Consider the following 72,089-nt stretch of genomic DNA (forward strand, 5'->3'; position numbering starts at 1 on the left):
AAATGCAGGACTCCATTCCAGGACCCTGAGTTCATGACCTGAGCTGAAGGCAGTCACTTAACCAACTGAGTCACCCAGGTGCCACTCTGTATTAGTTTCTAGTATCGGTTTACCCGTAGCACCACAGAACCTCTGGGCAGCCCAGGAATGATAGCGTAATCTCTTCAATCACTTTAATATTGTCAAAAGTTATTATTTGGGTACAGCAAAGGTCGATTTGATGCTATGGTTAAATATGCATAGATAGCTTTTTTTTTTTTTTTTTTAAGATTTGTTTATTTATTTGACAGAGAGAGACACAGCAAGAGAGGGAACACAAGCAGGGGGAGTGGGAGAGGGAAAAGCAGGCTCCCCGCCAAACAGGAAGCCTGCTGTGGGGCTCCATCCCAGGACCCTGGCATCACGACTTGAGCCGAAGGCAGATGCTTAACGGACTGGGCCACCCAGGCGCCCCACATAGATAGTCTTATATAGAAAAGGAGACTAGTATTTTATAAACAGACATTAAGTCCTTTACTTTATGTGTGCAGATTAATCCTTACAGAGCCTTTAAGATGGCTTTTACTGTTCCCATTGCTCAGATGAGGTCATGAAAGCTCAGAAAGTCTAAATGACTTAGCCAGTCATACAACTAGTAGGTAATAAGGCCAGTACTCAATTATTGAAATGCCTCCGATGGAATATTTTATTTTATTCATGGTATGCTACAAGAATGTAGCTGCCAAATGAACATGAATGTCCGTAGAAGACTCATTTGAGTTGAAAGAACTTCTCAGAGTTCCAGAAAAGGCATTGTGTAATGAGGTAGAGGAGCTTTCCCTGCTTTCCTCCGACTTCCGAGCTAGCGTGTGGACCATATTACATTAGGACTTTACAGGATGACATGTCAGCTTAGAGATATTTTTTGTTCACATATTAATTATCAACTTCTTTCCTGGCAGGTTTTCCAGAAGCCAAAACAGGTGGATTGTTTTTCAAGAGAATGTTCAAGGCATGTAATAACATGATTCCTATGGTGCACTTTGTTTGCCTTTTCATTCCCCTAAACGTCACATAAAAATATGGATTTCACACAGGAACACTTTCAGTGCAATGCAACAGTACAAATGCAATCTTAAAACTGCCTTTGAGCATCACACAATAACATCACACTAACTAGCAGCCTCTGGCCTTATGCAATGGGCAGTGTGCAGAGAAATATATTAAACTCATCCATCAAAGGACAATAAAGAAAGATATACTTTAAGGAATGTGTTCATGCCCAACATTGCTGAAACACTCTTGCTCCCTGTTGTACCTGAGTTTTCGCGTCTGAGAGACCACCAAGGATCCAACACGGATGCAATCACACGAGGGTTTATTTAACAAGCTTAAGTTTGGGCCCAAGTATACCTGACACAGCAGAGTAGGGACTTGGACCCCGAACCAGATTACAGTCAGAGTTTTTAAAGGCAGAGTAAGGGTGGACTTGGCGGTGGGTGAGGGCAAAGTGGGTTATGGATGATATGTTTCTAAGGAATTTTGGAAGCAAGGTCTCCAGGACCTTGGGGGGCTAGCTATTGTTGGGAGAAAGGTTATTTATTACCAGTAATAAAAATCTTCTCGTGAGACCCTTTAGATGTATATCAGTGGGCCATATATGCTTGGGAATGATTCTCAACACTATCTTGGAGGTTTAGAGATAAAGTTTTCTAAAGGAATTGTTAAAGTAGACTTACAGGATCCTGGTGGGACCTGTTGGGAGTAGGGGGTCAGTCAGGCTAGGATTGTCCTTAGCAAAACCTCAAGGTGAGGGCAGTTGAGTCCCCAGGGGAGAGCCACTCTGTTTCAAGGGCTTGTCAGTAGGTAAGGAATTTTAATGATTTTCTTCTGCCTCTGTTTCCCACATCACACCCTCCTTCTCATTTAGTTGATCCTGGATACTTGTAAGAAGCATAAGACATCTCCCATTGTTAACTTCAGGATTTCAAATAGCAGGGTACCATTAAAATAACTTCAATGATAAACTAGTAGATTGATGAGAAAAGTTATACTTTTAAATGTAGTATCATACTGTAATTGTCGAATTTGTTCATAATTATTTTTGAAACTGCAAACATCATCCATTCTCTCCTTCTATGCATTCCTCACAGCCCAATGTGGTGTCCATTTACCTTACTCAAAGAGAAACTACAAGACGTTTTGGTTAAAAGAAATAAAGTCAAGAATTTTGCATCTTGGGGTTTCTTTAGTTGTCTTATGTTTTTTGGTATCTATTTTTCCCTGAAATAAAATTTAATTGAAAATTTTGACATCGATTTTGTCTTTTTATTCCTTTAGTTCTAGAAATAACATTGAATCATCCAGAAGTTTTCTGGAGTCTTGTTCCACCTCCTCATCCAAATCTCCAACACACCAAACAGTACTTGACCCCACCAGAGAAGAACAGATGGTCTGGTGATAGAGTAGTGGAAAACCTTAGTTTCTAAACTCTGGACAAAATTATCATATGTAAAACAATTTTTACTCTATCTAGATATTTGTTCTCGGTAAATAGAAAAAGAAATCCTTAGTGAGAAAAAACACCTTTTGCTATTGATGTAGGGTTTTTTTTGAAGTAGTGTTGTTGGGGTCTGGGACCCATAGCCAAGAAAGAATTCTCCAGAGGGCTTCAGTGCAAAGAGGTGGTTTTATTAAAGCAGGGGGACCGAACCCATGGGCAGGAAGAGCTTCTGCCCAGGGATCCTGAGGAGCAACTATTGCTTAGTTGGGGACTGGAGGAAGTAAAGGGAAGGGAAGTTCAGAAAGGACTTTCTTATGTTAAGGAAGACTCACAGAATATAAGAGGCCTTCCTATTGTCAAACTAAAGGTGTTTTCCCTCTAGCAAGGCATTAACATTAAGACAGTTGGGAACCTCGGAGGAATCTTCTGCCTATCCCCAGTAATTGTCAATGGGCTCCAGGTTGTAAAATGTTTAATCTACACTTTCTTTTGTCTTTGTTTGCCACTTCACTTTGAGGAGGAGCAAATCTGAATGTGAATGAGTTTACCAGTGTTTTTTGAGAGCAGATCTTCCCCAGTAGGAGAGGTTAAAAAAAAAAAAAAAAGCAGCAAACACTGGAAACCTGAGGGGGGTGGGGAAGCAGAAAGGAAAAGGGTGAGGTATAACAAAGACCTAGGTTTGCAACAAAGAGTGCTGTGTTGGAACTGGAAAGAAGGGTGCCATGAAGATCAAAATACAGTGATGGGGAGTGGGAGAAAATGTATGACTAACAGTAAGGGCAAGGGTGAAGATGATGTGGGAAACAAAGGCAGAAGAAAAATTATTAAATTTCCTTACTGCCTACAGCCCATTGACAAGTCCTTGAAACAGGCAGAGTGACATTCTTCTAGGGATTCAACTGCCTTATGTTAATACTTTGCTAAGAGCAAAAGGCAATCCTAGTCTGACCACCTCTCCTCCCCAAGATCTTGTAATCCTACTTTAACATATAAAAGTTCCTTTGGAAATTTCCTTTATCTCTAAATCCCCAATATACATGTTGGCAATCAACCTCCAAGTATATGGCTTACACCTCTGAAGGATCTCATGACTAAGGATTTTTGTTTTTGTTTTTAAAGATTTTATGTTGGGTCCCTAATGTTGGGTCCCCCAATAATGGGTCCATGGTCAAAGGAGCGAGACTGACACAAAGCGAAGGTCAAGCAAAGCTTTATTTCACACCAAGCATCAAGAATCAGACCGTCCATCAAACAGACTGGCCAGGGCCGCCCCTTACAGAGAGGGCGACACCCCCCACCCCCCGCTTTCCAGACTAACTTTTATAGAGCAAAGGCCATGTGGTTGGGCCTGGCCACACACAGGTGGCTAATTGAATTACAATTCACCCCATAGTAGTTATGGAAACTAGCTTATCACCTTGGTAGCTAGGAGACAGTATGCGCCCCACTGATTGAATGTCTCCACCTGACCTGACCCACCCTTGTATTTGGTATTTGGGCTGTTACCTGGGACTGGTTTCCCAGACTTGCTCCCAGGTGGGGCCGCTCTGGCTGAATAGGCCCTTACATGTCCCCCTTTTCTTTGGAGATTAGTCAAATCTTTGACTTTTCAGCCAGTTCTATGTCCCTTTTAATGGCTGCCAGATTGTTTTAATGACTCTAGTTAGATTTAACCAGAAACAGCATTCCTCTCCTAGGGCTACGCAGAGCCCCCCTTTTCCTAGAAATAGTATGTCAAGACCTAATTGTCTCTATTTCCCACCTATACTTTAACAATAGGAGCAACAATGAACTCAATGAACTGTTTCCAAGTCTTAGCTTTAGTCCATGATTGGCGGGGTCCATCGGAAGTGGCATCCATCTCTTGGGGGTGTCCTCATCCTTGGCTCATTTGATGTGACCTGCGTGAATCCAGGCCCCGATGCCTTCTACTTTCACCGCCTTGGGGATGGTTGGGATGACAGCAAACGGTCCCTCCCTTCCAGCGAGGATCCAAGTTTCCCACTTGGTGGTGACGCAGCCAACCAAGTCCCCAGGTCGGCAAGGATGTGGCTCCACCTCCGTCTCTGTCCCAGTGTGGGCAGTTCGGATCCCTGTGAAGGCTCCTTCCAAGACAGACTGCAATGCCTGCAGTGACTGGAGTACAGACTGATCAGTCATTTCTGCTAGGGCAGCCTCTTGTAGCCAAGGGCAGAGTTGGGGGGGGGGGTGTCTCCCGAATGTTATTTCAAATGGGTCACCTTGTTTAAGCAGGGTGTACATCACGCCCTGAGAAGGGCGAAAGGAAGGAGATCCACCCATCCACCACCAGTCTCCAGAATTAGCTCTGCCAAAGTCTCTTGTAGAGTCCGGTTCATTCTCTCTCCTTGCTCAGAGCTCTGGGGCCGGTAGGCACAATGTAGTTTCAAGTTAGTGCCCGCGGCCTTGGCCAATGCCCGTGAGACTGAACTCACACATGCAGGGCCGCTGTCTGACCCAATCGCGAGAGGTAACCCAAACCTCTAGTAGCTTTTTGGCTACCACTCCTGCCATCTCAAGTTTGGCAGAAAAAGCCTCTACCCAGCCTACCGTCCGTATAGGTGTGGGCGGTCTTACCCTTGGCCATCTGCAGTGCCTTGGTGAGTGCAATCAGCTCCGCTTTCTGCGCCGAGGTTCCGTGTGGCAGGGCTGTCGTCCAGAGTCCCTGCTCAGGAGAAACCACCACAGCCCCTGCATACCTCTTTCCATCGACCATGTAGCTACTCCCATCTGTGAACAGAGTCATCTCCGCATCGGGGAGGGGAGTGTCTCTGAGATCCAGCCTTATTCCTGGGACCTCGGTTAGGACCTCTCCGCAGTCATGTGGGTGGTCAGTCAGCTCCTCTGGCAGCAACATGGCTGGATTTAGCACCGCCGGGGGCCGGAAAGTCACTTTTGGTTCGTTGAGGAGGAGGGCCTGATACCCCGTCACTCGGGCGTTTGTTATCCACCGGTCTGGTGGGGTCCGGAGAAGGCCCTCGATAGCATGGGTGGTGGTCAAGATGAGATTTTGACCCAGAGTTAATTTGCTTGCATCCTTGACCAGGAGGGCCATGGCAGCAATTATGTGGAGGCAAGAGGGAACCCAGCCGCTACCAGATCTAGTTTCTTGCTAAGATAGACTACTGGCCTTTGCCAAGGCCCCAGAGTCTGGGTCAAACCTCCCTTAGTCAGTTCGTAGAGAGGTTGGGTAACCTCCGTGAACCGTGGTATCCATGGCCTGCAGTAGCGCACCGTCCCAAGAAACTCCCTCGTGGAGATCAAAGCCTAAATAAGTGGCGTGGCTCTGACAGAGCTGTGCTTTCATTGCTGACACCCAATACCATTTTCCCTGCAGAGTCTGTAAGAAAGCTCTCGTCCCCCACAAGCATGACCCATAGTCCTCAGTAGCTATTTCCACTATTCCCACTAACTCAGTCAGATTCTTCCTTATATCTGGGGCTGACTGACTGGCAAAGGCAAGATCGTCTACACGAGTTATCGTGCAACTTCTCTGAGAAGTTTACCTCAAGTTATCTAGCTTAGGTAAACAAACATTTAAAGACTACCAAGTCTAGAATTTAACACCCATAAAGGTGTGTTATTAAAACATAATTTTTCTCTCTAAAATAACCCTCATTTCCAGAGATAGCCAAATCAGGACTAATTCATTTGAAAAACAAGTCCAGTTTTAACAAACTTGGCCTAATTATTTACATAAGCTCAGCAAGAACAGTAAGAAATCATATAGATGTTTTAGAATCTGCTTTGCTGGAACTTCTTATACGGAATCTCTAGGTTGAACTTTTAGTAGCCTCTCCAGGCCAGAAGCCAAGCCATGTAGTTGCTATCAGACATCGCTGCAATACCTGTCGATTTGGGCGAAATACTCTTCCTGAGGTCCTGCCCCTGCCAGGGAGTCACATTCTTTACTCGCCTGGTAAGGCTGCTGGGAACTCTGTAAGCAAGGTATCAGGCCAACAGTTCCAAGGGCTTTACGCTCCAGGTTTTTTAAAGTCAACCTTAGTTCCTTTAAGCTGTCTGGTCATATCTGAGTCTTTTCAAATATGACATTCCAGTCAAAGCCTTGGTAAAATAACCAGAGTTTCCAGTGGTGTCCTGTTACAAGAACAGATCCTTATTGAACTTATGCAAATGACTGATTGCCATGGAAGAATGAATACTTACTAAGACCTTTTGGTTTCAGAGGGTTCAGATAGAGAGAAAAGTTGAATGCCTTGATTCGTTTACAAATGAGGACTTTTACATCTCTGTAAGTTACCGATAACTTAAGTTTCCCTAGTCTGGAAGAGCAAACATTACAGAACCAGTCATGTTTAAAATAAGACAAAACATTAAGAAACACAACATTACAACCTTCAGTTCATCTAGTCCCATGTTGCTAATTCTGGTTTAGTCCGAATGCAGCCCTTACTTCTGTAAATTCTTACCCATTTCAGTTCTCAGGATTTTAACATATCAAAGACCTGTATTTGTCCTGAAAGTCTCCCATATGAATTTCCTTTAGGGCGGAATCCATCTTACAAGAGAATTAAAACAATTACAAATGAAAAAACTCAGATGTGGTTAAATATCAAGTGATGACCCTTAGCAAAACATTAAAACTCTAGGAAATGTAAAGAACCTCTAGAGTAGTTACAGCCTTTACCCAAATGTAACCCAAGGTTTGCCATTGGTTTAGCAGTACTTCCTGAGTAACTTAGCATCTCAAGGAAACGCCTGATGAGTCAAAGAGATCTCATTTACAACTCTGGGCAAGCAAAGAGAAAACCATTTACAGATCAATTAACCTAGGAAAACTTTTCCCTTTTTGACCGAGAGAAAACCAGCTTTTCTATACCAGAATCTTTTCTTTTTTATTCTTAAGCGTGCAGTCTTAAGATAGTGAGTTTTCTGGGTTTCCCTCCCATTGTGAATGATGTCGCAGACAAAGGGAGGCGGATCTTTCAGATGCTGTCCTGCTCGCGTCCCTCGCGGGAACTTAGAAGTGTCTTAGCTAAGGTCTGTCCATATAAGCTCCGGACCAGACTACTCCGTGGAGTAGATGACCGTTATGCCATATAACGCCCCGCGAGACTCAGGGTGCAGCCCACTCAGACTCCGTAGCCGAAGCGGTGGAGCCATACAGACACATTCACACAGTCAGGCACTCTTCAGATTCAAACAGGTTGGACACCCCCATCCGGGTATCCCTGGCTAATGGGAGATCGGTCTCCCCTTCCATTCTTTATGAATGGGTCTGGCTCAGACAGTGGCCCCGGGCTGTTTTTCTTGTTTCCCAACAGTGAAGAATAGAACAAAGTGCCACCAGAAGGCAGAGAAAGGGTTCCCAGTTCTAGAGCTCATCAGCTCCATGAGAGAAGCGGACACCATGCTTTCCCCACAGCAAGGGGGAGGGGCTAAGCACTCCACATCGGGCCAGAGAGGGCAAGGAATGTCCCCGAAACAAAGGTAGTTTCAGCAGCTGCTTGGGAATATTCCTTAAAGTCTGTCTCGAGTTAGACTAACCCCAGTTGGCTTCTGTTATAGCCCTTAACACACGAAATGAGTGAGGGAGAAGCTCCACATCTGTTAGGAGGAACGGAGAGATGAAAGAGTCCCCTTACGCTGCTTGCCCCATTCCTTCAAACACAACAAACAACACAACCGACAACAAAAAGACAAGACAAAGACAATCAGACCCAGCGGCCCTCACCCAGAGCCTGCCGCTGGGGGGGGGGGGAGGGTTTACCAGCCCCCTACAGATGCTCGCCAGTGGGGATTTCTTGGTCCCCTAGAGACAAGCCACAGACCAGAACCAGACCCAGCAGCCCTCACCCAGAGCCTGCTGCTGGCGGAGGTTTTCCCGGCCCCCTGACCGCCTAGGGGGACTCGGACCCCTAGATGATCTATCAGAAGAGGGATGGGGCGTCCCCGCATCCACTCCAGCCCTGGGGAGCATGGCTGCATCCAGCTTCTCCCTGGTGGGCCATACCTGGAACTCCACAACCAGACAGACAGACAGGATCCACAGATCTTACCTCCGGAGGCTTTTCCCAGAAATTCTGATGCTGGCTCAGTTCTTGGCATTTGATCGCGGACGAGCCCCCAATGTTGGGTCCCCAATAATGGGTCCATGGTCAAAGGAGCGAGACTGATACAAAGTGAAGGTCAAGCAAAGCTTTATTTCACGCCAAGCATCAAGAATCAGACTGACTGGTCTGGTGCCACCCTTTACAGAGAGGACAACCCCTCCCTGCTTTCCAGACTAACTTTTATAGAGCAAAGGCCACGTGGAGGGGCCTGGCCACACACAGGTGGCTAATTGAATTACAATTCACCCCACAGTAGCTATGGAAACTAGCCTATCACCTTGGTAGCTAGGAGACAGTATGCGCCCCCACTGATTCAATGTCTCCACCTGACCCGACCCACCCGAGTATTTGTGCTGTTACCTGGGACAGGTTTCCCAGACTTGCTTTTAAGTAAGTTCCCGGGGCGGGGCGGGGTGTGTGTGTGTGTGTGTGTGTCAGGGTCAATTTAACTTTTACTGCATAAACAACAAAATGGCTGTTCAACCCAGGTGTGGCCGCTCTGGCTAAATAGGCCCTCACATTTATTTATTTGTTTGAGAAATAGAGAAAGACAGAGACAGTGAGAGAGAGTAAGTATGAGTGGGGAGATGAGGGTAAAGCAGGCTTCCAGCTGAGCAAGGAGCCCACGGGGGCCACAATCCCAGGACTGTGGGATCATGACCTGGGTGGAAGGCAGATGCTTAACCGACTGAGCCACCCAGGTGCCCCATGACTAGGGTTTTATTAGACAGTAATAATTGACCTTTTCCCAATGCCGCGGAAAATCTGAAGCGACTGAGGAAACTCAAGCGGCACAGGGGAAAACAGGGAAAATTTAGCTTTATTATCACCAGCGGGCTCAGCGGGATCCCTTCACAAAGGCTAAGCCACCTGATAGGTTTAGGAGTGAGTTCGGTTACAGGTAACGGGGGATGGTAACGGGGCATTTTTGTCGTCTCTCAAGGCCAAATGGCCCCTTCAAATGGAAGTATAATCTATGCAGAGGTGTTTCAGGAGAGTGCTAAGTCACAGGGGTGGGGGTGGGGAGGGAACTTGTTTCTTTTTCTTTTCTTATTCAAACAGGACAGGCCTCTGGTCTTTTCCTTCTGTCTCAGCCAGAGCATTGACTTGTTATCTTATCTTAACCAAATGGGATGGCTATTTGGTCTTTTCTTGGCCTTAGCAGGAGCAAAGGAGAGCCTGGGAAGGAAAGGGGTTGGAGCCTGGGAGTCTATGTCTACCTCACCGATAATGCCTAGCCCCCTCAAGGTCTGGGAAACTTTGCTTCCAAATTCCTTATAGACTTATGCTATCCCTACCCCCTCCCAACTTGAAAGTATATAATGGGCCACTCCTCATGACCCCAGTATAGCTCTTTCTGTCCATGGGTCCTGTCCCCATGTTTTAATCAACTGTTTGCACCAATAATGTCTCCAGAATTCTTTCTTGGCCATCGGCTTCAAAACCTAATGTCCTTTCCTACATCAAAGAGGCTTACATTTTATCTAATGAGTAATAGTAATATGCAAAATTAAGTATATTGACAAGGAGTCATTTGGAGAGGTTCCTACGATGGCCTGGATGGTCCAGAAGAGGGAGAGTTAGTTACGACACTGCTCTGTGCTCTGCAGACTCTAGATTGAAACCTGTTTTTCTTATTTTTCTTTATGATCTCAGCACAGGCCCTAGTCTAAAATGGAAATAGTATAAAAGTTTGTCGGGTGTGAAAATGGAAATGAAGAGACATGGACTTGAATGATAGCCATTGAAAGGAACACCTCTATAAGGGGAGTCCCAGTCCCATGCAGCCATTTAGGGCTGTGGACAGACAGAGGACCTGCTGCCTTCAACCTGTGGCTACCAAGATCACAGGCAGCCTTCATCCAGCAGAATAAGGAAGATCAAGAAGAAATAGAAAATCTGAGTAGACCTAAAATGAGTAAAGAGATTTAATCAGTGAACAAAAACCTCCTAACAAAGAAAAGTTCAGTACTAGATTACTCCACTGGTGAATTCTACCACGTACTTAAAGGACTAACAGTAATCCTTCAGAAGTTATTTCACAAACAGAATGAGAAGCACGTCCCAATTCATTCTATGAGGCCAATACTATCCTGATACTGATACCAGACAAAGATACTACAAGAAAAGTATAGACCCTTATCCCTTGTTATGCAAAAATCCCCAACACAACACCAGCAGCCTGGAAATTCTCACTAGAGTAATTATGGAAAACAGAGAAATTTAAAAAAATATATATCCAAATTGGAAAAGAAATCTACCATATATGTATAAAACTCTGAAGAATCCACACATACACACACAAAGCTGTTAAAACTAATAAATGAATCCATCAAAGTTGCAGAATGTTAAATCAACACTCAAATGATTTAGTTGTATTTCTATGCACAACAATCTGAAAAGAAATTAAGAAAATGCATATACAACAGCATGAAAACAAATGAAATGCTTAGAATTAAATTCAGTAAAGGAAGTGCAAAGTTTGTACATTGAAAACTACAAATCATTGTTGAAAGAATTAAAGAAGACCTAAATAAATTGAAAGACATCCCATGTTCATGGAATGGAAGTATTAATGTTGTTAAAATGAGACTATTACCTAAATAATCTATAAATTCAATGCAAACCCTATCAAAATCCCAACAGATATTTTTACAGATATGGAGAAACCAATCAAACTCACATGAAATTTCAAGAGAACTTGAAAAGCCAAAACGATAATGTAAAAGAAGAACATAGTTGGAGGACATACACTTTCTGATTTCAAAACTTACTATAATGCCACATTAATCAAACCAGTGAGGTAATGAAATAAGGATAGACCTATAGATCAACAAAATAGAATTGAGAACCCAGAAATAAATCTTTACATCTATGGTCAACATGTAAATACTTGACAACAAAATCTTAAGAAGCATAATCTTCAACAAATGGTGCTTGGAGAGTAGATTTCCACATGCTAAAGAATAAAGTCAGATGGGGCACTTGGGTAACTCAGTTGGTTAAGTGTCTGCCTCTTGATGTTCATTCAAGTCATGATCTCAGGGTTGTGAGATGGACCCCCAGGTTGGGCTCACACTGGGCATGGAGCCTGCTTAAGATTCTCTCTTCCCCTCTCCCTCTGCCCCTCCCCCTCCAAAGAAGAATAAAGTTGGACCATACTTTACACCATACACAAAAACCTAGGATCAATAACATAGATTTAAGAGCAAAAAAACTATAACCTCAGCTGCAGCAATTTCTTCCTAGAAACATCGCCAAAGGCAAGGGAAGCAAGGGCAAAAATGAACTATTGGGACTTCATCAAGATCAAAAGCTTTTGTACAGCAAAGGAAACAGTCAACAAAACCAAAAGACAACTGACAGAATGGGAGAAGATATTCTCAAACGACATATCAGATAAAGGGCTAGTATCCAAAATCTATAAAGAACTTATCAAACTCAACACCCAAAGAACAAATAATCCAATCAAGAAATGGGCAGAGGACATGAACAAATATTTCTGCAAAAAAGACATCCAGATGGCCAACAGACATATGAAAAAGTGCTCAACATCACCTGGCCTCAGGGAACTACAACTCAAAACTACAATGAGCTACCAACCACCTCACACCAGTCAGAAGGGCTAAAATTCACCAGTCAGGAAATGACAGATGCTGGCGAGGATGTGGAGAAAGGGGAACCCTCCTACACTGTGGATAGGAATGCAAGCTGGTGCAGCCGCTCTGGAAAATAGCATGGAGGTTCCTCAAAAAGTTGAAAATAGAGCTACCCTATGACCTAGCAATTGCACTACTGGGTATTTACCCTAAAGATACAAATGTAGTGATCCGAAAGAGCACATGCACCTGAATGTTTATAGCAGCAATGTCCTCAATAGCCAAACTATGGAAAGAACCTAGATGTCCATCAACAGATGAATGGATAAAGAAGAGGTGGTATATATATATACAATGGAATACTATGCAGCCATCAAAAGAAATGAAATCTTGCCATTTGCAACACTGTGGATGGAACTAGAGGGTATTATGCTGAGCAAAATAAGTCAATCAGAGAAAGACAATTATGATCTCCCCAATATGAGGAAGTTGAGAAGCAGAGTGGGGGGTTTGGTGGATCGGGAAGGAAAAAAATGAAACAAGAGGGGATCGGGAGGAAGACAAACCATAAAAAACTCTTAATCGTACAAAACAAACTGAGGGTTGCCGGGGGTAGGGAGGTGTGGAGAGGGTGGTTGGGTTATGGACATGGGGAGGGTATGTGATATGGTGAGTGCTGTGAAGTGTGTAAGCCTGATGATTCACAAACCTGTACCCCTGGGGCAAATAATACATTATATTTTAATTAAAGATAAAAAAATTAAAAATAAAGAGCAAAAAACTATAAGACTCTAAGAGAAAAATAGGGGCAAATATTCATGAACTTGGGTTTGGCACTAATTCCTTAACTATGACATGAAAAACACAGGCAACAACAACAAAGATAAATTGGATTTCTTCAAAATTTAAAATGTCTTCCAGCAAAAGACATCATCAAGAGAATGAAAAGACAACTCATGGAATGGAAGGAATATTTGCAAGTTACATATCTGATAAGAGGTTAATATCCAGAATATATTAAAAAACCTCTACAACTCAACAAAAAAAGGACAGAACAACCCAAGTTTTTTAAATGAGGAAAAAACTTGGATCAGCATTTCTCCAAACACAAATAGCTAACAAATATGTTAAAAGATGTCAAAATAATGATTTTAGAGAAATGCAAAGCAACACCATTGGATATTACCACACATTTACTAGGATGGCTATAATCCAAAAAACGGAAAATTGTGTTAGTGAAATTGTGGAAAAAATGTAACTCTTGCTTCTGTGGAAAACAGTTTGGTGGTTCCTAAAACAATTAAACATAAAGTTAGTATATGACTCAGCAGTGTACTCTTAGATATAACAAAAAGAACTGCAAACAGCATCTCATACTTACATGCCAATGTTCACAGCAGCATTATTCACAATAGAAAAAGATCGAAATAACACAGGTATCCATCGATAGATAAATATATAAACAAAATGTGGTATATATATATATATATATATATATATATAATAAAATACTAGCCATAAGAAAGAATGAAGTTCTAATATACACAACAACATGAATGAACCTTGAGAATACTACGCTAAATGAAATAAGCCAGACACAAAAGGGCAAATATTGTATGATTCCCCTTATATGAACTATCTAGAACAGGCAAATTCATGAAAAAGAAAGTAGATCAGAGGTTACCAAGGTCTAGAGGAAGAAAAGAATGAAGAATTAATGAGTACAAAATTTTGGCAGGGGAGAATGATGAAAGTGTTCTATAAATAGATTGTGGTAATAGTTACATTACATTGTAAATGTACTTAATGTCACTCAATTGTACACTTAAAAATGTTTAAAATGGTAAAAATCTACGTGTATTCTGCTATAATTAAAAACATAAACATACACAAAACTCGATTCTGTATTTTTCTATTACTCATTTCAACTATCATAAAATAACTCGGTAAAATTGTAGTTTCCAACATTTATTCACAATGGATACTGGTCAGCAATTCGCAGAACAGCACTGTTTTGTGGACCACTGTAAGGAGCACTGATCTGAAGCAAAACATTTCACCTAAATATGCCTCCATTTCCCCAGAGATAAACAGGGAATAATTGCATTGCTTACCTTCTCTGGTTTTGTGTGAATGGAATTAGATCATGTATGGGAATTACTCAGCACAGCCATGGCACAATAATCTTTAGTTCCTATTTGTTCATTCTCACATATCACGTTCTACGTTTTAAATTGTTGATATGTATGCTTTATTAATTCTTTAAAAAAACATTTTTTAAGCTCAAAACTGCTTTATCCATTCTTTATTGATATTTGACTCTACTTGGCATTCTATTTTTGGCTAGTATATACTATACTGCATGGCATTTATTTTTTATGTATTTGATATCTGTGCAGACTACCTATTTAAGAGCAAAGATTATGCTCAAAGATCATGACAAAATCACTAGTGCTCAGCAAACTTTCTGCTGTGTAATAACTCTCAGTAACGCTTATTGAACGGTTTCTGACCCCACCCCTCCACGCCCCAGCTTCACCCTACAGTGCTAAAGACAATCTTGCACTGAAGAGACGCAAAATAAGCTTGTATGGTCTAACTGTAACCTCGATTTGGTTGGTCGTTAGGTTCCTATGACATTTTGGTATTATTTAAATTGTGGCCTTAAAGAGCAGTCATTTACAGCGTGAGTCATCTGTGAAAAAATTCCTGGAGCATATGATATTCAAGTGCCCTTTGTTCTCATTACTAAATAGCAGAGAACATTAAACCACCCACATTCAACCTCCCACCACAGTAACGAAGCAAGTCACAGCCTTCAACATGACTCCTGAGGAATCCCACAGACCACAGCCAAGCCAAACCAGGGGACAGCCCTAGGTGGTTTGCAAGTTTTCTATTCATGGAGTTTGAAGCATGAGACTGAATTCTATATAAAGAAAAAACACAAAAAATTAACCCCTAAAAAAAAAGACAAAAAACCATACACACACAAAACCAATTGACAACAATCCCTCTTTTGATTTTTGATTTCATCTCCCCCAACAGACATTCCAAACTTATGCCTCTCAAAAATAAAATAAAATAAAATAAATATAACAACAATAATAACTCATTCATGGATGCTGGAAAAGTCTGTTGAAAGGAATATAGGCGACTGTTTACATGGAATACGGACTATATAAACTATTCGCTGAATGATTCATGAAATTGATTACAGAAATTACTTCAGTTAATTAAAACCTAAACTAGCTGTTCTTAAAAACAAATCAACAAACCTCTTCCATTAGTCCTCAGGTGAAGAGAGATGAGGTAAAGTGCCACCTTTTAAAGTTTTAAACACTTGGGAATCAGAGAGCACATGCAGATTTCTTCTTTGACTGTTGTTAAGTGCTACTTAAATATAAACGAGAAATAATTCAGTGGGTTTCCAACATTATCTTCATTAAGGTAAAGCTATAAAAGGAAAGTTTTAGCCTGAAGTGATAATTTCCAAAAATGGAATAGAATCTATGTGTTCTGCCTAGATGTGCCATACAAACACAGGACTCAGCGGCTGGTGGGTGGATGGCGTTAACTGTGTGCCATAAGTGTTAATTCTCTACACCACCTTCTACTTGGGGACTCCTCAGTCATTCACCAATAATCTCATTTCAGACCAAGTATACCAGGCTAAAGAAGGATCTGACTCCATAAATAAAACAACACAGGAGAATTGCATTTTTCCACTCTTTAACTTTGCCAAGGAGCCCTAATTTTGTGCTAACGTATATGTTGACTCAAAGTAATGCTAGAGCCGCTTTATTAAGCTGATCCCTAAAACAGCCATAAAAACAGAAGAACTACACTCTCTTCTTTTCTCACTTTGTTCCCCCATTCCCACAAATATTACTATTTGATTATCACTGACTTTCCTTACATGTGTTATTTTCCTAGGTACATTTAATTGGCAATTAAAAGTAAAATGAAAATCTGTTATAAAATATCCAATGACAATATTGCCTCAAAATTCTGACTTCAAATATTCTAGGTGGTGCTGGATATAGAATCCGGGGGAAAAAATACGCTTCTAATTTAAAAGATCATCTAGGTTAACCAAATATATTGCAGCTACATATACTGTATAAAACTTTCAAGATTTTCAGCTGTTTTAGGCTTTCCTTTTTGGCATTAGAAAGGGGGGAGGGTAAATATTGTTCTATTCTTCATTGTTTGTTATTTCAGACCAAAAATTAAATGAAGTTTTAGAAATATATGGGAGAAATTACATAAACAGGACTGATAAATAAAAACCACCCTTCCTCTTTTCAGGACATATAACAATTCAAATTTGAGACGTTTTATCATCTGTCTTTTCACTCACCTGGAGAGTGAGAGAGACCTGACCCTGCCCTATTCCTGTTCTGTTCCTCCTCACCAAGGGGCCACGCATGAACCCTTGTCACTGACAAGTTGCACTAAGAGGCTGAATGAGACATTATTCCCAACATGGCCACCTGATGCCCCAGTGTCTTCCAGCTCATGCAACTTCTTGGTCCAGACGGAAAGTATTTTATTATTTATTTGTATATGAAATATATGTACACATATATTTTTAAAATTTCTGTATTTTTTTATAGATTTTATTTATTTATTTGACAGACAGAGATCATAAGTAGGCAGAACAGCAGGCAGAGAGAGAGGAGAAAGCAGGCTCCCCAAGAGAAGAGAGCCCTACTTGGGACTCGATCCCAGGACCCCGAGACCATGACTCGAGCCAAAGACAGACGCTTAACGACTGAGCCGCCCAGGCGCCCAAAATTTCTGTATCTTATAATGTTCTGACATCTCAAAATTTTGCTACTGGGAGGCGACTGACTTCCAGTGCTAGCCAATTCCTAGAGATAGCAAAAGGCTAGGCCAACAGCTCACCTCTCACATGCAAACTAACCATGCAGAGTGCCTTGGCCCAACTACTTCCTTTACACCAAACCAATATATCTCCTGCCCTAGATCATCCCAGGGCCAGTTACCAGGCAATGAGAGACCACCCCTATAGCTCAGGCCTTCCAGAATTATTCAAACAAGCCAGTCCTAACTGTTCACTCTGCCCTGCCTTTCCTACAGAAAGGCTCTGGCCTAAGCTCTACCTTCCCTCCTCCTTCCAGTCCTGACCAGAGCCCTGTGCTTCCCCGGTGACCCTGTGTGGTGGGGCATGCCTCCTCCTCTTGGGAAATGTAAGTAATAAATTCTTCTTTCAATGCCATTGAATTTTCTGTAGCTTAACTCAGTCACTTCTATAAATTAGAATCCCACAGACACAAATGTGACAAGTATCATAAGTGATACATATGAAAACTTTATTCTTCTGGGCTCTCTTACTTTAGCATTTTGCTGGAAGACAAGCCACCTATTAAAATTAATTAGTAAAGGACAAATATGTACACAGATTTGTTAAGAAAAAAAAAATGAGAGTCCATTAGCTTTGCTTTGCTTTTGGCCTTCAAAAGGCACTTAATTAGGCATCAATTTTATTTCAAGGGCCTTTCCCTAAAACTTGTCTGAATTGCCAGATAAGATGGGTTTCAAAGTGAAAATTTACAGCTTCTCGGTAAAATTATTGCAATAGCCAGCTGTTTGGTATCATGCTGTGTTGGGCGGCTTCTGCGCGCTTTCTGATTAGAATGCAGTTTGGACCTTGATGACCCAAGTATAGACCTTGATGGCCCATGATGTCAGAACAAGGGTTGAATGGAGAGCTGAGCTTTAAATCACGCACATTCTTTAAGCTTTTGTGTAAGACATAGCAGGCCCTCTGCTGGTGGTAACAATGGATTGTACTGTCCTATAGAACACACTTTTTACCAAACACAGATACTCTCTACGGTGGTAGTTCTTAACCTTCTTTGTGCAACAGAATTTTCTACGGAGGCTTCTAGAAATACTTATGTCCACATTGCTCTGCAAGATGTTTGGTTTTAGTACTGACAGCTCAAACACTGAGATACTTTAAAATTCCCTTGGATGGTTTGAATCCTTAACCAGAGCTGAGAATACTCATTTATATGGTATCATCCTTTATCTCGAGGCCCTGTATGAACATTATGATGTTATTTTTATGAAACATTACTGTTAATTTTAATTTTTAAATATTTTAATTGTTTAGTTTTATAAAATGTTAATTTTATAAAATCTGAAACTCTAGCCCCATTAGGTAGGTGGATTTCATAAGGGCAGTATATCTAATAGCAGAAACTCCTATAAAAGAAAAAAAAAAAACCCCAAGAGAAAGCAGGGTTGTTTAATGACCAGAGCATTGGTGTAGCATTAGGAAGGTTGACCCAGAGTTACCACCTACCTGCTGAGATTCTGGATAACTCACTGAAATCATCCGTCTGCCTAAGTTTCACTTGTTAGGGTCTATTTTGTGGAGCTTCCAAATGGTCACAATTCAAAGTAAATGAAAGTGAGAATAAAAAAGAAAACTGTAGGGGCACTTGGGTGGCTCAGTGTGTTGAACCTCTGCCTTCGGCTCGGGTCACGATCCCAGCATCCTGGGATCGAGCCCCGCTCCCTGCTCAGCGGGGAGCCTGCCTCCCCCTTTCTCTCTCTGCCTACTTGTGATCTCTCTCTCTCTGTCAAATAAATCTTCAGGAAAAAAAAAAAAAAGCTGTAGATGGGATCGTATCAATAAATAGAGAGTAAATTTTAGTTACCAGCCAAGTAAAGTTTAGAATTCTGTTAAAATGTGCATTTAGAGCATTAGAGAAAACACCCTGGACAAATCCATTTGTGTTTATGGAAAAAGGAAACTCCCTCATGATGCATAATTGTGTCCTCCTTTGCTTACTATTCTTCAGATCTTTTTGTAGGATCCTTTTTGCACATATGGCAGTCAGTGAAGTTGTTTTGAGTGACCCACGGTGTGTTATTAACAAAGAGAAATGTATTTCTCATTCTATTTTTTTTTTTTCCTCATTAAACTTTTGTGTTAATGGGTCTCAAAATTCTGTGACAGATTTTTGGTCAAGTTGTTTCCATTAAAAAATACTGATTTTAAAAACTAGTAACTTAAAACTGCTCCCCCCCTACGCACACACAAATGGTCCGCAAAACATTCTCCTTTCCTTCTGAAGGTTTGGCGAGGCACTGTTATCATTAACCAGTCTTTTACTATTAAACTTAAATGGCCAATTGACACAAATAGTTCTGAGACTGTTCTGCCACCACTGATTAAGACTGGGGTGACAGGTATTGGGGATATTATTCACTTAACCTTCTGAGCTTTCTGGGCAGACTTGGTGACTTTGCCAGCTCCAGCTGCCTTCTTGTCTCCGGCTTTGATGACACCCATGGCAACCATCTGTCTCATGTCATGAACAGCAAAATGGCCCAGAGGAGGATAGTCAGAGAAGCTCTGAACACACACACAGGCTTGCCAGGAACCATATCAACAATGGCAGCATCACCAGATTTCAAGAACTTGGGACCATCTTCCAGGTTTTTTCCAGAACGTTGATCTATTTCCTCCTTCAGCTCAGCAAACTTGCAAGCAATCCAGCACAGGTGCATATCCAGCACTGATTTGGCCTGGATGGTTCAGGATAATCACCTGAGCCATGAAGCCAGCTGCTTCCATTGGTGGGTCATTTTTGCTGTCACCAGCCACATTCCCACAACAAACATCTTTGACAGATACATTCTTGACATTGAAGCCCACATTGTCCCTAGGAAGAGCCTCACTCAGAGCTTCATGGTGCATTTCAACAGACTTGCCTTCAGTTGTAACATTGACTGGAGCAAAGGTGACCACCATGCCAGGTTTAAGAGCACCTGTCTCCACTCAGCCCACAGAGACAGTACCAATACCACCAATTTTGTAGAGGTCCTGGAGAGGCAGATGCAAGGGCTTGTCGGCTGAATGAGTTGGTGGCAGAACACAATCCCGAGCTTCAGGCAGTGTGGTTCCATGGGCATTCCCATCTTTATGGGTGACTTTCCATCCCTTGAACCAAGGCATGTTAGCATTTGGCTCTAGCATGTTGTCACCATTCCAACCAGAAATTGGCACAAATACTACTGTGTTGGGGTTGTAGCCAATTTTCTTAATGTAAGTGTTAACTTCCTTAATGATTTCCTCATATCTCTTCTGGCTGTAGGATGGCTCAGTGGAATCCATTTTGTTAACATCAGCAATTAGTTGGTTTATACCCAGTGTGTAAGCCAGAAGGGCATGTTCACAGATCTGCCCATTCTTAGAGATACCGCCTTCAAGTTCACCAACACCAGCAGCAACAATCAGGACAGCACAGTCAGCCTGAGATATGCCTGTACTCATATTTTTGATAAAGTCTCTGTGTCCTGGGACATCAATGATGGTCACATAATACTTGCTGTTCTCGAATTTCCACAGGGAGATATCAATGGTGATGCCATATTCACATTCACTTTCAGTTTATCCAACCCCAGGCATAGTTGAAGGAGCCCTTTTCCATCTCAGCAACCTCCTTCTCAAATTTTTCCATATAGATCAGAGGACCAGTAGCGATAGACTTGCCCAAATCTACATGTCCAATGACGACAACGAAGAGGTGACAATGAAGAGTTTTGGTGACAACTCCAAGAGGTTAGTTCTTGCTCTTCTTACATTTAGCTCTTATTACCAGGCTATGAGGTGATTAATGGGATCTTTTCTTTTTTTGAGATAGATGAGAAATTTGTATATAGAAATCTAAGAATCATAGGAATTGTATGGTCTGATTCCATCAATGCCGCTTAAATATTAAGATTAATTTCTAAATAAAAATACATCTAAAAGCATCAAATTCTAAGTACGGAAAAATATAGAAGAAAACCATTTAGCTGGTTATAAAAAAATAGCTAATATTTATTGAGTACTTACTTTATACCTAGACCTGAGTTAATAACTCAAGAAAAATTATCTTATTTAACAAAAGCTATAAAAAGTGATTTTTAACATCTATACTGTAGTATTTAATCTTGCTTTTTTCTGCATTAACCTGTTATATACAGCAACTTAACTGGGTTCAAAATCAAAGTTTTCTTTTTAAAGTCTTAATTATCTATGAGTTACTATAAACTAGAGTCACTATGTTTCATCAATTCTCTTGTATTAATCTGCATTAATCTTGCATTAATCTCTACTCTTCCCTTTTTTTTGAAAGCATCTTCCCTAAGTGAGGCATACCCTGTTCAATTCCTTCATTTTTATTTGCTGGAGCAACTTTTTATCTTCACATATCCCCTTTCTCGATCCTCCTTTGCCTTTTATTCCTGTGTATGTATTATCACTGTATCATATACATGCCATATGCCATATATGGATATATATGTGTATATACACATATATATGTGTATATACACATCCTATAGTCATACAGAATAGCTGACTAAGAGAAATGGAGACAGAAAGAAAATTACAATGCTTTTGTGGAAGACATATTCATCCTGTGGGAAATTGGTATTTTCCAATTTAATCACTTAGGCTACTTTTTTTTTCATCTTAAGATTTATGTATTTATTTGAGAGAGAAAGCATAGGTGCATGAGCATGGGTGGGGAAAGGCAGAGGGAGAAAAGCAGACTCCCTGCTCAGCACAGAGCCTGACCTAGCACTTAATCTCATTACCCTGAGATCATGACCTGAGCTGAAAGCAAGAGTGGGACACTTAACTGACTGAGCCACCTGGGTGCCCCTTAGCTTACTTTTGAAAGCATCTTTAAAACTTTATAACTTTTAATCTTCCATACTATGGAATACATGGACTAAACTTCAAAGTAAAAATTTGAGTCATAAGCGAAATTTGTTATTAAATGTCACTGCTAAATAACTGGTTTCATCTGGAAGCAAACAATAGAAAATGTGTAGGGGAAAGCTAATTCTAGAATATTCTGAATGTAGATGCAAGGACAGCTGAAAATGTTCTGGTTTGGCACAGTAAGATGGTCTTAAGTGAGTAACAATTCGAACAAGAATGAGAGAAACTACATTTCCTTCCCAGAGAGTCCTAGAGAGAGAGATGGGGAAAAGTCTGGAATAGAGGCTCTTGAGAAAAGACAGAACAACTGAAAGAAACATAATTTTTGCAAAAGTCTTTTTCTTTCCAGGGTTTTGGTACACGCCTGGCATTCTTCTGGTTTCATCCTACCATTGAAATGGCACTTGTTCTTGCATGGACCTGCAATATAATTAGGAAAATGCAAGGTACTCAGAAGCAAAAACCATCATTTCCTCTGTGTTATCCAAGAGGATAATTTACAGAAAATGCCAGTTTAGTTAAGTGACATAAATTGTGCTAATTCAGCTGGATAGAGTAAGGTTGACAGGCATAATTTTATAAAGGAAACAGAGTAGAACTATCATTTTGTCAAATAGAACATTTGTAACTACATTCCTAAAGTAAAGTACTTCATAATGCTTGAATCAGAATACCACAATAGCAAAGAGATACATGGTGGCTTGAAAAAAGACCTTTTCATTCAAAGTATGGGCCAAAGACCAACAACAACAGCTCTGTGTCTTCTGAGAGCTTATTAGAAATGCAGAACAGGGATGCCTGGGTGGCTCAGTGGGTTGAGCCGCTGCCTTTGGCTCAGGTCATGATCCTGGAGTCTAGGGATCGAGTCCCTCATCGGGCTCCTTGCTCGGCAGGGAGCTTGCTTCTCTCTCTGCCTCTCTGCCTGCTTGTGTGCTCTCTCTCTCCTTCTTCTGACAAATAAATAAATAAATAAATAAATAAAATCTTAAAAAAAAAGAAAAGAAATGCAGAACTAACATTTGCATTTTAACAGATGCCCAGGTGTTTCTTCTGTATGCTAGAGGGAGAAGATTTAGAATTCCTAGTCTATTTGGGGGAGTGAAATGCATGGAGGGAAAAAGAATGCCTTTCTAGGACCATTTATTTATTTATTATTTATTTATATTTATTTATTTATTTATTTATAAGATTTTATTTGTCAGAGAGAGAAAGAGAGAGTGCACTCAAGCGCACAACCAGGGGGAGCTGCAGGCAGAGGGAGAAGCAGGCTCCCTGCGAAGCAGGGTGCCCAATTTGGGGCTGGATCCCAGGACTCTGAGATCCTGACCTGAGCCAAAGGCAGACACTTAACCTACTGAGCCACCCAGGAGCCTTCTAACCCTTTTTAAATTGGTGATCTCCACAAAACTGTACCTTGTATTATTTATCTTTGTACCACTTATACCTAGTAGTAGCTGGTCTCTGATGGCAATAAAATGTTTGCCGAATGAGTAAACTAGTTAATGATCCTCTTTTAAACTGTCTCAGGCAAAGGCAAGCTTGAGATATGCTGACAGAGAGAGGTTTAACTCTCTCAGGCTGGCATTTTGTTATAGCAGCCCTAGCAAACTAATACAGATGAAGAGATCCATCTGTGAGGTACTTTCCCTCAGCAGTTTGAAGATCCCCTCCTAAAGCTGTGGAGAATTAGCTAGAATAGTTGACCATTGGACAGTGTGAGGGTCAGGGTCGTTGACCCCACCCACAGTCAAGTATCTGTGTGTAACTTTTGACTCCCTCCCAGATTTGACTAATATTAGTGCAGTGTTGATCGGAAGCCTTCCCAACAACATAGTCATTTAACACATATTTCATATGTTATGTCTATATATACTGTATTCCTATAATAAAGTAAGCCAGAGAAAAGAAAATGTTATTAGGAATATCATAAAGAGAAAATGCATTTATAGTACTGTATTTATCCGAAGAAAAGTCCATATATCAGTGGACTTGTACAATTTAAACCTGTGTTCAAGGGTAAACTGTAGTTGTTTCTGTCTTTTCCCTCTGGCTTCCTTAATATTTTTTTCCTTTATCATTTGTACCATATTCTAACTGAATATTTTCAAATCTTAAAACTTCTTGTGTTTCTGGAATCTAAGGGTTTTCTTCTAGTAATTTAGAAAATTGTCATTTTCTTTTCAAATGTATTGTTTTCCTCAATCATTTCCAGTGTCTTCCTCCCCAACTCTAGTTATATAGATATTCTTCCTTTCTGTCTCCAACTTTCTGTCCCAATTTCATCCTAATAAATCCCTGGGTTTAGGGGTCATTTTACTAACTTCATAGCTATTGCTAATAATAATATTAGTTGCTCTTAATAAGTCAATTTAATTTTTAATTTTAGTAGCTATATGTTTTATCCCTGGCATTCTTGAAAGTATTCCTTTTGAACACTTTTATTCTTTTCTCAGGTCTCAAGCCTTCTGTTACTTTCAACATAGTTTTTATTTTATTTATTTTATTTTTCTTAAAGATTTATTTATTTATTTATTTATTTGACAGAGATCACAAGTAGGCAGAGGCAGGTAGAGAGAAGCGGCGGGAGCGGGGGGAAGCAGACTCCCTGCTGAGCAGAAAGTCCGATGCGGGGGCTGGATCCCAGGACCATGAGGTCATGACCTGAGCTGAAGGCAGAGGTTTAACCCACTGAGCCACCCATGCACCCCTCAACATAGTTTTTAAAACCATCTTTCAGTTTGCTTCTGTAAAGTAAGCTGTTGTAGTGCTAAGCCTGCTGGCTCACTCATGGTTCCTGTTTGTTCAAGTAAGTCACCATGTTTTATTGTATGCGGTATCATCAGGATGGGTTTGTCTGTTAGGCACGAAGTCTGCATTACAGGAGCAGGTTTGCCTTTTCTTCCGCCAGGCTTTCCAGGGATGTTACTGGTGAAAGAGCAGTTTATTTATTTATTTATTTTTCAAAGATTATTTATTTATTTATTTATTTGAGAGAGAGAGTGAGCCAGATCATAGACAGAGAGGGAAAAAGCAGACTCCCTGCAGAGGAGGGAGCTGGACAGTGTGGACTTGGTCTCCACACCCTGAGATCATCACCTGAGCCAAAGGTAGTCGCTTAACTGATTGAGCCACCCAGACACCACTAAAAGAACAGTTTTATGTTGACTTCTCAGCCTGGAGTTTCTCCCCCAGCATAGAGGATATAGGTAACCATTTTTGAGGGTAACTCTTTTTCACACTGCTCAGAAAGAGAACATTCTTCTTAAGTCAATGAACAAACTTTTTACAGATCACTGAAGTGCTGAATATCGTAGGAAGGGTAACTAAGTATTTTTGTGTGCATCTGAGTATTGACTGGCAGCCATTTTCTTTCTTTCTTTCTTTCTTTCTTTTTTTTTAAAAGATTTTATTTATTTATTTGACAGACAAAGATCACAAGTAGGCAGAGAGGCAGGTAGGGAGAGAGGGGGAAGCAGACTCCCCGCCAAGCAGAGAGCCCGATGCCAGGCTCGATTCCAGGACCCTGGGACCACGACCTGAGCCAAAGGTAGAGGCTTTAACCGACTGAGCCACCCAGGCACCCCATCTTTCTTTCTTTTTCTTTAGAGAGAAAGAGAGCATGAGAGGGAGGAGGGGCAGGGGGGAGAGAGAGAGAGAGAGGGAGAGAGAATCTTAAGCAGTTTCTATGTGCAACACACCCCAATGCAGGGCTCGATCTCATGACCCTAAGACCATGATCTGAGGCAAAATCAAGAGTGGGGCGCTCAACAGTCAGAGCCACCCAGGTGCCCCTCCAGCCATTTCCTCATACAATAATCCTCCATCCACCTCAGCAGCACTAGCTTACGTACAGGCTCCACATGTTCTCAACTTCATATTGTGAATTTCCTTATTATCTTATGTATATTGATAACACTTACTGTAATTTCTCAGAATTCTGCTTGGTGTATTATATGCAGTTCAGTTTGCTGTCTTTCTTTTATACTGTTTGTATTCATCTGGTGTTTAAATATTGGAGTTCCTGAAATCAAGTTTGGGTACATACATCGTCTGTTCTGTCTGGCAAAGTTCCCTGGGAGAGGGCAGGAGGCCAGTTCTGATCTGTAGTCCCTCCCAGAGAGTTTACAATGAGAGGCGGGAATGAGTCTCAGGCAGGGAGACCCATGCACCAGAGAACTACAGTTTGGCCATTACCATGCGTGACCACACCACAGGTACTGCATTAGAAAAAAGGATGGAAAGAGACAGTGGTCCTCCAGGTCCTTCATCCCTCCTAAGAGTTTTGGAGAAAGAAACTGGAGTAGTAAATGCCTGATGTAGCTGGCCACTGATTTTTTAAAAATATTTTTTAAATTTTTATAAATTTATTAAGTTTATAAATTTATAAATTATATAAAATTATATAAGATTTATAAATTTTAAAATATATTTTTAAAAATTAAAAAAATATTTTATTTATCTATTTGATAGAGGACAAGCAGGTGGAGCGGCAGGCAGAAGGAGAGGGAGAGGGAGAAGCAGGCTCCCCGCTAATCAAGGACCATTAGAGGGCTTGATCCTAAGACTCTGGGATCATGACCTGGGCCAAAGGAAGACATTTAACCTACTGAACCACCCAGGCACCCCCTGGCCACTGATTCTGGGGCTTTGCCCTGCCCTGATTATTACTCCATGCAGAATAGTCTGTACTTCATGGATAATTCTGTCCTAAAAGGGGGAAGCAATGATCGCCCCAAGACAACTCAGGAAGAGGCCAGAGTGTTGTTTAGAGCTTTCTTCCAAATTTTCCTCTGAAGCTGCCTCTGGTGATCTTGTGCTCAGGTTGCAGGTGTCCAACCACACACGAGTCCTGACCGACGTCAGCCTTTTCTTCTTTTCTTTTTTTTTAAATTCCACAAATCCTCTTCTCTTTCTGTCTTTTGTCTTTCCAGGTTCAGCTGTGGAAGAGAGAGCCAGCAGCCCATGTTTATTTGATATCCTGATAGAAACCTATGATCTAGTTTACCACTTTTTATTTCTGGCACCTGGCTATTTCCCTTGACTCCTCCTATTGTAGGTACACGTGAAAGGTCATTACATGTTATTTGATGTTGTAGGGACCTGAGGGTTTGGGGATTGGCATAGTCTTGGAAATTTCTGGAACCGAAAGTCACTTTAATCTTTTCAAATCTGTTATAGGCCTCTTTGTGTATTTGATTTGGCTATGCTACTTTCACATGTTGCCAAATTTTACCTGAGATAATTGTAAGGTCGACCTAACATCGTGTGGGTAATATACATGGTTTATAATAAAGCCTATAACACTTGAAAGAAGCAGGAATATGGCAAAGAAAAGTTAAGAACCTTTGTCCCAACATGATGAGAGCATAAACAGGGTTTTTTTTTTATGAGGTAGTGATATAATTATGATTAAGAGTGTGAGCTTTAAAGTCAGAATTTCAAGTTGGATCACGTGCAGCCTCAGTCACTCATTAACTACGTACACTTGAGCTAGATGCTTAATTTCCCTGAGTTTTGGTTTGTGCAGCTGTAAAAGTGGTTAGTAATTGTACCTACCACATGTATTGATGTGAAGATTAACTTCTATAATAGGCACTTAGTACAGGGATGATCATACAGTAAGTATCTAATTAAAAACACTCATTATTTTTATTATGTTTTATTATGTTTTTCTAACCTAGAAAAATTGGAAAAGATGAATCAAGGTGGTGGGCAATGACTCTTTTTGGTTTTCCCTATAAAATCCCATCTACTTCCATGCCCTGCATTTAAATTTACATTTAGAAAGGGACAAACCCAAGTATTATTTAAATGCAAATTATCAATTTTCTCTTTCAGCCTAATAGGCTGATTTGCAGCTTCTATAATATGTAGTAACTTAAATAAGCCAGAAGGACTTTAGAACTGTTTAAATATACTGCATTTATTTAGTCTAATGATGATTTGGAATTAAGACATGGATCTTCTTGGTCTAGTGATTCCATATATATCTCACAGGTTTTACATTAGAATTGCAAAAACAACATATGTGAATATTGCCTGAAATCATGAAAGAATGTAAAAATATTAGTTATTATTATTGTAACATCTACATTAAATAACATTATAAAACAGAATTATGTCTTTCATATATATATATGTATATATATATTGCTTAGAACAACACATATCCTCTAACAGTTCTGAAAGGTAATAAAGTATATATTTAAATATATTTAGGATTTAGGACAGAAATTATCATATTACTAAATGGGGGTGAGTTTGAACAATTTATCTTGCTTAATGATTGGTCAGTTTTTTATTGATTTTATAGATATATATATATATTTAAGATATTTTAAACATCACTTGACAAATCTGTGAGTTATTTATTTCTATGTTTGAAAGGGTTTAGGGGATTTTCACTCTGGGCACAATGGAAGAACAAATATGAGATTCACACGCCTGCCTTACAGAACTAAAAATCTCAACAAAAGGTATGAAAGGACCCTGGCTTCATTGATGAAATCAGTGAAAACAGTATTTTTCAGGGATTGAACAACAGGGAGCTCAGGGTAATGGCCCCTAGTGAAGGAAAACAGACCAAGTAAGCCATATGCTTATCTGCATTTTTATCAGCCTGTGGGCATTCAGAGGGTCCTGAAGCAGGCGGGGGCAGGTCTGCAGTGAGGCTAATGGTTGCCTTGGCAATAGTTGTAAATTGAAGGAGGCACTCACTTGCAGGGTCAGGCAAGTGCAGAGTTGCCTGGAGCATGAAGAGTGTGGAGGTGTTCTTGAGCTGCAGAGATGGTAATCAAATATTAGTGAGACCCAAGTGACAAGAATTTGCATACAGTCCCAAAGAAAAGGAGATCGTGTAGAAAGCACACACATGGCCTGGCATGCCCTCCCCAATTGCCTATGGCCTGGTACAGTGTAGGCACCACAAATGTATTGCTATAAGCCCCTTTCTTGAGTAGGAAGATTTGGAGACGATCGTTGGCCTGCCTTCCTTTCACTTTCCTGAAGCAAAGGTGGTATACTGCTGTTTGGGTTTTCTGCAATCCGAACTCTGTCCAAATACAGCACGGAGGGAGCTGGGATTTGGGGTTCCAGCCAGCCAGCATGAAGCAACCTCACTGAGCAGCTGGAGCATTCAGAGGACATCCGAGCCATGCCATTACTTGGTTTTAAAGACTGTTCTGAGCTCACCCCAGTGAAATTTCAGAACTCGTTTCAAAGGGCTCAGGCTCATCTGCATGCAAATTAAATACCTGCCAGAGCAAAACTTAATAAATAGTCTTTGAAGGAAGTTAGCAAGACTAGACACAAAACAATATAATGTTAATAGTAATAAGCACGCTATTAAAATTGCTAGACATGTGAAAAAGCAGGAAAATGTGATGTGTAAGGAGAAGAAAATTCAGTCGATGGAACTGGACCAAGAATGACAGAGATGATGGAATTGCCAGATAAAGTCTTTTAAAAAACTATTAAGAACATATTCAGATCCTTAAAAGAAGATACTAAAATAAAGAAGAAAAAAATTTTCATTTAATTTAAGATAACTGAAATCAAACAGACATTTTCTGACTATACCAGATTCAAATAAAAAATAAATAATAAAAAAATTATAGGATATCAGCAAGTACTAGAAATTAAAAAAAAAAAAGAACTCAATAACACTTGGGTCAAAGAATTCATCACAAGAGACATTAGAAAATATTTCAAACTGAATGATAAAGAAGGCACAGTATATCAAAATTTGTGAGGTACAGGTAAAGCAAAACATACTAGAAATGTTATAGCTTTAATTATTATGTTAAAAAAACATTAACACTAATAATCTAAGCTTCTGGCTTCATAACCTGGAAGAAAATACACTAAACTGAAAAAAAAAAAAAAAAACAGGAAAACATAGAAAGAGGGAAATAATAAAATAGGAGCTAAGATCCATGAAATAAAAAATTGGAAATAATAGAACTCTGTAACTTCCTTTAGAAAATAGAAGTTGATGGGGGTGCCTGGGTGGCTCAGTGGGTTAAAGCCTCTGCCTTCGGCTAAGGTTACGATCCCAGGGTCCTGGGATCAAGCCCCACATCAGGCTCTCTGCTCAGTGGGGAGCCTACTTCCTCCTGTCTCTCTCTCTCTCTGCCTGCCTCTTCACCGACTGAGATCTCTGTCTGTCAAATAAATAAATAAAATCTTGAAAAAAAATAGAAGTTGATATTTTCAAACTCATTTTAAGAGTCCATCACGACTTTGATAACAAAATCAGACAAAGTCATTGCAAGAAAACTACAATTTGTAGTTTTGTATATAAGCGATGAATTGCTAGATTCTACACCTGAAACTATTATTGCATTGTATATTAATGAGGTGAATTTAAATAAAAACTTGGGAAAAAAGGAAATGAATTTGATGTTGATCACTTAAACACCAAAACTCAAACTGGAAAACTTCTTGAAGAAATGTTCACAGTCTTGTGGTATGCAATGATTTCTTAAGTCACATAATGCACATACCATAAAACAAATAAATTGAACTTCAAAATTAAAATTTCTGCTTGTTATAAGACACCATTAAAGAAATAGAAAAGCCAGACACAGAGTTGGAGAAACTATCTGAAATGCATGTATCTAACAAAGACCTTGTATCCAGAATATATAAAGGATTCCAATAATTCAGTAATCAGATAACAACCCAATTAAAAATCACAAATGAGGGTGCCTGCATGGCTCAGTGGATTGAGCCTTTGCCTTCGGCTTGGGTGGTGGTCTCGGGATCCTGGGATCGAGTCCCACATCAGGCTCTCTGTTCGGCAGAGGGCCTGCTTCCTCCTCTCTCTCTCTGCCTGCCTTTCTGCCTACTTGTGATCTCTCTCTCTGTCAAATAGATAAATCTTTAAAAAAAAAAAATCACAAACTATTTAAATATCAACTTTACAAAAGAAGATATAAGAATGGCCAATAAGTACATAAAAAGATGTTCTGCACCATTTGTCATTATAGAAATGTAAATTAAAACCATGAGATACCATTACATACTCTCTAGACTAACTAATATTAAAAAGAAATAAAAAGAGAGATAATACCAAGTGTTGGCAAGGATGTGGAGCAACGGGAACGCACACTACTAGTGGAAGTGGAACTGTAAAGTGTTATACCTACTGTGATGGTTAATTATATTTGTCAACTTGCCTAGGCTAAGGGATAGCCAGATAGCTGGTAAAACATTAATTCTGGTTTTGTCTCTGAGGCTATGTCTGGAAGAGATTAGCATTTGATTCAGGAGATTGAGTAAAGATCATTCTCACCAAAGCAGGTGGGCATTATCCAATCCATTGAGGGCCTGAATAGAAAAAAAGGTAGAGGAAGAAAAAAGTAAATTTTTTCTCTGCTTGCGCTGAGCCATTCAGTTTCTCTTGCTCTAAAATATCAGTGCTCCTGCTTCTCGGATGTTTGGACTCAGACAGAGATTTTCACTATTGGTTTCTCCCTCCATTTCAAGCCTTTGGACTAAGGACTAAATTACAACACTCGCTTTCTTGGTTCTCCAACCTGTAAACAGCAGTTCATGAGACCTCTTGGTGGTGATCCAATTTCTATTGTAAATCCAGATAGACAATATAGATAGCTATAGATATGTAGGTACAGAACAGATGTTGATATAGACATACATCTTACTGTTTTTCCCTCTGGAAAACTCTAATACACCCACCTTGGACAAAAGTTTGACAGATTCTTATAAAGTTAAATATACAACTCCAGTAATTTCACCCCTAGGTATTTGCCCCAAATGAAAACACACACACACACACACACACACACACACGTATATATCCATATCCATATCCATATCCATATATATCTCATGTGGATGTTTGTAGCCACTTTATTTATAATAACTAATAACTGGAACCAGTATAAATATCCATTTATGAATGGGTAGAAAATGGTAAATGGATAAAAAATTGTGATGTATAGTTATACAATGGAATGCCATTCAATAGTAAAAAGGAATGACATCACAACATGGATTAATTTCAAAAACATTACGTTGAGCAAAAAGCCAAAACAAAAGAGTACATAGTACATGATTCTATTAATACATTATGAAATATATAATAGTAACTGATGGTGATAGAAATCAAATGGTGGTTGCCTAAGTCTGGAAGTATGAGTTACTGTCTGCAAAGGTGCATAAAAGAAACTTGTAGGTATGCTAGAAATGTACTAGATCTTGATTAAGTTTCTATGAGTGCATATATTTTCTCAAAATTAACTGAACTGTAAACCAGAGTGGTTGCATTTTAATATATATAATTATATCTCAAATTATACTTAAAAATAGATTTGTTTTTTAGATTCCACTTCTGAGTGGAATCATATGCTATTTGTCTTTCTAAATCTGACTTATTTTACTTAGCATGATAACCTCTAGGACCATCTATGTTGTCTCAGATGATACAATCTCGTCCTTTTTATAGCTATGGAATATATATATGTATATATCTCTTCTTCCTTATCCATCTGTCTATTGATGGACACTTATGCGGCTTGCATATCTTGACTATTGTAAATAATGCTGCGATAAACATAGGGGTAGATATACCTTTTTGAATTAGTGTTTTCATTTTCTTTGGGTAACAGGACTTGTGGTGAACATAGCATAATATATATATACTTGTCAAATCACTAAGTTATAAACCAGAAAATAATGTACATTGTGTGTCGACTGTATGTAAATAAATACATGTTTTTTCGTATCTAAAAATTTGTAAGACAAACGACTTGATTAGAACTCAGTAAGAGCACAAAGTCTTTTTCAGATATATATAAGTTTGAAGGACTACTGTTCTCAGCATAAAAATTTTAAGTATATTTAACAGTTCTTGCCTATTATGACTTAAGGTCACACTTAAATTTAACAGGCTTCCTGTGGCAACACTAAAAGAAAAACTCGTGTTTTTTTTGTTTAGTTTTGTTTTTAAGTTTTTATTTATTTACTTAACACAGAGAGAGAGGGCACAAGCAGGGAGAGCAGCAGAAGGTGAGGAAGAAGCAGGTTCCCCACTGAGCAGGGAGCCCAACTTGGGGCTCAAGCCCAGAACCCCAGGATCATGACCTGAGCCAAAGGCAGATGGTTAACTGAGCCACCCAGGTGCTGCAAGAGAAACTTGTTTTAAAATATTTTCTGTATTATGGATTTAATAGAGTAATGTGTGCTCATCCTTACAAGTCAAACAGTACAGAAATGTATACAAAAATGAACAGTCCCAACTATACCAAGTGTATGCCCAATCCTCTCTCTCTGATCCTCAATACCAAACCTTGAGAAAAACAATGTAAACTATATGCCCCATATTCTGCCATACCCCCTCTATGTTCACCTAAACACATACAAGCATCCCATTTATATTAAAGAAGTTCCCCCTCTTGCTTACAAAAATGGGATCATATTCTCTATAATTTATAATATATAGGTATGTATATAATGTACATATTCTGTATAACTTGTTTTTCTTTAAGGAACATACTTTTAGGGGCACTTGGGTGGCTCAGTGGGTTAAGCCTCTGCCTTCGGTTCAGGTCATGATCTCAGGGTCCTGGGATCGAACCCCACATCAGGCTCTCTGCTCGGCATGGAGCCTGCTTCCTCCTCTCTCTCTCTCTGCCTGCCTCTCTGCCTACTTGTGATATCTCTCTGCCAAACAAATAAATAAAATCTTAAAAAAAAAAAAGGAACATACTTTTAACAGATGTTTAAATTAATACCAAGAAATCCAACTTATAATTTTTTTAAAAGCTATATAGTTTCCCAGAGACTGGATAGACTCCAATTTATTCAACCAATCCCATGCTGACAGACATTTAGATTTTTTTCAAATTATGCTATTACTGAGGATGTCCAAATAGTGCCAAGTTTGTAGTACATGCTCAATAAATATTTGTAAATCAAGGAGCGAATGCTGGAATAAACATTCTCGTACTTAAGTCACAAGATAATGAGCACTTTAAACATTCTTTTTCTTCTCTACTCCATTCTACCCATGGTTTCACTTAACCAAGTCATAGGTGTTTAAGTGAAAAGAATGCTTTTATTTTGTTTGTTAAAGTCAGCTCCAAATTATATGGGGAATGTCAATGCTTAGAGAGAAGAAGAGCAGGACTGCTCTGGGTGAATCGGAAAATTCCATCTTCTGTAGCAACTCTAGAGTCATCTATCTCTATATACTTCTAGGGACGAGAATTGGAAACACAATAGTCTGTGATTCTGACTCACAGCATCTTCTGCACTAAATCTTGCTGAACACTATACTTGGCATTTTTCCAAAATTACTTATATGGGATAGCAAGGTAAAGTATTATGCTTTTTTTTTCTAAATTCTCTTTCAAATGTAAATATTTACACTGTATTTCTAATGTTTATAAATTATATCCTTCCCTTTTAGAAATTAGAAGTGACACTGCATAAGAATCACCAAAGCTCTGGCTTAGATATTTGTAAACTTATGAGGAGCATTTTTGCTCAAAAGTAATCTCATAGCCAAAACATGCAGTGCATTAAAAGAGTATTAGAACCACTTCAACTTAGACATCAGCCTCAGAAATACTGTGTTTCATACGGAACAAAATTGTCAGTCTAAGAGTATGCAAAATCTAAAAACATTTGTATCTCTAGTTGTGCCATAGTAACATAAAATATATTTCAAGTAGCTTTCCAATAACTTCCATTCAGCCAAATAATTATCAAGACCTTTCCTACCCCAACTGTTACAAGTGTATCGCTCAGTTGCAGCTTTCTGACAGGTTCTATAAAATTCCATAGAATACATTATGCACCTCTGAAGTATGCTTGTCATCAGGTATCACAACAACGCTCTCACTAGCAAAACTACTGTGGCTCCAAAAAAACAGAAACAAAAGCAAAAACCTTATTTAACTGGCCATGTTTCTCACCTAGCAGTATGCATCATACAAGAACATTCATAGAAACCCATATAGGGAATACTTTGTTAATAATTACAGTGAGATAAGTGCATCCTCAAAAGAAAATATAAAGTTCCTTTCCACTTCTGTCACAAAATCTAAGCTTTGGGAGTCAGAATTTCTGTAACGATTATATTAATTTTTGCTTTAGATGGAAATTTGGATTCTAGCAATGTGAAAATTAGATTATAATTGCATTCTAAAGATCCGTGACTGAAATGATATGATATGCTGTTGCTAGTTTTTCCTACCATCTCCTTATTGACAGAACCAAATTTGATAAATTACTTTTTTATTAATTCCCTAGAAAATTAAGGATTACACATAATTGATATCTCTTTAATAAAAGTGATGCTGAATATCTCAAGGAAACCAAAATATAATATGTAAATTGTCACATTTTCTGTTAAAGAGGTATTGTCCTAAGCTGTGATTCTTTTGAGAAGGAGCTATGTTTTATTCATTTTTATATCTTTAGCCTCTGACGCTGACCTTCTGTGAAAGTGTTCAAGAATCATTTAAAGCCATTTACTTTATTAAAAGGATGACTTTCTCTTCTTATGACTTGCATTCCTATTAACACCAACATGAAACATCATAGTTAAATAATTGTTGACACTTTGATCGTATTAGATAGATTTTTGAAGTAGCAGTATACAATAGTTACATCTTTATTACTTGGTAACAATGGTAACAGTCACATCATTGTCCTTTCCTGTCACTGAGTCATCTTTTCATACTATCATCAATGCCTCAGTCATTATAGAATCTTGGAGCCTCCAGACTACATGCAATATATATGGCAACAGATGTGTTTGTCCTAGGGCAGAGGATGCACATTGTGTCCATGCAGAAAGTCAATGGAGATGGTAATTTGTGGATTAGTGGACTATTCTGCCTGCTCTAAAAGCATTCGGAAAAACGAAGTGTGTTGTCCTTTAATCCTTGCCCCTCTTATAAAATTGGGAACTTTCGCTTTTGAAGTGACTTGAACTGTCCAAGGGCTCAGAAGGATCTCAGAAACTCTGAGACTGAAGAAATGACTGGGGAACAAAGTGTGAGAGGGACAGGTTGCCTCCAGTGAAGATCAGTGTCTACATTCCATGCAACTTACAAGAGGTCAAGGACCTGAGTTGATGGGAGCTGCAATAAAGACCCCCTGTTCTTTTGCTGAGCACTTGGGTTGGGGTCACATGTCTTTCCAAGGACCACAGAGGTTTTGCTTTCTATTTACTGAACATTGCAAAGTTTGCATGGCCCCTGCTGCTTGTGGAACCCCAGGGTGAGACCAATAAAACATTCTTTAGGTCAGGCTTCTCATCACGGTGGAGTTCCAGAGTTGGATTTGGTATGAGCTTTTAAAACAAAGCTATGGGATCTTTTCTTATATACAGACATGTATATTTCCTGTTATTTTCAGTATGGTTTTATCAGGAAAAACCTTCGGTTAAAGATTCAAAAAATACTTGGCAATCAAATATATATAATGATGCCCTTCTCACAATGGTCCTGAGACTCTATGATATAGTTAGTTGTTTAGTGGCTAAGCAAATTGAATAAAATACATACACTCCCTAATCCCCTAGAAGTTTATAAGTAGAATCTGTATGGACGTATTGCCAGTCTATCGCTAAATATATTTACTGTTTAAGATCTCATATAATGCAGGGTTTTCATATTCCTAGAAGCCATTCTTTTCTCCCCCACAATGTTAAAAAGAGGTTCCAGATTTTTCATTCGTTCATTCATTCATTCATTCAACAAATATATAGTATTGATTACTATGCGTAAGCACTATTTTATGTGATGGGGATACAGCAATAAAAACAACTGTCCTTATAGAGCTTACACTCTAGTAAACAAGTACACATAATATACATACAACAAATAAACATTTAATATAATACAGAGATAAGCAATATGAAAAAAATACAGCAGAGTAAGGAAATAGAAATTAATGTGGGAATGATGCTGAGAGGCACAACTGAAGGTAAGACGCACACTGAAGACTTCTTGACATAGGGTCTGAATACAGATGGAAATTCAGCAGGGAGCACGACATGAGAAGAGTGGCTGCAAGACCATCATTCTTGGCAGAGTGGACAGCAACTGGAAAAACTTTCAGAATAAAATAAGCATGACTTGTGTGAAGAACAATTAGGAGATACTGTGTCTGGAAGGCAGTGGTTAGAAAGAAGCATACAGAAGGTTAAGTGTAGAGTCAGGGAGGGGGCCAGAGCAAGCAGGTGTTACAGGTCAAGGCACAATTTTGGATTTTGGGGGAAGTGATATAGGAAGTCATGTGAACACTATATTACAGATGAACAAGAGTGGAAGCATGGAGACCAGCTTGGAGGCCAATGCATAATCAACGTTAAAGATGACGGTGGTAGGCAGCAATGGAAGTGGGGAAAATGTGTATATATGACCAAACTTGCTGGTAGAATAGCTGTGCAGGATGAGGGAAAGGGAAGAATAAAGAATAAATGCTGAATTTCCAGCCTGTATACCTAGATGAATAGCGATGATTATTTACTGGGGACCTGGGAAGGAGTTGGTGATGGGTGCCAATCAAGTTCTGATTTGGAAGATGTCTATTGGAGGATATGTCAAGTAGACGGATAGGTACACAAGAGAAAGCTGGTGAGGAGCTCAGGGTGTTTAAATCTGAGAGCTCTGAGGAGGACCCCCAAGCCTGAGTGGAGGAATGAAAAATAGAACACAGCCAAAGCCTGGGCCCCCCGCGGCTTCCACATTGAGAAGGCAAGAAAGAGCTACAAATGGATGAGAAGAAAGCCAGACCAATGCAGTCCCCTGAAGCCAAGGGAAGAAGTGCTTTCAAGAGGAAGATGTTCAGCTGTCTCAAAAGCTGGTGGCTGAGAAAAACTGGGCTTGTTAGATTTGTCAAAGTAAATAGTTAATAATAACATGGTTTTAGCGAACCTGCAGGTTCCAAGCCCAATTGGACTAAGTTGAGGTGAAAATAAGGTAAAGAAGCAGCAACTCGTAGAGCCAAACCTTTCCAAGTGTTTTACTATAAAAATGGACTATAAAAACACTGGGTTTCCTAGAGGAATATCGAGAGTCCAGGGTGATTTTTCTTTTGTTTTATTAAGAAGAAAGCAATTACAGCATATTGGCATATTGACAAGATGACTCCAGCTGAGAACAGAATTACTGACAGTACGGGAGAGAGATGAGTGTGTCTGGGGAGTCGAGACCTTGAAGATGAGAAAAGATGAGATCCCATGGGTATGTTTGGAAACTGGCAACAAAAGAGAGTCTATCGACCGAATCAAAAATGCAGACGGTCATTCCTGTGTTCAGGTCCCAGTAGGGTAGCGGGTTGAATGACAAGGACACCAGGAAATCCTTTTTGGAATCCTTCTAGTTTGTAACTGAAACAAGGACAAAGTCCATAGACTGGAGAATGATGGTAGGGAAGGGGAATTCTAGAAATGTGAGGAGAAGGGAAGTTGTGAAACAGTTGTCTCACAAAGTAAGAAAGTAAATTGATGGGAAATGCCTTCCTCTCTCTTTCCGCAGCCTCTATCAACACCCCAAAATACTAAGAGTCACAAGTGAGATCATCATCTTTTTCCCTTTACTCGGAAAGTGCCACAGTTGCCTGGCCAACAGCCTTTCTCCAGCTCCTCTCTTGTAGTCCCAAGCTTGCCTCCCGCACTACTAAGGTTGAAATCCTAGAAACTAGCTTTCTGATTTCCTTTTCAGGTGAGGCTTTGCTGATGAGCCTGTTCTGGCCAAGGAGACTTGAGGAGAGATCCATTTGGTGGGTTGGGAGCTAGGATCGTTCTTTGACACTTTTTCTTCCTTGATAAGAGTGAGATGCCCACAAAAGAAACTTTGCTGGTGTCTCACAAGCTTTGGGTTCTGATAAGTGGAGGTGTGGTCTGTGGCTGTGACCCCCAACCTCCTAGGATGGTGAAGTGAGCAGAATCAGAGAGGCACCCTCAGGCCAGGTGACACCTCTGCCTTGCAAACCTGCTGAAGCCCCAACCCTGGGATTTTTGCAGCTTTAGTTTTATTAATGAACCTCTGTTGTTGTTGTCATCTTAAGATTTTATTTATTTATTTGACAGAGAGAGAGAGGGCGCATGCGTCTGCCCACAATCATAAGCAGGGGAGGGGCAAAGGGGAGGGAGAAGCAGCCTCCCTGCTGAGCAAGGAGCCCACCTGCCCCACAGGGGTGCTGGATCCCAGGATCCTAGGATCCTAGGATCATGACCTGAGCCAAAGGCAGACACTTAACATCTGAGCTACCCCAGGCACCCTAATGACCTCTGTTATTGAAGTCACTTATAATTCAGAATTCTTTTTCTTGAAACCAAGGCATCCCAACTGATACAAATTTGAATGTGGATACAGTTAGGGAATGATGCCACAGCCAAGGACACTCAGAATATTCAACAGACCAAACTCACAATTATATGCGTTTTTAAGTGATAAGAGAGTAAATCAAATGGTTTAAATACTTTGAATTCTACTGTATTATGTGACTAGGAAGTCTAACATGCCCTGTTAGGGGAATCATTACGATTTTATCTTTAAATTTCACAGTATATCACACAAGGTCTAATATAAACATAGCCTAAATTCACTCAGCTTATAAATGTATACAAACTATAGCTTAAAGTCATGATTTGAGTAGAGGAGAGATCCATGTCTAAGGTAGACACCAGTCTAAAATACCTTAAATTATCACAATTTTAATGAAGAAATGATTATTATTGTTGTTGAAATTATTATTATCAGCAACCACTAAGCTTAAGAAGATCTAAATTTGGAGGAATATAATGACAATGTTGAGTGCCATTAAAGAAAAACTGTATTTTTCCATAATCCTTCCCTATTCTTCTGCTGTGAGTAGGTTGCCATTGTCAGAATATAGGGATCTTTGTGGATTTTACAGGTCAGTATTTGTCTATGCCTATAAGCCTTTCATTTTAGGTTTGTTAAAAAAAAAAAAGTGATACGGTTTGTGGGGATGGGGATTAGGAAATTTATTACAAAGAAAACCTGAACTGGTATGAGAGGGGTTTTCTAGCACGCTTGACTACCATCTCTTAGCATTCCTAAGTTTCTGATGATGAGCAGAACATTGTAATTCTGAACCTGTTGTGATCTTTAGAATGACTTTTACAAAAAAAAAAAAAAAAAAAAAAAAAAAGTCTTATTCATTACATTTAAAGATAAACACCTTTTAAAAGGAAAGGCTTCCTTCCTTGAAAGTGTTATAAAGTTCCTTTCAATCTCAAAAGAAATTACCTAAAGAGGTGGAGAAGAACACAGTGCCCTTATTTTGTGTAATGAGTTAGATTGTGTCTGCAATTGAGTGTTTTTTAGCTCTATCCGTTGGAAACAGGGCAGAAAGAATTTATGTAAATTCTAGTTGTGTGAATTGTTGTTTCTACTGCTATCAGCTTATTAGCTGATATTTTGTGTACTTGGTCTTCATGTAGTATCCCATTAATGTAAAAAAGATTTACATCAACTGAATGAGAAGGGAACACGTCCATGTGTTTTCTAAGAAACAGAGTTAGCCTAAAAATATCCGCCAAGAAGAATCAACAAGAAATTCTGGACAATCAGTACTAACCTTAGTCCAGACTGTTTTGTTTTGTTTTGTTTTCTACGTTTGTAATTCCCAGATTAAATTTTGGAGAACGTGATTGGTTGCAACAACAGAGGAACTCATGTTAAAATTATTTTTTCATAATACTATTTGTGTAGTATCTGTTTGTGTGGCTAATTAGCAGAAACATGGAAGTTTTAAAGGTTGAATTGTGACCATTCAAAACTAGAACAACCAGTAGTTTCCGTACCTCATTTCCCTAGACAGCAACATTTTATAGGGATTCAGTTCAGGGGAGGCAAAGTCTCAGTGGACACAATTAAATGTGTTTCTTTTGCATTGATGATGCAAGATCACATGCAACCTGACCACGTAAACATATAAGTCCATAAAATGTCTAACATAAAATCACAGATGTAGCAATACATGTCAAATTATTTAGAATCTATATCTTTTAACTAAGTTCATTTCTTAGAATTGTCACCCTTGGAAAATACTTATGATAGGTACATAGATTTTGCTACACTGGTATTATCATTAAGAACAGCAAAAATAGAAGGTTGAAGGAAGATTCCTAAATAGCTAATAAAATGAAATTTGGCTAAAAAAAAAGGTAGAACCATAAAGTCGGATACTATGCAGACATTAAAAGTTATGAAAAAAATATAAATGACATAGAAATAGATTTGCAATATATTGTTAAGTACAAAAGGAGGTTACAACATGCTATAAAATACTATGTACATTTGTGTATTATTGGATTAATGGCTATCTCTCCCATCTGGGAAAAGTCTTTGGTTTCCTCACTATGGCTAGCACAACGCCTGACACATAGTAGTCACTCAGTAAATATTTATATATACACATATATATGATTAGTGAGATACATAATTATAAATGAAATAAATGACTTTTTTGTTTTGTAATTTTTATAATATATATTACTTTTATAAATACACTATAGTTTATTTTACTTATTTATTTATTTATTTTTGAGAATGGGAGAGAGCAGGGAGAGGGGCAGAAGGAGAGGGAGAAAGAATCTTAAGCAGGCTCCACACCCAGCACAGAGCCAAGCACGGGGCTTGATCTCATGACCCTGAGATCATGACCTGAGCTGAAATCAAGAGTCATATGCCTAAAACACTGAGCCATGCAGGTGCCCCCAAAGCTCTATTTTACAATGCAGTTTTGCCATACCAATATTTTACATAGCACTTCTTTCTCCTGTGGTTTGGAACAACATAGGTCGCTAATTCAAGTGAGATTAACTTCTAATATCGCAAATGGAAAAGAGATTGACAAAGTAAAAATGAGGTAGAAGGACAACACAGAATAAACCTGCTGATGATCTTGTGATATTTGTATTTATTAAGTTCTTAAATCAGCCCTGGACGTTTCTGATTTTACATTTGTGTTAGCAGAGGTAAACCAAAAATGTGAATTGAGCTCTCATTTCCTCAGAAAGTTCCTGAACAAGATTTCTTTTTTATATTTGTCAGCTACTGTCTTCTATTGGCTTTCTTTAAATTTTTAAATCAATTTTATGGATTTATTACACTCGTTTCAAACATATAGTACAATGAGTTTGACAACTGTATGATATATACTCATGTAATCACAGTCAGACTCAAGATTTAGGATATATTACCCCCCACATTTTCCCATTACTATTTCCATTCAATTCCCCTCCATCAGGACGGCTCCCAAGCATCCTCTGATGGGTTTTCTATACTTAGACTTTCACTTTGCCTATTCGAAAATAATGTAAATGGAGTCATACAATATGTGTTTTTCGGGTCCGATTTCTTTTATTCAACTAATTTTTTGAAATTTATCAATATTGTTGCATGCACAGAAAGTTAATCATGTTTTACTGCTGAGTGGTATTCTGTTGGGCGCCCCTCTTTTTGTCTTTTCTAATATAATCACTTACTGCTATAATCTGGGGATGCCTGGGTGGCTCAGTGGGTTAAAGCCTCTGCCTTTGGCTCAGGTCATGATCCCAGGGTCCTGGGATCGAGCCCCGGGATCGAGCCCCGCATCGGGCTCTCTGCTCCGTGGAGAGCCTGCTTCCTCCTCTCTCTCTGCCTGTCTCTCTGCCTATTTGTGGTCTCTCTCTCTGTCAAATAGATGAATAAAATGTTAAAAAAAAAAAAAGATTTAATGCTATATTCTGCCTTAGTTACATCACATAACTTTCGACATGTAGTCTTTTTTATCATTCAGTTCAAGATATTTTTATATTTCTCTTATGTTTACTTTTTGATCCATAGATTATTTAAAGAAACATTGTTTAATTCCCACCTATTGGGAGATTTTTCAGATTATGTTTTTTTACATATTTCCAGTTTAATTCTGTTGTGGTCTGAGCACATGCTCCATGCGATTTCAAACTTTTCTGTTGACATACTTTTTTAATGTTCCAGTAAATGGTCTATCTTGGTTAATGGTCCAAGTACACTTTAAAAGAATGTGTTACCTGCCTTTTGGGTGGAGTGTTTTATTGTTTAAATTTTCTATGTGCCTATCTTTTTTTTTTTTTTTTGGTCTATGTAATGATGACAGAGAGAGGAGTACGGAAATCTTTCACATTCATACTTTTGTCTATTTCTCCTATTCTTCCAGTTTTAATTTTATAAAACATACTGGTGCTATAGAAATAGGTGCCTCCGTATTTGAGAGTATTGTGTCTTTTTGAGGAATTGAGTGTTCTAGCTTTATAAAAAGTTATTTTTTACCCTGGATAATATTTCTTGTCCTGAATTCCATGTTGTATAATATTAATATATTAAGGCTTTCTTATGATAAGTATTTACATGGTCTATCTTCTATACTTACTTTTAACTGAGCTGTGTCTTTTTCTTTTTTTTTTAAAGATTTTATTTATTTGTTTGACACACAGAGAGAGATCACAAGTAGGCAGAGAGACAGGTAGAGAGAGAGGAGGAAGCAGGCTCCCCGCTGAGAAGAGAGTCCAATGCAGGGCTTGATCCCAGGACCCTGAGATCATGACCTGAACAAAAGGCAGAGGCTTAACCAGGCACCCCACTGAGCTGTGTCTTTATATTTAAAATAGATTTCTTATAGATAGTATACAGTTAAGTTTTGCTTTTATATTCAATCTGTAAATTTCTGCCCGTTAATTAGTGTCTTTAGACCACTTTCATACAATGGAATTACTGATATGATTGGTTTTAAGACTACCATCTTGTTCTCTATTGGTCCCATCTGTTTTGTTTCTTTATTCTTCTTTTTCTGCCTTTTTGGATTAATTTAGTTCTTTTTCATAAATATTACTTATCCCCACTATTGATTTATTAGCCATAATTAATTGTTATATTTTCTGTTGTTTAAGGTTTACAATAAGCCTAACTTATCATTTTATTTTCTAGATTACATGCTTATTACAAAAGAATGTAACTCAGGAATAGTCAGATGGAAGAGGTGCATAGGACAAGGTATGGGGAAGGGACATGGACCTTCCATTCTTTCTACAGGTGTGCCAGTCTCCTTGAATCTCTGCGTATTCACCAGGCCTGGAAGCTCTTGAACATTGTCCTTTTGGGTTTTCATGGAGGCTTCATTACATAGGCATGACTGATTAAATCATTGGTAATTGGTGATTGATTTAACAACCAGAGGTCAGGAGGGTGGCAGTGAAAGTTCCCACCCTCCAATCATACAGCTGGTTCAACTGGCAACTAGCTCCCATCCTTTAGTGCTTCACAAAGACCTCATTAACATAACAAGAGACATCTTTATAGTTCTTATCACAGGAAATTCCAACAGTTTTTGGAGCTCTGTGCCAGAAATTAGATGAAGACCAAATATATATTTTTATTATAAATCACACTGGCCAAGTCAGTTTTCCAAAGCCCCAGGTGACTTTCCATTGCAAGTAAGATAATATCTAAACTTCGTTCTAAGTCCTTCAAACCCCTCATCTCCCATCAGTGCCTCTAGCTCAACAATGTGCTCCATTCTCCAGCTTTAAACACCATCCCTGACATGACATCCATGTTCCTTTTCTTAAGTCTTTTTTCCTACTGTTTTTCTATCCATAAAGCCTCTTTTCCATCTAATAAAGTTCTCTTTATTTCAAGGTCCTTTTGGCCTGTACTTCTTCAATGAAACCGGTCACTATCACCCAAGCAAAAATACTCTTTCTCTGAACTTACATAACCTTTGAACCACCAGAACACCACTCACTACACAGTTATTGTTCAACTGATCTACCTTCTTTCTTATGTATCTTTGTTTCTCTATCCATTACACAGAAAGTGATCAATAAAGTCAATTTAATTAATAAGTTGCATGAAGGTTTATATTTAGGACAAGCTGTAATCTAAAATAGATATGATTAATTCCAAGAATCTATACAAAGGCATCAGATAATTGAACAATCATGAAAGCACATTGATGGTGTAGTCAGGAGATTATGTTGGTGAGTTAGAGAGTGAATGGAGCTGATTCTTTTCATTAACTAGAATTATTTTAAAATGTTGTACTAGGAATAAGTTGAGAAATCATCAATCCCAGATTGACAAACATATTTAAACTCCTGCGCTTGCTCTAATTGTTTGGTGGAGGCTAAAAGTAGCACATTTGGGATTCAGAGGCCATGAGCAGGGGATAAAGATGCTACAACAAGTAAGTAGTTTTATCACATGTATGGGGGGGGGAGGGGAAATAGACCTAAAAGGTATGAATATTCTTGTAGGTCCACAACTCAAACATCTTAGAGGTTGGCATTTCTACCACATTTTGAAGAACCCCATAAAAAAATCGATAACATGCTAGGATTTGTGTCATGTCTTATCCATAGCTTTATGCTATAGGCTAACTAAGCCTTCTCTAACTCTGCCTTTGGTGAAGACGGGAAAAACCAGGTGGGTCTGGGAAGATAGGTCCTTTTCAATAGGCTCAACTCAGTTTCCTTAAAACCCTCTGACTATACAGATGCTCAGCACTCTGCCATCAACACCAATGGCATATGCCCCCTTCTGTAAGCCAAGCAACTCCTCACCAACGGAAAATGATCTAGGAATGAGAACCAGCCCTGCTGCTCTCAGCAGAGTATAAGACCGTCAGGTAATGACAACTGGAAAATACAGAGAAGGGATCTTGGCAGGGCCAGTGTATGAAGGAGGGATCCTTAGTTTTAGTGCTTTTACTTTTAATTGCAGGTCAAAATCTCATCCTCCTATGACTTGTGCTCAAAAAAATTTCAGGAGATCTTGGTTTAAAAAAAAATGGAGAGAATTCATTGCCAGCAGATTTCCTTGTAAGAAATATTAAAAATTCTGTGAATAGTTTGTGTAGGAGTTTCTGCAAACCTGAAGGTCACTGTTAAATTTCATCCATTGTTGCTCTTTTCAACCATCCATTACCCCATTATCTATCCATTCATCCATTCATTCATCCATCCATCCATCCATCCATCCATCCATCCGGTATTTAGGAAGGAACTGCACTTGATTATCTTTTCCAGGCTAAATAGCTTCCATTACTTTATACATCTTATAATAATTTTCATCACATTAATCACCAGTCTGACTTTCTTGTTAACCTGATGCAGCCCTCTGAAGTTACAAAACATATACCTAGACACTAATTTCAGTCTTTCAGTAAATGAGGTAATAAAAATAAAGTTGCTTTATGAATTGAAAGACACTACGCAAAGTCTAAGAAACTTTAGTAAGGACCTGCCAAGCACAGATTGATCCCTCAGTTCTACCAGTTGTCTCAGTGTCAGCTTGTAACTCACAACCATCTCCATGCCAGTGTATGTTAGTTCTGAGCAGAAGCCAAGCTATGTGATAGTCCAGTCCACAGCTAACCACACTTAGTTTGCTGACTAACACAATTTCCACCAGCACCCAACAGGGATGACGAAACTTACTTTCCACTGCTGGAATTTTGACCCACTCACAACCTCTGCCTTTTAACCAGTGTGCTTAAAACCATTAACATTCAAAGAGATTACGTACACTGTTGGCTCAGTATCTGTCCTATTTATTACTGTTTTCTACTTGTTGGCCTCGTTCTTTGTTTCTGTTTTTTTGTCTTCCATCCTTTTTCTGCCTTTCACGGTTTTAACTGAGCATTCCATTTTCTCTCCAGTCTTAGTCTTGGCTCTAGAGTTTGTAATATATATTTACAGCTAATCTAGTTTCACTTTGAAATAACACTGTACTGCTTCACAGATAGTTTGAGCACCTTATAATAACAAAATAATCCTAATTCCTCACAGTCATTCATTCCATCTACATAAGCATGCATATATAAGCACATATATATAAGTATACATAATCGAATACATTGTGGACATTATTATTTTGCACAAACTGCTATCTGTTAGATAAATTAAAATAAGAAAAATAAGTTTTTATTTTCCTTTCTAATTCCTTCTTTGATGGTCTTCCTTACTTTATACAGATCTGAGATTCTGAGTTTCTGACCTATGCTATTTTTCTTTTCTCTAAAGAAATTCCTTTATTTTATTTCCTGCAAGGCACACCTACTGGCAGCAAGGTCCCTCAGTTTTTATTCGTCTGGGAAAGTTTTTATTTCTCCTTTACTTTTGAAAGATCATTTTGCAGAGCACAAGATTCTAGGTTGGTGGGGTTTTCCTCTCAGCATTTTAAATATTATACTCTACTCTTCTTGCTTGCATGGTTTTTAAGGAGAAATCAGATGTAATTCTTATCTTTGCTCCTCTGTAGGTAAGGTATTTTGCTCCTCTGACTTTTTTTCACTCTTCTTTCATCATTTCTGTTGTAGTATTTTTATCTTGTGTGTTATCTTTGATTTTCTATAATTTGAAAACTACACCCTTAGGTGTAGGTTTGGGGTATCTATCTATCTATCCTGCTTAATGTTTTCTGAAATTCCTGAATCTGTGATTTGGTGTCTGACATTAATTTGGAGAAATTCTTAGTCGTTACTGTCTCAAATATTTCTGTTCCTTTCTTGCTTTCTTCTCCTTCTGCCATCCCATTTCACATGTGTTACATCTTTTGTAGCTGTCCCACAGTCCTCGGATGTTCTGTTTTTGTTTGTTTTTTGTTTTATGTTTTTTGTTTTTTGTCTTGACTTTTTACCTTCAGAAATTCTATTGATACATCCTCTGGCTCAGAGTTTCTTTCCTCAGCTATGTTCAGTCTACTAATGAGCCCATCATTTTCTATTATAGTGTTTTTATCTTGTGTATTTCTTTTTGGTTCTTTCTTGGGATTTCCATCTTTCTGCTTATATTGCCTGTTTGTTCCTGCATGCTGTCCACATTATCCATTAGGTCCCTTAGCATAGTAATCATAGTCATTTCAAATTCCAAGTCTGATAATTCAAACATCCCTGCCATGTCTGGTTCTAATGCCTGCTCTGCCTTTTCAAATTGTGTTTTGGACCTTTTGGTAAGTATATATATTTTTTCTTCGCAGCCAGATGTGATGTGCTGTATGAGAGGTACTTCTATAAATAGTTTTTTAGCAATTTGGTGCTAAGGTGTGAAGTTGAGGAAGCAGTTTATAGTCCTGTGCTTGGGTTTCAATGTTTTAGAGTACCAATGTCTCTGGACTAGGAAGTTCACAAATGTTTCTCAGTTGTCCCCCACCCCCTCAATCTCCCTTAGATGGGACAGGATGACTAGAACAGGCTAGAGTTGAATATTTCCATTCTCCAGAACAGAAAGCACTCCCTATCTCTTCAGGCTCACTGTGATCCTGGATTGATGGCCACATTCAACTAGTTCTGTGGAGCATTTTACAACCCATGTATGTTGTTTTACATTAGAACAATCCATGCTTGCAACTTAACCCTTTTATTTATATAAAATGCATTCATACAGGTCTGAATGTGGACCATAGAATGTGTTGATAGCTTGACAAAAACACAGGAGATAGACTACACTGAGCCAAAGCAAACGACTTCAAGTATAATGTTAGTCATCCTTCTTTTGAGGAGTTCTTCAACCTCCTCATCACTGAACTAGTACATGCCTCCTCCATCCCACTGGTATTTAGTGTCAAGACTTCTCACTGGCTCTTCTCTCTTCCTTCCCCTTGGATCTGTCCCCTTTACCCCTTCCCTACATTTCTCCTGGCCCTACCTTCCTCCCCCACAGAGCCATCAACTCTTTCCCTGCTGTTAGGTGAAGTAATTCACCCGTCTCTGTACCTTCTCCCAAACATTACACTGGGCCCACCTAATTAAGCTTAGCAAGCCTAGAAGAACTAGTAGATGTCCATTTATCGAAATCAAGTCCTCCTTCTAAACAATTGGGGATATTCTTTTTTCTCCCCCTCCATTACATCTTAATTAACCTCTCTGTGGTATTTGATATTTTCACTACTTCCTCCCAATGAGGAAATGTTTTCCTCATTGATCCCTGTCCCTTCTTATTTCCATCCTCTTTCCTTATCTATTTTTCCATTTTGTAAGCTCTTATTGTTCTGAACACTTTTTAAAGATTTTATTTATTTATTTGACAGAGAGAGAGAGAGAGAGAGCACAAGCAGGGGGGGTAGCAGGGAGAGAGAGAAGCAGGCACCCCACAGAGCAGGAGGAGACAAATGTGGGACTCGATCCTAGGAACCCAGGATCATGACCTAAGCCAAAGGCAGTTGCTTAACCAACTGAGACAATCAGGATCCCTGCTCGGCACATTTTTTAAAAAGCTGTTTCTAACCTTGCCCCATGCTCTAGAGTAGCTTTGCCAAATAGAAAAATAATGCAAATGACGTATGTAATATTAAATTTTCCGGTAGCCATGTTATAAAAAGTAAAAATCGATAAAATTAATTTTAGTAATACATATTATTTAATCTACTATGTCTAAAGTATTATCATTCATCACATAATCAAAATAAAAATTATTAATGACTATCTTTTAGGTTTTTAAATAAAATCTTCAGAATCTAGTATGTATTTGTAAAGGAAAAAAAACACCCCTCCTAAGAGTCTACTCTCATCTGCTACAATACTATTTCACTTCTGATAGCAGATGTGTGAGTTTCCCACACCTCCAACAATCCTGCTATACCAGCTGGGTGCCCTGTAATTTAACTCAATTTTGACATTATCTACCTAGAGATAGAGTCAGATTCCATAGGTTAAGGGCTCAGTCCCATAGGACTGCCCTTTCCTACTTCAGATGGCAATCCCAAATCCAGATTGTTTCCTGTGCTTCTGACTAACTAGCTATAAATCAGAGGTTTTCACAAACCCCTCCTCGGGTTTGATTAATTTACTAGAGCAGCTCACTGAACTCAGGAAAACATTTAGTTATTAAATTGCCACTTTATTATAAAAGAATGTAACTCAGGGATACTTGGATGGAAGAGATACATATGGTAAGGTATGGGGGAAGGGGTGTAGAGCTCCCACATTCTCTAGGAGTTCCACTCTCCCAGCACCTCCATGTGTTTATCAGCCTGGAACCCCTCTGAAATCTGTCCTTTTGAGTTTTTATGGAGGCTCCATTATGCAGATGTGACTGATTACATCATTGGCCACTGGTGATCAGCCAACCTCCAGTCCCTCTCTCAGACCTCAGCTTTAAATACCATCCCTGACATGACATTCATCTTCCTTTCCTTGAGTCTTTTTTCCTACTGGAGGACTGAAAACTCCAACCCTCTAGTCATGGTTGGTTTCTTTGACAACCAGCTCCCATTCTTGGGGCCTTTCCAAAAGTCACCGCATTAACATAAACTTGGGTGTGGTGGAAAAGAGCTTCTTATGAAAATCAATTTCACCTTTTTCCCCTCTAGTGCTATTTCGGCAACTAGATACAAAAGATGTCCCGATAGTTCTCATCACTAAGGACATTGCAAAGATTTTAGGAGCCTTGTGCCAGGAGCTATGGGGGGAAATCAAATATAGATTTTTTATTATAAATCAATACCACGATCTTTTACACAACATATCTCAATTCACATGCTAAATTTCATTAAAATATTTTATGTCTATAAACAATAAAACTTACAGTTAAGAAAGTAGCTTTAGATACTCAAAATGTTTGAAACATACTTAAGTTTTCCAATAAAATTGAGTGAGTAGCAAAAATCATTGATTCATATTTCCATACACATTGACAAAACAGGTTCATGATGTCTGCAGAATGGATTTGACTTTGAGGCAAAAGCATAACTCTCCAAGTTTAACAAATTCCTTCCTATGTCAACCTAGTAATAACAGCAAATTCTAAAGAGAATTACATAAATTTAAAAAAGTAGCTCTACATTTGCCAATATTAACAAAGCAGTCTTCAAATTTTCCCTGTGTTCTTTTAGTCAAATTATAGAACTCTGTGAATTATAATTAAAATCTTTTGCACATTGAGTCATGATAAAAAGTTCTGTAAAATCATTTTGATTTGTATTATAGAAAGTTTCCATTTCCGCATAAATTCTCATATCTGCATAGCTAGGTCATGAATAAGCATTTCCCTTCTTGGGGCTTCAAATTTGGCTCATTCATACACAGTGTGATATCAGTGAGAAAATGTAAATCATGCTGAAAAATTTGTAAAGATTTTATGTATTCATTTGACAGAGAGAGATAGCACAAGCAGAGGGGAGGGGGCAGAGGCAGAGGGAGAAGCAGGCTTCCTGCAGAGCAGGAAACCAGACTGGGACTCTATCCCAGGACCCTGGGATCATGACCTGAGCCTAAGGCAGGTAAGCACCAATTGAGCCACCCTGGCACCCCATCACACTGAATTATCCAACTATATAGTAAACATTCTTTTGTGGTTAATGTGCACTTGAAATAGGGTTAATGCAACTGGCGAAATAAATTTTTAATTTTAGTCAATTGTAGTTAGTTTCAATTTATATTTTAAAACTGATGCTAGATACTGTGTTAAATACTTTTCCTTTAATATGACTTTATTGTTTTGGTCAAACTATTTTTTTAACTACTGCAACATGGAAGACATTATTATTATGGCATAATAATGGGCATATTGTCCATTTCTAGACATTGTCAAAGGTTTATTTCAGTGTAAGCAGTGTTCTTCTAGTCACTGATGGAACATTGTAATGTGTTTATTTGAATATTTTATATGTGGAGCATAAGGTACTGTATACCTATATAAATCAAAATTTGTGATTAAATTGAAATATTTATTATTTTAACTATCATATAATTGAATCATTTTTCTAGTTATTTATCTCTTAACTCACTTGCCCATATGCTCTTTGGGCTGTAAAGATAGGTATTTTTCTGCTCCAGACTTCCACTGCCTAGTAGTGTATATAGTATAGAATAAGTGCTAATTTTTTTTTTAAGATTTTATTTATTTGACACAGAGAGAGACAGTGAGAAAGGGAATACAAGCAGAGGAAGCAGGAGAGGGAGAAGCAGGCCTCCTGCTGAGAAGGGAGCCCAATGTGGGGCTTGATCCCCAGGACGCTGGAATGATGAGCTGAGCTGAAGGCAGACACTTAATGACTGAGTCACCCAGGCACCCCAATGAGTGCTAAATTAACATCTGTTGATTCAGTAGAATCAGAACCCTGCCATGTACCTTTTCCCTTCTACTGGCCTACCATGCAGTATTGCAGCATGTTCCAGATGTCTAGATGTGTTCTTTATGCAATGTATGTCATATCTTGCAAAAAGAGGGGAAAACAGCTTTAATAACAAGGCAATGCTAAAAGAAAGTCTCCATACTTCATTTTCTCAGGATGAGTCTTGAATGTTGAGAGTTCAAATATTCAGGATGCTATCAGAAAAGGGTGTTAATTCCAAGCTTTATACATTTTATTGAGAAGATCTCGCTTGTGCCATAGAATCAAAACAAATCACACTTAACTTGTCATGACTAGAGGCAGTGTGAGAGGTCAGACACACCTTAGTTCAACCCTGTCTCCTCTACCTGATAGTGTTGTAATTTTAGGCAACCTACTTTCTCTGTCTATACCTTAATTTATTCACCAGTAAAATGTCAAGGATATCAGGATATTGTCATCTCCTGAGGTCATTGTAGAGATCAGGAAGCATACAGAATCCTAGTATAGTAACACAATCCTAGTATAGTAAGGCCTCAATAAACCTTAGCAATTCATATTATGAATATTATGAATAATAAGCAAAGTATACCTGCTATAGTATTTGATTGTTAGCATCTGATTATAAGATTGCGATTAATTTAAGAAAGAGAAAGGGTCAAAGGAGGAGATGGCATGATTGGATTATAAAACCGCAGAGAACAGAAAAAAAAAAAAAGACTAAATCAAGAAACAAAGGAAGCAGTGCAACTCTGAGAACCAACATTTTGTAAATAAAATACAATCTCTTCAAGGTGCCAGGATTAGAATGATTCAGCTGTAATGACTTTTCTGCCCTGTGCTACTAGGTTAGATATTTGAATTCTAAGTTCCTGGTAGACAATCTGATTAGCTTAACATGGGTTTTGTGCCAACCCCTCAGTATGTGGGTTGGGGGTAGCAGGACTGCATGCAGCATCTTGACTGACAGTTCCTCCAAGAATATTTTCAAGGGGGACACCTGGGCGGCTCAGTCAGTTAAGCACCTGCCCTCTACTCAGATCATCATCCCAGGGTCCCAGGATCGAGCCTTGCATTGGCCGGGCTCCCTAATCAGTCGGGAGTCTGCTTCTCCCTCTCCTGCCACTCACTTCACTCCTTTTCTCTCATTCTCTCAAATAAATAATTTTTTTTAAAAATCTTCTTTTTTAAAAAAAAGAATATTTCCAAGGCAATGAAGATTATCCCTCAAAGTAAACTGGGAGTTCTGCTATCAAAAGAAGGAGTAAGGAATGCTTTACAAGTAAAAACAATAGATGTCCTCTACACGAATTTTTATGATAAACTATAAATTACCTAGTATTTGTAGAAGATGTAGATAATTTTCTGTTTGCCTATTTCCTTCCTGTGAAGCAGAAGTAAAACAGGTGGACAAGCTGTCTGCCAAGGGTACGGTTTTAGGATACGGATTCCTAGAATGGTAGAGCTGGAAGGGATGGTTTACCCAAAGCAATCCACAACATTTGAGCCTGTAGGGAAGTCTGAATTACGCTGGAGGGGGTGCCAAGGCCCTCAATGGAAAGACCCCGCCATACAACGTGAAACAAGAAAGTGCACAGGAATTAGAGACTGTGAAAATAAAGAGCAAGATGAATTTGTTTAAAAAAAGTAAAGCATCCAGTTCAGAATTAAATCCAGAAACAAGAATAAAATGAAACATTTCTTGGTTTCCTGCTCCCAGAGTATTTCCAATGGCCACAGATAATATGCTTCAAGGGCTCATGTAAAAAGGTTCTACAGGGCTGGAGAGATATTAATTCCTATGATTCCAAACAGTAGAACTGGGCCAGCTCTTTACCAGGTGAAACTGCTGACTTGTTTCTGCCCTTGTCTTGATCAGATTCTTTTTATCTTTCATGCGCATTTCGCCATCATCTTTGAACTACTATTTTCTAAATACCGGTCTGTAAACCTAGGCTGAGCTGTGACAACATTTTTACTGATTTGTAGTCAAATATATAAAGGGGGAAAAAATTAAAATTGCTGCAGCACAGTTTTCATAAAACTAAGTTTATTCAATTTAAAGGACTTTCATTCTAAAGTTATATCTTTCTAACACATTTTGATGTTAAAATATCCTTTCTTTTATGAATTCATGGTGAGAATAAATGGCAGTTTTTAAAAATATGTTTTTCTTGGCACAGTAAATACTGACAACTCTATATTGGTTTCATCTTCTTTTTCTTTTATCTTTTTTAAAAAATATAATGTTGATGTATGAAATACAGAATCTGGGAAATACAGTTCTAAGTGTTTCTGCGTCTCTCCCCATTCACTTATCACGTAGTTCTGCATGGCGAAGTGTGGCTTCTGACCATCAGTGGTGAGAAACAGAAGTGGCCCTAAGTTCAAATCCTGTTTCTCCACATACTCGCCCTTTGTCCTAGGGCATGTCATTCAGTTTTATCCATAAAATAACCATAATACTTGTGCTGATTCCGTCATGTTTTTGGTAGAGTGCTCAGTAAATGTTAGTTCTAATCATGACCTATGTCTGTTACTAAGTTCAAGTAATTTTTTTCCTTTTTTTTTTTTTTTTTTGTCTTTCAGTGTAAAATTACTCAGAGTTTAGACTTTGAGGACTGGGCTTTTCAACCAAATTTTTTAAATCTCAAAATACTGTCCAATTTTGAAGAGCTAGAATTTCAAAAGATGTGCTCCTTCAGTGTTTGATGAAATATACAAGCCCCTTGTCCCTTAAGGACAGTGTCTCAGTATTTGTAAGGTTTGTCTATCCCTGTGCTGTGCTGGGTCATACCCCTGCCTGCTCTTTGGCAGGAGATAGTCCTTAGCAGAGAGTTAGGACATGAACAAAGTTCCCCTCCTCATTGGGGCATCAGCTATAGGTACTTTGATTCTTTTGGTATATCAGATCACACATCATCCGTAGTCACAGCAGCTCTCTCCTAACAAGACTCAACTTATAAGGTATTATTATATAACCTCATGTTCCTTCTGGCCTAAGTACAGCTTGTTGGAACAGGTCCACTAGGATGTGAAAGGAGACAAGAAAATAAGTCTGAGGGGGCATTTCATTGTTTGAGAAAAGGCTCCTTCTTTAAGTGCTCTCAGCATGCCCACGGTGGGGCAATGAGAATCTATGATCAATTTGACGTTAATCCTTGTACAATATGTGAAGTATAGGTTGGAGTTAATTTTTTTAGTTATGGATTTATTTTTGGATATGCCTGTACTATTTCTCTCACACAGTTTGTTGAAAAGACTATTCTTCTGTTGAATTGCTTTTGCACCATTGTAAAAAACAAAAACAGCAGTTGGTTATACTTGTGTGTGGCTATTTCTGGGTTCTCTACTCTGTTCCACGGATCTAAGTCTGTCTCCATGAATACCATATAGTTCTGATTACTGCATATCTTAAAATCAGAGAGAATGAGTCTTCCCACTTCTTTTCTTTTTTCTTTTCTGAAGTTCTTTTAGCTACTCTAGTTCCTTTGCTTTTCTATATATAGTTTGGAATAATCTTATCTATATCAACAAAAAAAGAGATTTTTTATAAAAAAAATCCTTGCTGATATTTTTATAGGAGTTGTTTGGGGAGAACTAACATATTTTACTATGTTGGGTTTTCTGAACACAGAATCTTTCCATTTATTTAGATCTTTGATTTCTCTCACCAGCATTTTTTAGCTTTCAGCATACAAGTCCTATACATGTTTTGTTAATTTACACACAAGCTTTTCATTTCTTTTGAACAGTTGTAAATGGTATTGTATCATTCATTTCAGTTTCCACGTATTTATTGCTAGTATCTAGGAATGTAGTGAATTTTTGTATGTTGACCTTATATTCTGTGACTTTGCTGAATTAACTTACTATTTTGAGTCTTGTTAAAGGCTCCTTGAGATTTCCTACATAAACTATCATCTCATCTGTAAATAGTTACAGCTTTATTTCCTCCTTCCTAACCTATAAGACTTTTATTGTTTTTTTCTTATCTTACGATGCTTGCTCAAACTTCAATTACAATGTTGAATAGCAATGGTGAGAGCAAACATCCTTGTCTTGTTTCCTATCTCAGATGGAAAGCATTTAGTCTTTCACCATTAAATATGACGTTAGCTGTAAGTTTTTAAATAAATGTTCTTTATCAAGTTGAGGATGTTCCCCTCTATTCTTATTTTTCTGAGAGTTGTAATTAATAACTGATGTTGAATTTTGTCAAATTCTTTTTCTACTTCAATTGATAGAGTCATATATCTATCTTCTTTAGCCTGATAAAAGGTGGGTAATATTGATTTTTTAAAATTGAGGCAATCTTGCATCCATGTAATAAATTCCACTGGGTCATGGTGCATAATTCCTTTTATATATTGCTTAATTTTGTTTGCTAATAATTTGTTAAGAATTTTTTTTTAAAGATTTTATTTATTTATTTGACAGAGAAAGATCACAAGTAGGCAGAGAGGCAGGCAGAGAGAGAGAGAGAGAAGCAGGCTTCCCGCTGAGCAAAAAGCCCAATTCGGGGCTCGATCCCAGGACCCTGAGATCATGACCCGGGCTGAAGGCAGCAGCTTAACCCACTGAGCCACCCAGGCGCCCCAATTTGTTAATTTTTGCATCTGTATTCATGAGTGATATGGTTTGTAGTTTTTGGTTTTGGTTTTGTTTTTCTTGCTTTATACTATGTCCGTATGTTGTTGTTTTTTTATTTTTAATCCAAGAATGAGGGGAATTGTTTTCTCCTCTTCTGTTTTCTGCAAGAGATTGTTTAAGATTGATATACGCTCCTTAAACATTTGAAGAACTCTGCAGTAAAACCTTATGGTACTGAAGAATTCTCTTTTGGAAGGTTTCTAATTATAAATTCAGTTTCCTTAACAGAATAATCAAATGATCTGTTTCATGTTAGGTGAGTTACAGATGATGAGTTTTGAGGAAGTGGCTCCATTTTATCTAGGTTGTAAAATTTATGGTTGTAAAATTGTTTATAGTATTATTCCCTTACATATCTTCATTTCGGTGGGGTTTACGGTGATATCTCCTGTTACATTCATGATCCCACTGAGATTAATGATTTGTTTCTTCTCTCTTTGATCAGTTTTGTTAGAACTTTGTCAATTTTCTCAAACTTTTCAAAGAACCAACATTTTTCTTCACTGTTTTTCTCTTTTCAATTTCATTGGTTTTTGCTCTTTTGTTGATTATTTCCTTCCTTCGTCTTTGGATAAATTCTTCTCCTCTTTTCTAGTTTCTTGAAGGTGAGAGCTTATATTATTGATGTGAGAATTTTCCTCTTTCCTAATATAAGCATTTAGTGTTATAAATTTTCCCTAGTAATGCTTTAGTTGCATCCCACAAGTTTTAAATATTCTATTTTCATCTTATTTATTTCAATGTTTGTGTGCATGTTTGTTTCTTGGTTTATTTTTTCCTGATACACTTTCTTTGACCCATGGACATTTAGAGGTGTATTGTTTGGTTTCCAAGTGTTTGGAGATGTCTGTCTTATATTTCCATTATTAATTTCTAATTTGATTTCAGTGTTGACAGAGAACATACTCTGTATGGCTCCAATGCTTTTTAAACTTGCCGAGGTTTGCTTTATGGCCTAGGGTATAGATTATCTTGGTATGTGGTCCCTGATTCCTTGAAAAGAATGTGTGTTCCGCTGTTGTTAGGTAGAGCATTGTATAAACGTTTATTAGATCTTGTTCTTTGACGGTATTGCTAAGTTCTTCCATATCCTTGGTGATTTTCTGTCTGCTTGTTTGCCAGTTGTTGAGAGAGAGATGTTGAGATCTCCAACTATAATTGTAGATTGTTTCTCTTTTCAGTGCTATGAGATTTTCCTTCATGTAAGTTGCAGCTCTGTTTTTAGTTATGCAAATTACAATCACCCTTATCTTTCTGGTGGATGGATCGTTTTATCATGTCATGTCCCATTCTGTCCTGGGCATTGCTCAGAAGTCTGTTTTAGCTGATGTTTGTATGACTACTCCTGCTTTCTTTTGATTAAACTTTTGCACTATATATCTTTTTTCATCCTTTTAATTCAAACATACCCGTATCATTACATTTGAAGGGAGGTTCTTGTAGACAGCAGGTAGCTGGGTCATATTTTTATCCATTCTGCCAATCCCTGTTTTTGTAAGGGGTACATTCAGACCATTTACTGTTATTAATTATTGATATGTTAAAGCTTAAGTCTTCCATTTTATTTTTTGTTTTGCTTGTTCTCTCTGATTTTTGTTTGCTTGTTTTCTTTTACCTACCTTCTTTGGGATAATTGGACATTTTTTAGAATGCCAGTTAGATTTATCTACATTGTTTTCAAGTGTATTTCTTTGTTTAGACTTTTTAGGGGTTGTTCCAGGTCTGTGTTAAACGCATATAGTTTATTAAGGTCTAGCGGTATAGGCATTATACCCATTTAAGTGGAGTGTAGAAACCTTACCTCATTTATGTTCCTTTACCCATTTACAACTGTCTTGAACATTTCCACTACATACGTAAAGAACCATATTTGTGGTTGTAGTTTTTGCTTCAACTATCAAACATAATTAAGAAACTCATAAGAAGCAGAGTCTATTTGTATTTACCCATATTTTTATATTTTTGTGTTCTGTTCCTTCCTAATATTTCAAGAGTCTTTTTTTTATCATTTCCTTTTTTTTATTTGTTTGTTTTTGGGCTTTTTTGTTTTCCATATTTGAAGTTCATATTTTGTTACAGAATCAGTAATAAAAAATTATTGATGGGATAAACTCTCCCATTAAGGTAATAGATCACCATTTTGTTTTTTGTGGGTTTTTTAATTTAAATTCAGTTAATTAACATATAATGTATTATTAGTTTCAGAGGTAGAGTTCAATGATTCATCATTCTCATATAATTCTCAGTGCTCATTACATCACTTGCCCTGCTCAGTGTTCATCGCCCTCTTATCCCACACTCTTCACCCCTCCAGCAACCCTCAGTTTATTTCCTACGATTAAGAGTCTCTTATGGTTTGACTCCTTCTCTGATTTTGTCTTGTTTTATTTTTCACTCCTTTTCCCTATGATCCTGTTTTGTTTCTTAAATTCTACACATGAGTAAGATCATATGATAATTGTCTTTCTCTGATTGACTTATTTTGCTTAGCATAATACCCTCTAGTTCCATCCACGTTATTGGGAAAAGACAAGATCTCATTTTTTTGGACAGCTGAGTACTATTCCGTTGTACATATATACCACATCTTCTTTATCCACGCGTTTGTCGATGGACATCTGGGTCTTTCCATCATTTGGCTATTGTGGACCATTTCCTTTTTGTTTGGAGAAATTTGTTTAGCCATTCTGTATCATCTGTTTGTTAGCGTTTATTGATGGTCTTTTCTTACTCAGATTGACATCATCCTGGTTCTTGGTATAACAAGGGACTTGTTTTTTAATAGAAACATGGTCATTTGGGATATTATGTTATAAGGCTATGGATCTCATCTAGATTTTGTGTTCTATCAGGCCTCCTCTGACACCACTCTACCTCATTAGAGCCAAGTACAGGTGAAAGTCCAGTTTCTCCACTGGGCATCTATTATGGTGGTGATGGCAAGTCACATTAACGCTGAGCTGAGAGGGAGTTCTGGCTTCCCACTTGGTGTCCCTACTAATTTCCCTTTGCTGAAAGGAGGAGGGGCAGCCCCACTGACACTGTGTGTGGGGTGCAAGGGTGAAGGATGGTCTTTTGAGCTTATTACTGCAATGGCGTTGGAAGACCGGGTTCCCCAGAGGGGAGGACTCGCTGAGACCACAGTGGGAGGGCTCCTTGTCCCTTGGCTCCTTCTCTGACATCACACTGATGAAGGAGGGGCTATGTGCCCTCTACTGGGTAGAGGTTTATACTCCACACTCAGTCTGTTTCAGGGGTGGGGGGAGGTCAAAGGATTTGGGTTAAGTGGTCTTGTTATCCTCTAAAATTTTTCTGTCTTACTAGCCTACTCCTTTCCTCCTCCTTTGGCTAGAAAGAGCAGGCTTTTCTGAGGGCTTTTTCTATTTGCCTGTTGGTGATACTAGGTTCCATATTCTGTTCTCAGTCAGGGATATATAACATCACGAAGCAAATACAGGGACTCACCCCCACGTAGTTCTTCAGTCCTGAGGACCCTACTTGATCTGCTGTCTGCTTTCCACATTTCAGAATATGAGCACACTTATTTTATTTCTAATGTCCACAGGGCTCAGTTATTATTAGAAGGAGAACAGGGAAAAATACATCTACTCCATTTTCCTGGAAGTGGAAGTAGAAGTTGCATTTATTTTTTCCTTCTTCACATTCTGTTGCTTTGGCCATTCACTATTTCTTAATAAAAACTTGTGTTTTGATTCATCTCTTACTCCTCATGAACACCTAACTTATGACATAAAGACTTCTACTTCTTATATCTTTCACCTACTCATTTCTTCATATTCACCAAACAGATTAAGGTGATTAACTACTAACTTACTTACTTACTTACTTAATTAATTAATGTATTGCAACATGAAATGGAAATCACCTTTAAAAAAATAGAAATTACAAAGACAATAGAATTGCCATTTTCCTGTGATTTTTTTCCCTTGATACCAGGAGTGGACATGTCAGATAAAATCCTCTAGTAGATGTAAAGAAAAGCAGAAAAAATGGTAAAGGTCTTTCCCTCATTTTTTTTAGTAAGCAGATACTTATTTGTTGAGATATCATTGATTTAATCTTATCTGAATATAGATATAAGAGCTGAAACTCAAAATTCTAAAAGTTCATAGAAATTTATGATTTAAAGTTCATGAGCAGGCAATATTACATAACTTTTAATTACCTAGTTAATGGTGGAATATCTTAAGCTGTCACCGCTTCAAATTTTAAAAGCCCAACTCCTGTCAAAAAAGCTGACATCCATGCACTTCCCAAACTACCTCTTTTTTTTTTTTTTCTTCAAAGATTTTATTTATTTATTTGACAGAGAGAGATTACAAGTAGGCAGAGAGGCAGTCAGAGAGAGGAGGAAGCAGACTCCCCGCTGAGCAGAGAGCCGGATGTGGGGCTCGATCCCAGGACCCTGGGATCATGATCTGAGCCGAAGGCAGAGGCTTTAACCCACTGAGTCACCCAGGCGCCCCCCAAACTACCTCTTTCATAATAATTCCACACAGTCATTTTTGTGTTTCTTTATTTCACTGTGACAGCTTCAACTTTTATACTTTCCAGGGGGACCACTGGCAGAACGTTCCAACAGGAAGAATAACCACATTGTGGTTTACTCTTGTTATCAAGATCTGAAGTGTTTTATCAAAGAGGAATTTGTCAGTGAGGTCTGGCAAGCCCTGGAAGGAGCTCTGGAGAGCTGTGGAAAATGTGTGTCTGGCATGTTTTGCACTTTCTTCTTTCGTATAATGAAAAGAGGATAGTTCATATTGCTATCATTGTATTTTTACTTTATTTTCATAATTTTTTTTATTTTCATAATTTTTAAAAAGATTTTATTTTTATTTATTTGAGAGAGGGTGAGAGAGAGGGCGCGAGCTTGAGTGGGGGAGGGGCAGAGGGAGAAGAAGACTCCCCTCTGAGCAGGGAGCCCAAGGTGGGACTCAATCCCAGGACCCAGAGATCATAACCTGAGCCAAAGGCAGACACTTAACCCACTGAGCCACCCAGGTGCCTCTATTTTATTTTCATAATTTTATTTATATTTCCCATAATTATAATTCTCTAAGGTTGTCTGAGGTACAGATAATACCAGTTCTCCAGTCTGTCATGGTGCTTATAGTCACAGGTGCACCCTGAGAAGGAAGCCTCAGAATACCGGGAGCTTTTCAGGGAAAATTCCAGTGTAAGAAATCTGGGCTGGGAAAGCTCAAGATTTTTTATTTCAAGGCAATGAATTGTGAAGGCTGGTGAGCAGAGTAAGCTTGAAGGTTGGGGCTCGTGTTCAGATCTAGATATGGTCATTTAAGTATTCCTCAACTACTTTTCCCCTCTCCGGTACTTTTAACGGTGAAATTTGACAACCTACATCAGCTAATTGTCTCTCCAGGCCTGGGGTAACACGTTTACCTCCAAATAGCAAAAGGAAATTTGATAGAAAGTGATAGAATATGATAGTCATCTTTGTGTGCAGTATTTCCGGTACTAGGTTTTCTGGCTTATAGCCCAGATTAAATTTCAATAAAGACTCTCTGAATGTTTTCCTCCAGGAAAGGGCTGTGTTAAGATGGGGAGGTGGAATACTCCTGGGGGATAGTGGCACAGACAAAGAAGGAAAAGCTGGACTGAGGGGAGCCTGGGTGGCTCAGTCAGTTAAGCGTCTACTTTTGACTCAGGTCATGATCCGGGGGTCCTGGGATTGAGCACCGCATTGGGGTCCTTGCTCAGTGAGAAACCTCTGGCTTGCCACTTCCCCTGCTTGTTCTCTCTCTCTCTCTCTCCCTGACAAATAAATAAAATCTTAAAAAAAGGAAAAAAGAAAAGTTGGACTGAACATTTGACTGAAAGCTAAGGGTTCAGGATGACTAATAATCAAGAACAGGTGGACAGGCCCCCACTGGAGTGTCAACAGATACACAGTGTAGAGAAGGGGCCTCTTCTGGTCCAAAAGATCATGGTCAGCCCGCGGTCCGGACACCAGTCATCAGCCAGGCTTGAAGGGTCAGAATTAGCAGCAAGGGGCCTAGAACCTGGAGAAACAGAATAGGCAGAAAAGACTGAAACAAGGAAACAAGAACCCATGGGATGACTCAGGAAGTATACAGGACACTAACAAAGAAAGAGACCTTGAAAACAAACCATATCTAGCTCAGAGGTCTACACAGGCTTCTTATAACGATGATAACCAAATCTGGAACACAATGAGCCTGGGGCTGGCAGGTAAAAATCAAGTGTAATCCCTTGTCCGGGATCAAGAGACAAGTTCTGGTGGGCACAACACTTATTTATTCTTTTTTTTTTTTTAATTCAGATACAGAACACAGAACTTATGATGTGCCAGACAATATTCTAGGTGCTGAGGATACAGCAGTGAATGAAAACGGAAGATCCTCTGCTAATGCGGAATTTATATTTTATCAAGAAAGGTAATAAACAAGTGACAAATACTGCAGAGCATAATTTCAAGTAGCATTTAAGTGCTAAAAAAAATTAAAAAATAAAGAAAAAAATGAGTACAACTTCTTTGGGAAAAAGAAATTTGAGGAGGGGCCATATTAAAACCAGGGAAATCGCTATGTGATGATCTCATGGAAGACTGCTCCAAAGAGAACAGAAAGTGCAAAGGTCCTGTGGCAATACTGAGTGCAGCATGCTTGAGAAACTGCAAGGTCAGCATGCTGAAAGCCAAGGACTCAAGGCAAGGCTGGCAGGTGAGGAGTTTGGAGAAGCAGTGGGCAGATGTTGAAGGGCTTCACAGGCCCTGGCTAGGAGTTTGGATTTTATTGTTGAGATATTTTTCTCATCCACTCTCCTAAAATTAAACCCCACCACTTCTTGGTTACCACCGATTTTCATTCTGTGCCTTATAACTACTCATTGCTGTCAGAGGCAGCATAGCCGCTCCAGGCAAACTGAAAATCAGCCATCACTCTCCCCGTGGAACTCTTGGCCACAAGTCCATTTCGCTGTCTCAACAACCCACAAAGTTCTCCAAATGGCAGTGCTGGAACCCACCACAAAGCGTCTAATGCCATGTGCACGTGCCATTACAAACCCCAAGTCCAGTCTAGATAATCAAGTGGGCCAGTGGGGAGCATTCCTCAGATGCTCACAAACACGCAATTCCCACAGCCCATTTTATATTTTCAAGCACATTCCTCTGAATTCAAAAAGAAAAAAAATATATATAGGGGGAATTGTTTTGAGGTCCCAGAATTTTTCTATTTAAAGTTATGGGGAACATGGATTTATATGCTTTCCTGGATATAAAATGTAACCAGAAAAGTAAAGCAAAAATAAAATCACCATACCAGGATAAGAAATTCAGAGTTTACACACCTGATAAGGAAATTTGAGCCATGATTAATTAACAAACATTATTAGAGCTGGATAAGCAATTGTGTTTGGTTTTCATTTTGGAACATTTAGCCATGGAGACATTCTGGATCCAACACTGTTTAGCCACTCATTTTTATAGACTGAAGTGTGTCATCTAGCGCTGCTACCTGACATAAAAATATTTCAAGTTCCAGGATCTTGCTTTTTGCTTTCTTATCAAAATAATGGCCAGTTACCAAGTGGTACTAAAGCAATAGGGCATTGTTCTTGAGAAAATACAGAATAGATATACAGGTAGGTGCGAGGAACAGAGTGTGTGGATGCAGATAAACTAACTTGTCTCCTGGTTCCATTACTGTCTAGTTGTGTGAGTTTTACTTTGTTATTTCAACTTTTCATTCCTTAGTGTCCACATCTGTAAACCAAGGATAAAAATACCCACCTCAGGGGCACTTGGGTGGCTCAGTCAGTTATGTGTCAGCCTTCAGCTAAGGCATGATCCCAGGGTCCTGGAATTGAGCCCCATGTTAGGGGGCTCTCACCATTCAATGTTATTACAAAATTATTGACTGTATTCTTTATGTTGTACCTTTCATCTCCATGACTTAATTACTTATAACTGGAAGTTTGTACCTCTTAATCCCCTTCACATGTTTTGCCCATTCCCCTACCCCTCCCCTTTGCCAACCACAATTTTGTTTCTGTATTTGTGTTTGTATCTGTTCTGTTTGTTTGCTCATCTGTTTTGTTTCTTAGATTCCACATACAAGTGAAATCACAAAGTATTTGTCTTTCTCTGACTTACTTCACTTAGTATAATATCCACTAGGTCTATCCATCCTTTTGCAAATGGCAAGATCTCATTCTTTTTTATGGCTGAGTAACAGCTATATATATATATATATATATATATATATATATATATATATACAGTTGTTTCCAATTTGGGGCTACTACAAATAAAGCTACTTATGAACAACCCTATACAGGTGTTTGTCTGAATATGAATGTTTATTTTCTGAGATAAATTCTCAGGAATATGATTGCTGCATTTTGTGAACATTTATAACAATTTCCTTACTGTTATGAGTCACAAAGGTACAATTGTTGCACTACAAGTGATTGTCAATAAACTCATCAAAGACAAAAAGAAGTTGAAGAGGAAAGGAGAGGATATGAAAGATAGCTCTGGGTGTTTTAAGAGTTGGACATGCATACGGCATACGTTGCTTTTGTCTACATTCTATTGGCAAAAATCAGTCACATATTCTCTCCCTAATTGCAAGGCAGGTTAGGAAATTCAGTCTTCCCAGAAGAGGTAATGGAACATTTATCTGGCTAGGCTTTGTGTCAATAGTGAACAGCATCTGTGAACAGATGGAAAAACAGAACATTTTGTTTTTGCTGTCAAAGCCTTGCAGGTTGAACTAAGTCTGGCTTGAGGAAACCTCAGTAGCAATCTCTGACTCACTTCCTATGAAGACAACTGAGAGAGTTAAAGCTAAGGTGGTGACACTTGCAACGGTACCAATAAGGCTTTACTGGTAGTTATAATCATTAAATCAGTTGACACATGCCGCATGTATTAAACTCTCCTGACTGGAGGCAAGTAATCTTTGGGAGGTACAGGGATGGAAAGGGGGTACAGAAAGAAGGGGTAGAAATGCATCAAGACCAACCTACCTGCTGGTTTCAAGAGCCATTCTCATTCTATAAGCTACAGCCAGGCTGAAGCCCGGTGAAGCCGGGATCAGCAAACCACAGCCAGCACAGCACACCCGGTGCTCTGCCTGGGTGTATAGCCTGGGGGCTAAGGACGAGTTGTACATAATGGGTGGGAAAAAAATTGAAGGAAAGAAGGCTATTTTGTGGCACTGGAAAACGTACGAAATTCTATTTCCATTGTCCATAAAGTTTTGTCAGAACACAACCATACTCATTTGTTTATGCATTGTCTGTGGCTGCTTTCACACTACAATGACAGAGTTAAACAGTTGCAACAAAGGCTGTCTGCCTAAAGACAAAGCCAGAATTATTCACTATCTGTCCCCAGTGTGCCAACCCCGAGTATAAACCATCTGGGCCTAATAGTTTTCAGTGGTTTTGAAAATATTGTTAGGTTCATGGAAGGCTCTGCCCCTCTTAAAGCCAACTTTATTTAATGGCTTTTTCACACTGGAAAAGTAGTATTGCTATTTTTCTAAAGATCCACTTTTAATAGACCTTTTTCAGCTACTTGTCACAAGAGCAGTCATCTGAGAATTAACAATCCCATTCCTGAGCCTGAAGTGATAATGGAATTGTCCGGGAAATCCATCAGCATTGACCCTGGAGTCCCTGGTCTGGAAAGAGAACTGCAACACATCCTGCTTTGAAGAGTCCTAAAATATTACATAACTGTAGCATAATCGTGTTATATGACTGGAAACCTTTAAGCACCATGAAAAAGAGTTTCCCCAGGCATAAAGTGTACAAGTTTTTAACTGTATTTAGAAATCTTCAGCTTAAACTTACTTGCTCCCCTATTGAGCAGTCAAGTTCGAAAGAACGTCAGCAAAAACCAAACTTTTCTTTAAAAAGAAAGAAAAAAGTTCCCATACTGTCTGTGTTCTGAGATACTTCATCTTTTTAGAATAACCTGCAAAGATTCAGCATTAATGTCACAATTTACAGAAATGAACAAGTAGCACTTGGGTTATTTTGATATCCAGGGAAAAGCACGTGAATCTTTTCCACTAACACCTTAGGAAAACTACCACTTTTTATGCCTTTTTAACAACTTGTGAGATTTTTGCTCTCCACATCTGATTTTGCTTTTTTTAAATGTGTAGTCGGTGAGAGTCCTGGTTTGGAACTCAGACACCCCAGGACCCAAATTCCCCTCTGGTACTTTTATTGTGTGACTTTGAGTCAACCATATCATGGGGCTCATACAACACCCACTTCACAGGATATTGTGGGAATTAAATGGGACACAGCCTGGAAAGTCCCTAGCTCAATGGCTGGCATTTAGAATATGGTCAATAATACTGTCTATGATTAAGGATTGTTGTTGTCTCCCTGGGGCATGGATGGAGCAATGAGAGTCTTCTGCTTTGTTGCTGTACCAAACACCGCAGCTGCATGGTTGTAACTTGTAGAAATAGGGCCAGAGACAAATGACAGTTATCATCAATAAAACCATCTGTCAGTGGAGTAAGCACATTCCAATAGAAAGAGTCTCTTCTGTTTATCAAGGCAGTGGCTAAAATATATCAATTATATGGACAGAAATATCAGAGGTATTAACTTAAGTCTACGAAAACAATCATTTTCCATTAAGCTCTCTTAAACTCCTATGAAATCTTAAGATTTATCCAGTTAAACCACCTGGCTCATTAAGCCCTTCTGCTCTTCCCCATGTTAAGGAAAGCACCAACCTTTGAAGCAACCAATTTCCATTTGAGACTATTTCTTTGACTGAAGTGGAAAGGATTTCTTTGGTGCCTACATTCTTTGGACCAAGTTCCACACTCCAGAGCCCAATCTGATACCCCTCACCTTTGACCAATCTTTGAATATTTCATGAGATCATCTACACTGCTTCTGCATTAACTTCTCCAGTCTCTTCCACTTTTCACCACACTACAGGACAGGTGGGGCCTTCAGCATCCTGGCCACACATCCTATTGTGCTTCAAGTACCATATAGCCCCTTTCTTTGTAAAATAGCTCACCTGCTCTGGACTCTGCTCTCTGGCAAAGGCACAACCATGTACATTTACCACTCTGTGTAGCTAGAGCGAAGTATTCTAAATATGTTCTCCAGCCCACTCCTATGTTTTAGAGCACATTTCTTTTCTTTTCTTTTTTTTTAAGATTTTACCTATTTACTTAACAGAGAGAGAGAGAGAGCACAAGCACAGGGAGCAGAGGGAAAGGGAGAAGCAGACTCCCTGCTGAACAAGGAGCCCAATGTGGGGCTCTATCCCAGGACCCTGAGATCATGACCTGAGCTAAAGGCAGATGCCCAACTGACTGAGCCATCCAGGTACCCTTGGGAGCACATTTCAAAGCAAAATTATTTGATCTCTTCCCTGGGTTCTGTTCTGCACGTCGGAATCACATACCAACCATACCAGAAGGCAGTGTGAGAAACTGGGACGGCAGGGTGCTGACCTGGAGAATTTAAACCTGGGTGTCCTGTTGACTCAGTTCACCATACAACTAAATGGATATGCTTTTCAACATTCATTTCAACAGCATGGCAAAGAGTCTGGTTTTATCCTACTTGCACACTAGCAAGCAAACCTGCCACAGTGTTGCAGAGGCTGCCAGATGCCATGAGATGCCTGGGTCAGAGACAAAGGAGCTTATGACACCAGGCACAGCAAGCAGCCCGGGCTTCATGTTCCTGTGGTTTCCACTTGCCTCTTGGGTCCCCCCAGGACAGGGTGGACTGGCGTGAGTGGATGCTGAGGAGTCAGCAGGTGTACACCACAGCTGCTCAAACATCACCCAGTCTTTCATAATCGGCTGCAAGCAAGCTCACCCAACTTTTACCCTGGAGGGAGACATAATCTTTATTACACTGGGCAGCAAACAAACCTGCCCTCCGTTCCAGTGTGTGTGTGGGGGGGGTCACTATCTCTATTTTCCTAAGCCGTTCATTATATAATCATCCTTGAAAAGGGAATCTAGAACAAAAACTGTCAATGCCTCTGCTCATAAGACATGCCAAGCCAAGAGACCCATTGTGAATGGTCTCCCAGTACATCATAGAATTTCACATAATTACTCCAGAACATTAAGCTGTTCAGTAAGTATGTATTGAATGAACAGTGTGTGTTCCGCACTCGCCTAGGTACTATGGCGGGTGAAAAGTCTATGGTCTCTAGATTCAAGGAACTTAGAAGTGATCAAGGACTACTTGGCCCACAACAAGGAAGAATATTCTAGGGAAGAATATAAAATAAGCTAAAGTTAAATTAGGAATAATTCATTCATTCACACAAATTAATATTAAATGCTTAAATAAACACTAACATTTACTTAGGGTTCATTATAAAACAGGTACTAATCTAAGCCTTTTACATATATTAAAACAAGCATATGGAGTAAATCCTAATATTATCCCTATCTTACAGATGTGAAAATAAAGACAGAACATATAAAGTGGCTTATCCACAGGCACACAGCTAGGAACTCATCTTGATGCTCAGGCAGTGCCCACAGAGACTGCAGGCTTACTCTGAGCACTGCACTCCCTACCTTGATAAAAGCTGGACAAGAGCAGGGACAATCCGCATTTCCACAAAGCTTGCAATCTACTAAGTAGGACACTTGCTCATGGCTATTCACTTGATGAAAGAGGGGGGGTGCTTTTGATAAGGAGCCCAGCTCAAAAGCTAACACAATAACACAAGCAAGAACTAATGCCTGCTTGGGGTTCCTAGGTGGCTCAGTCATTAAGCATCTGTCTTCGGTTCAGATCATGATCCTGGGGTCCTGGGATCAAGTCCTGCATCAGGCTCCCTGCTCTAGCGGGAAATCTGCTTCTCCCTCCCCCACTCCCTCTGCTTGTATTCCCTCTCTCGCTGTCTCTCTCTGCCAAATAAATAAATAATTTTTTAAAAAAAGGATTAATGTCTGCTTGAACAGAAGAAATGGAGGGGGCAGAAGAAATGGAGAGGTGGGCACAGAAGAGATACGATAGAAATAGATTTAATGAGGTGAGTGACTAATTGGAAGTTAGAAGTAAGGGAGAAAGAGGTGTCTGTGATGAACCCTGGTGTCTGGCCTGGGGGCCAGTGTGCCTGATATGTCACTGGCAAAGGAAAGTAAAAGCAAGAACAAGAACAAGCTTTGGGAAAAGGCGATTGAGCCCATTTTGAACGAGCCCTTGGGGATCAATGGAGGCCCATGGAGCAGCACTTTGAGCGAGCACAGACCCTCGGCTGCCTGAGAGCAGTCGGCCTGGCTGGTGAGTCCAGGGCCATGGGAGGAGCCTGTGTGACCAGAACAAGTATCATGCTGTCATTCTTTATAATTCGGGGTCCTGGTAATTGGAGGGGTCTTTGTTTCCTCAGTGCTTAGAGTTAAAGGTAGAAGCTGAAGGACTGTCAGATATGGAGGTATGTCTAATAGAGTGTGTCCCACAAGGGCGGACTTGGAGAGCTATCAGTGCAGGTGCTGGAGAGTGCCGCATGCTTGGAGGGTAGTATGGGTGAGAATAGTGGCCGCTGATGGGAAAGCCAACATCTGGTCATGCTAGGCAGATCTTGTCTGGGAGACTTGGATCACACCTGCGATCACATCATTGACCTGGTCACCAGCCAGGTATCCTCACGACTGTCCATGTGCCATCCCTCACTATAGGGAAGTAGACTTAGACTGGAGGAGCCTTGGAAATCCTTACACTGTCACCTCAAAGGCACACGGAGTTTGTGATAACAGAGAGCAACTGTCCCATCTTGGTGGGAGTCGCGTATAGCTGGAGCATACGTTGCAGACAGCGTCAGCTGTGGTCAGCCTCCGTGAAGCTCCTACACTTCACAAATTGAGATTAGTGTTTAATCCATCAGCTGTTCAAACTCCTAAGAGCTGAGACTTTTTTGAGGGGTGGAGCAGAGCCCGGCAGCCATGCTGGAGCTGGGGAAGGGCCTCCACCTTGGAAGTCTCAAAGACGGGCCACTACCCACAAGCACTTCAGAGCCCTCCTTGAGGGCTTTTTTTTTTGGGGGGGGGGGATTTCTACTCCTTTTTATTCACTCCCTCAAACAGCACCACCAGCCAACCACACCCTTAACTAGCCCTCCCCGGTTCCCCACCCCAGTGCATACAAGTCTCTCCATTATCCAGAACCGTAGGAAACTCAGCTCTGGTGATAAGATTGTCTCTTCCACTTCACTTCTGGCAATGGGATAAGACTTAGCATTCATTTCCTTGAATTCTTGCCCCTCGAGGGTCTTCCAGCCTGGAAGTCTGATGTCGACACACCCTGAGGGCAGCCAGCAATCAGTTCTCAAGGGAGTCTTACTTAGTCTTTCTGCTTGGATGCTCCCAGAGACGGATACCTCACTAGCAACATGATGCCGGTCATCAAAAGTCGTAATTTAAAAGGCAACCACCCCACCCCCAAATTAGCTACAACACCCTAGTGTCGATACACACCAACAGAAACACAATGAGCACTCCCCAATAGAGACAGAGGCAAACAAAATCGGGTCTTGCTTTCTCAGATATGATCCCCAGCACGAGTCCCACTGGCATGAGGGCAAAGGGAATTTGGAGCAGGGAAGCACGGCAAATTATGCTCCAGAAGCTGGAGACAGAGTCAGGAGTCAGTGCTGTGCACTATAAAGGAAGAACTTCACATTAGTTTGAAAAATAGGACAGTAAAATATTAACTTATATAAAATATGCAGTATTTTAGAGAGACAGTAGAAATTAATAGAAAAGTTTAGGTCTAATGTGAGGGATGCCACACGTCTCAGAGCTGGGCACCTCTCTCTTTGGCAGAAGGCTGAGGGGAGACTGGTGAACAGTTATCCACAAAGGAATTCCAGTTACCCTAGGGAGCATCAAGGACCCACCATTTTTTCACATGCTGTGCCTTCTGTCAGGAAGATCCTCCCCAGCCCACTGCTTCTTCCTTTTCCTCTTCTTGAAAAACACCTTCTCATGTCCCCATGCTCAGTTTAGGAGTCTCCCCCGCACCTCACCCCACTGCCCAGGGGGAATTGGGCACGCTCTCCTTTGAGTGCTCAGGTACCATATATACAGAAATCTTTCACTGAGATTGGTGAACTTTTTAATTTGCATGCCAAATTCCTTCTAGTAAACTCCAGTCCTTAAAGGACAAGGACCTTGGTTTGCTGTCAGATTCCTCAGCCCCAATGTTTGCTGTAAGATCGGTACTTGACAAATGTTGGATAGTTGAGAGGCTCACACTGACCCCCATTCTTACCTGGATTCCCAGAAGAACAAACTACAAGGCGGGCACTGAGGCCAATGTTGTATGAAGTAGTCTGAATTTCCAGGACCCATTGGGAAAGGGAAAGTGAGGAAGGAAATGAGAATTCCAAATCTGTAA

At 39.3% G+C, this 72,089-nt stretch overlaps 1 pseudogene; it reads right to left on the reverse strand.

Annotated features, from left to right (window-relative positions):
- Positions 1-19,419: 19,419 nt before the first annotated feature.
- On the reverse strand, positions 19,420-29,085 carry LOC111155398 (annotated as a pseudogene).
- Between the last annotated feature and the right edge of the window lie 43,004 nt (positions 29,086-72,089).

Source organism: Enhydra lutris, unplaced genomic scaffold, assembly GCF_002288905.1.
Source record: "Enhydra lutris kenyoni isolate GAN:26980312 unplaced genomic scaffold, ASM228890v2 scaffoldscaffold41, whole genome shotgun sequence".
Taxonomy (NCBI): Eukaryota; Metazoa; Chordata; class Mammalia; order Carnivora; family Mustelidae; genus Enhydra; species Enhydra lutris.